At 43.4% G+C, this 72,089-nt stretch overlaps 3 protein-coding genes across 3 annotated transcripts; 2 read left to right on the forward strand and 1 right to left on the reverse strand.

Moving 5' to 3' along the window:
- Positions 1-26,509: 26,509 nt before the first annotated feature.
- On the forward strand, positions 26,510-29,041 carry LOC135936438 (uncharacterized). Its single transcript, XM_065479247.1, has 6 exons — positions 26,510-26,769; positions 26,828-27,025; positions 27,104-27,188; positions 27,241-27,389; positions 27,993-28,143; positions 28,259-29,041. Exons 1-6 carry the CDS (start codon positions 26,518-26,520, stop codon positions 28,993-28,995), a joined length of 1,572 nt encoding a protein of 523 aa, XP_065335319.1. The 5' UTR covers positions 26,510-26,517; the 3' UTR covers positions 28,996-29,041.
- Positions 29,042-30,978: 1,937 nt separating this feature from the next.
- On the reverse strand, positions 30,979-33,093 carry LOC135936499 (uncharacterized). The gene is made up of 4 exons (XM_065479329.1): positions 32,812-33,093; positions 32,447-32,592; positions 31,946-32,099; positions 30,979-31,879 (listed from the first exon to the last, which is right to left on the reverse strand). The coding sequence occupies exons 1-4, from the start codon at positions 32,873-32,875 to the stop codon at positions 31,137-31,139; spliced, it is 1,107 nt and encodes a 368-aa protein (XP_065335401.1). The 5' UTR covers positions 32,876-33,093; the 3' UTR covers positions 30,979-31,136.
- Positions 33,094-34,392: 1,299 nt separating this feature from the next.
- On the forward strand, positions 34,393-40,112 carry LOC135937612 (uncharacterized). The gene is made up of 8 exons (XM_065480771.1): positions 34,393-34,473; positions 35,851-36,052; positions 36,341-36,559; positions 37,264-38,070; positions 38,235-38,477; positions 38,624-38,783; positions 39,005-39,848; positions 39,969-40,112. The coding sequence occupies exons 1-8, from the start codon at positions 34,393-34,395 to the stop codon at positions 40,110-40,112; spliced, it is 2,700 nt and encodes an 899-aa protein (XP_065336843.1).
- The last annotated feature ends 31,977 nt before the right edge of the window (positions 40,113-72,089 follow it).

Below are 72,089 nucleotides of genomic sequence, written 5' to 3' on the forward strand. Positions count from 1 at the left end.
TTTGACCAAAACTATCGATTTCCATTCATAGGACCGAATAATCTTTCGAAGATTGATCGAATTCCAAGAATTACAGATCAAAACTATCGATTCCCTTTCTTAAAACTGACCAATGTTTTGAAGATTGATGAAATTCCAAGAATGTTTGACCAAAACTATCGATTTCCTTACTTAGGACCGAATAATCTTTTGAAGATTGATGGAAAAACCAAGAATTTAAAACCAAAACTATCGATATCCTTTAATAGGACCGAATAATCTTTTGAAGATTGATAGAATTCCGAAAATGTTTAACCAAAGCTATCGATTTCCATTTATACGACCGAATAATCTTTCTAAGATTGATGGACTTTTAAGAATGTTTGACCAAAACTATCGATTCCCGTTATTAGAACCGACCGAACCTTAGAAGATTGATGGAATACCAAGAATGTTTGACCAAATCTACCGATTTTCTTTCATACGAGCGAAAAATCTTTCAAAGATTGATGGAATTCCAAGAATGTTTGACCAAAACTATCGATTTCCTTACATAGGACCGAATAATCTTTCGAAGATTGATCGAATTCCAAGAATTACAGATCAAAACTATCGATTCCCTTTCTTAAAACTGACCAATGTTTTGAAGATTGATGAAATTCCAAGAATGTTTGACCAAAACTATCGATTTCCTTACATAGGACCGAATAATCTTTTGAAGATTGATGGAAAACCAAGATATAAAACCAAAACTATCGATATCCTTTAATAGGACCGAATAATCTTTTGAAGATTGATAGAATTCCGAAAATGTTTAACCAAAGTTATCGATTTCCATTTATACGAGCGAATAATATTTCTAAGATTGATGGACTTTTAAGAATGTTTGACCAAAACTATCGATTCCCGTTATTAAAACCGACCAAACCTTAGAAGATTGATGGAATACCAAGAATGTTTAACCAAATCTACCGATTTTCTTTCATACGAGCGAAAAATCTTTCAATGATTGATGGAATTCCAAGAATGTTTGACCAAAACTATAGATTTCCATTCATAGGACCGAATAATCTTTCGAGATTGATCGAATTCCAAGAATTACAGATCAAAACTATCGATTCCATTTCTTAAAACTGACCATTCTTTTGTAGATTGATGAAATTCCAAGAATGTTTGACCAAAACTATCGATTCCCGTTATTATAACCGACCGAACCTTAGAAGATTGATGGAATACCAGGAATGTTTGACCAAATCTGACGATTTTCTTTCATACGAGCGAAAAATCTTTCAAAGATTGATGGAATTCCAAGAATGTTTGACCAAAACTATCGATTTCACATACATAGGACCGAATAATCTTTCGAAGATTGATCGAATTCCAAGAATTACAGATCAAAACTATCGATTCCCTTTCTTAAAACTGACCAATCTTTTGAAGATTGATGAAATTCCAAGAAAGTATGACCAAAACTATCGATTTCCTTTAATAGGACCGAATAATCTTTTGAAGATTGATAGAATTCCGAAAATGTTTAACCAAAGTTATCGATTTCCATTTATACGACCAAATAATATTTCTAAGATTGATGGACTTGTAAGAATGTTTGACCAAAACTATCGATTCCCGTTATTAGAACCGACCGAACCTTAGAAGATTGATGGAATACCAAGAATGTTTGACCAAATCTATCGATTTTCTTTCATACGAGCGAAAAATCTTTCAAAGATTGATGGAATTCCAAGAATGTTTGACCAAAAACTATCGATTTCCTTACATAGGACCGAATAATCTTTCGAAGATTGATCGAATTCCAAGAATTACAGATCAAAACTATCGATTCCCTTTCTTAAAACTGACCAATGTTTTGAAGATTGATGAAATTCCCAAGAATGTTTGACCAAAACTATCGATTTCCTTACATAGGACCGAATAATCTTTTGAAGATTGATGGAAAACCAAGATATAAAACCAAAACTATCGATATCCTTTAATAGGACCGAATAATCTTTTGAAGATTGATAGAATTCCGAAAATGTTTAACCAAAGTTATCGATTTCCATTTATACGACCAAATAATATTTCTAAGATTGATAGACTTTTAAGAATGTTTGACCAAAACTATCGATTCCCGTTATTAGAACCGACCGAACCTTAGAAGATTGATGGAATACCAAGAATGTTTGACCAAAACTATCGATTTCCTTACATAGGACCGAATAATCTTTCGAAGATTGATCGAATTCCAAGAATTACAGATCAAAACTATCGATTCCCTTTCTTAAAACTGACCAATGTTTTGAAGATTGATGAAATTCCAAGAATGTTTTACCAAAACTATCGATTTCCTTACATAGGACCGAATAATCTTTTGAAGATTGATGGAAAACCAAGATATAAAACCAAAACTATCGATATCCTTTAATAGGACCGAATAATCTTTTGAAGATTGATAGAATTCCGAAAATGTTTAACCAAAGTTATCGATTTCCATTTATACGACCGAATAATATTTCTAAGATTGATGGACTTTTAAGAATGTTTGACCAAAACTATCGATTCTCGTTATTAAAACTGACCAAACCTTAGAAGATTGATGGAATACCAAGAATGTTTGACCAAATCTACCGATTTTCTTTCATACGAGCGAAAAATCTTTCAATAATTGATGGAATTCCAAGAATGTTTGACCAAAACTATCGATTTCCATTCATAGGACCGAATAATCTTTCGAAGATTGATCGAATTCTAAGAATTACAGATCAAAACTATCGATTCCATTTCTTAAAACTGACCAATCTTTTGAAGATTGATGAAATTCCAAGAATGTTTGACCAAAACTTTCGTTCCCATGATTATAACCAAACAATCTTTTGAAGATTGATAGAATTCCGAGAATATTTAACCAAAGTTATCGATTTCCTTTCATACGACTGAATGATATTATGAAGATTGATGGAATTCTAAGAATGTTTGACCAAAACTATCGATTCCCGTTATTAGAACAGACCAATCTTTCGAAAATTGATGGAAGTCCAAGAATGATTGACCAAAACTATCGATTCCCGTTATTATAACCAACCGAACCTTAGAAGATTGATGGAATACCAGGAATGTTTGACCAAATCTAACGATTTTCTTTCATACGAGCGAAAAATCTTTCAAAGATTTATGGAATCCCAAGAATGTTTGACCAAAACTATCGATTTCCATTCATAGGACCGAATAATCTTTCGAAGATTGATCGAATTCCAAGAATTACAGATCAAAACTATCGATTCCCTTTCTTAAAACTGACCAATGTTTTGAAGATTGATGAAATTCCAAGAATGTTTGACCAAAACTATCGATTTCCTTACTTAGGACCGAATAATCTTTTGAAGATTGATGGAAAACCAAGAATTTAAAACCAAAACTATCGATATCCTTTAATAGGACCGAATAATCTTTTGAAGATTGATAGAATTCCGAAAATGTTTAACCAAAGTTATCGATTTCCATTTATACGACCGAATAATATTTCTAAGATTGATGGACTTTTAAGAATGTTTGACCAAAACTATCGATTCCCGTTATTAGAACCGACCGAACCTTAGAAGATTGATGGAATACCAAGAATGTTTGACCAAATCTACCGATTTTCTTTCATACGAGCGAAAAATCTTTCAAAGATTGATGGAATTCCAAGAATGTTTGACCAAAACTATCGATTTCCTTACATAGGACCGAATAATCTTTCGAAGATTGATCGAATTCCAAGAATTACAGATCAAAACTATCGATTCCCTTTCTTAAAACTGACCAATGTTTTGAAGATTGATGAAATTCCAAGAATGTTTGACCAAAACTATCGATTTCCTTACATAGGACCGAATAATCTTTTGAAGATTGATGGAAAACCAAGATATAAAACCAAAACTATCGATATCCTTTAATAGGACCGAATAATCTTTTGAAGATTGATAGAATTCCGAAAATGTTTAACCAAAGTTATCGATTTCCATTTATACGACCGAATAATATTTCTAAGATTGATGGACTTTTAAGAATGTTTGACCAAAACTATCGATTCCCGTTATTAAAACCGACCAAACCTTAGAAGATTGATGGAATACCAAGAATGTTTAACCAAATCTACCGATTTTCTTTCATACGAGCGAAAAATCTTTCAATGATTGATGGAATTCCAAGAATGTTTGACCAAAACTATAGATTTCCATTCATAGGACCGAATAATCTTTCGAAGATTGATCGAATTCCAAGAATTACAGATCAAAACTATCGATTCCATTTCTTAAAACTGACCATTCTTTTGTAGATTGATGAAATTCCAAGAATGTTTGACCAAAACTATCGATTCCCGTTATTATAACCGACCGAACCTTAGAAGATTGATGGAATACCAGGAATGTTTGACCAAATCTGACGATTTTCTTTCATACGAGCGAAAAATCTTTCAAAGATTGATGGAATTCCAAGAATGTTTGACCAAAACTATCGATTTCCTTACATAGGACCGAATAATCTTTCGAAGATTGATCGAATTCCAAGAATTACAGATCAAAACTATCGATTCCCTTTCTTAAAACTGACCAATCTTTTGAAGATTGATGAAATTCCAAGAAAGTATGACCAAAACTATCGATTTCCTTTAATAGGACCGAATAATCTTTTGAAGATTGATAGAATTCCGAAAATGTTTAACCAAAGTTATCGATTTCCATTTATACGACCAAATAATATTTCTAAGATTGATGGACTTGTAAGAATGTTTGACCAAAACTATCGATTCCCGTTATTAGAACCGACCGAACCTTAGAAGATTGATGGAATACCAAGAATGTTTGACCAAATCTACCGATTTTCTTTCATACGAGCGAAAAATCTTTCAAAGATTGATGGAATTCCAAGAATGTTTGACCAAAACTATCGATTTCCTTACATAGGACCGAATAATCTTTCGAAGATTGATCGAATTCCAAGAATTACAGATCAAAACTATCGATTCCCTTTCTTAAAACTGACCAATGTTTTGAAGATTGATGAAATTCCAAGAATGTTTGACCAAAACTATCGATTTCCTTACATAGGACCGAATAATCTTTTGAAGATTGATGGAAAACCAAGATATAAAACCAAAACTATCGATATCCTTTAATAGGACCGAATAATCTTTTGAAGATTGATAGAATTCCGAAAATGTTTAACCAAAGTTATCGATTTCCATTTATACGAGCGAATAATATTTCTAAGATTGATGGACTTTTAAGAATGTTTGACCAAAACTATCGATTCCCGTTATTAAAACCGACCAAACCTTAGAAGATTGATGGAATACCAAGAATGTTTAACCAAATCTACCGATTTTCTTTCATACGAGCGAAAAATCTTTCAATGATTGATGGAATTCCAAGAATGTTTGACCAAAACTATAGATTTCCATTCATAGGACCGAATAATCTTTCGAAGATTGATCGAATTCCAAGAATTACAGATCAAAACTATCGATTCCATTTCTTAAAACTGACCATTCTTTTGTAGATTGATGAAATTCCAAGAATGTTTGACCAAAACTATCGATTCCCGTTATTATAACCGACCGAACCTTAGAAGATTGATGGAATACCAGGAATGTTTGACCAAATCTAACGATTTTCTTTCATACGAGCGAAAAATCTTTCAAAGATTGATGGAATTCCAAGAATGTTTGACCAAAACTATCGATTTCCATACATAGGACCGAATAATCTTTCGAAGATTGATCGAATTCCAAGAATTACAGATCAAAACTATCGATTCCCTTTCTTAAAACTGACCAATCTTTTGAAGATTGATGAAATTCCAAGAAAGTATGACCAAAACTATCGATTTCCTTTAATAGGACCGAATAATCTTTTGAAGATTGATAGAATTCCGAAAATGTTTAACCAAAGTTATCGATTTCCATTTATACGACCGAATAATATTTCTAAGATTGATGGACTTGTAAGAATGTTTGACCAAAACTATCGATTCCCGTTATTAGAACCGACCGAACCTTAGAAGATTGATGGAATACCAAGAATGTTTGACCAAATCTACCGATTTTCTTTCATACGAGCGAAAAATCTTTCAAAGATTGATGGAATTCCAAGAATGTTTGACCAAAACTATCGATTTCCTTACATAGGACCGAATAATCTTTCGAAGATTGATCGAATTCCAAGAATTACAGATCAAAACTATCGATTCCCTTTCTTAAAACTGACCAATGTTTTGAAGATTGATGAAATTCCAAGAATGTTTGACCAAAACTATCGATTTCCTTACATAGGACCGAATAATCTTTTGAAGATTGATGGAAAACCAAGATATAAAACCAAAACTATCGATATCCTTTAATAGGACCGAATAATCTTTTGAAGATTGATAGAATTCCGAAAATGTTTAACCAAAGTTATCGATTTCCATTTATACGAGCGAATAATATTTCTAAGATTGATGGACTTTTAAGAATGTTTGACCAAAACTATCGATTCCCGTTATTAAAACCGACCAAACCTTAGAAGATTGATGGAATACCAAGAATGTTTAACCAAATCTACCGATTTTCTTTCATACGAGCGAAAAATCTTTCAATGATTGATGGAATTCCAAGAATGTTTGACCAAAACTATAGATTTCCATTCATAGGACCGAATAATCTTTCGAAGATTGATCGAATTCCAAGAATTACAGATCAAAACTATCGATTCCATTTCTTAAAACTGACCATTCTTTTGTAGATTGATGAAATTCCAAGAATGTTTGACCAAAACTATCGATTCCCGTTATTATAACCGACCGAACCTTAGAAGATTGATGGAATACCAGGAATGTTTGACCAAATCTGACGATTTTCTTTTATACGAGCGAAAAATCTTTCAAAGATTGATGGAATTCCAAGAATGTTTGACCAAAACTATCGATTTCCATACATAGGACCGAATAATCTTTCGAAGATTGATCGAATTCCAAGAATTACAGATCAAAACTATCGATTCCCTTTCTTAAAACTGACCAATCTTTTGAAGATTGATGAAATTCCAAGAAAGTATGACCAAAACTATCGATTTCCTTTAATAGGACCGAATAATCTTTTGAAGATTGATAGAATTCCGAAAATGTTTAACCAAAGTTATCGATTTCCATTTATACGACCAAATAATATTTCTAAGATTGATGGACTTGTAAGAATGTTTGACCAAAACTATCGATTCCCGTTATTAGAACCGACCGAACCTTAGAAGATTGATGGAATACCAAGAATGTTTGACCAAATCTACCGATTTTCTTTCATACGAGCGAAAAATCTTTCAAAGATTGATGGAATTCCAAGAATGTTTGACCAAAACTATCGATTTCCTTACATAGGACCGAATAATCTTTCGAAGATTGATCGAATTCCAAGAATTACAGATCAAAACTATCGATTCCCTTTCTTAAAACTGACCAATGTTTTGAAGATTGATGAAATTCCAAGAATGTTTGACCAAAACTATCGATTTCCTTACATAGGACCTAATAATCTTTTGAAGATTGATGGAAAACCAAGATATAAAACCAAAACTATCGATATCCTTTAATAGGACCGAATAATCTTTTGAAGATTGATAGAATTCCGAAAATGTTTAACCAAAGTTATCGATTTCCATTTATACGACCGAATAATATTTCTAAGATCGATGGACTTTTAAGAATGTTTGACCAAAACTATCGATTCCCGTTATTAAAACCGACCAAACCTTAGAAGATTGATGGAATACCAAGAATGTTTGACCAAATCTACCGATTTTCTTTCATACGAGCGAAAAATCTTTCAATAATTGATGGAATTCCAAGAATGTTTGACCAAAACTATCGATTTCCATTCATAGGACCGAATAATCTTTCGAAGATTGATCGAATTCTAAGAATTACAGATCAAAACTATCGATTCCATTTCTTAAAACTGACCATTCTTTTGAAGATTGATGAAATTCCAAGAATGTTTGACCAAAACTTTCGTTCCCATGATTATAACCAAACAATCTTTTGAAGATTGATAGAATTCCGAGAATATTTAACCAAAGTTATCGATTTCCTTTCTTACGACTGAATGATATTACGAAGATTGATGGAATTCTAAGAATGTTTGACCAAAACTATCGATTCCCGTTATTAGAACAGACCAATCTTTCGAAAATTGATGGAAGTCCAAGAATGATTGACCAAAACTATCGATTCCCGTTATTATAACCGACCGAACCTTAGAAGATTGATGGAAAACCAAGAATTTAAAACCAAAACTATCGATATCCTTTAATAGGACCGAATAATCTTTTGAAGATTGATAGAATTCCGAAAATGTTTAACCAAAGTTATCGATTTCCTTTCATACGACTGAATGATATTACGAAGATTGATGGAATTCTAAGAATGTTTGACCAAAACTATCGATTCCCGTTATTAGAACAGACCGAACCTTAGAAGATTGATGGAATACCAGGAATGTTTGACCAAAACTATCGATTTCCATACATAGGACCGAATAATCTTTCGAAGATTGATCGAATTCCAAGAATTACAGATCAAAACTATCGATTCCCTTTCTTAAAACTGACTAATCTTTTGAAGATTGATGAAATTCCAAGAATGTATGACCAAAACTATCGATTTCCTTTAATAGGACCGAATAATCTTTTGAAGATTGATCGAATTCCGAAAATGTTTAACCAAAGTTATCGATTTCCATTTATACGACCGAATAATATTTCTAAGATTGATGGACTTTTAAGAATGTTTGACCAAAACTATCGATTCCCGTTATTAGAACCGACCAAACCTTCGAAGATTGATGGAATACCAAGAATGTTTAACCAAATCTACCGATTTTCTTTCATACGAGCGAAAAATCTTTCAATGATTGATGGAATTCCAAGAATGTTTGACCAAAACTATAGATTTCCATTCATAGGACCGAATAATCTTTCGAAGATTGATCGAATTCCAAGAATTACAGATCAAAACTATCGATTCCATTTCTTAAAACTGACCATTCTTTTGTAGATTGATGAAATTCCAAGAATGTTTGACCAAAACTATCGATTCCCGTTATTATAACCGACCGAACCTTAGAAGATTGATGGAATACCAGGAATGTTTGACCAAATCTGACGATTTTCTTTCATACGAGCGAAAAATCTTTCAAAGATTGATGGAATTCCAAGAATGTTTGACCAAAACTATCGATTTCCATACATAGGACCGAATAATCTTTCGAAGATTGATCGAATTCCAAGAATTACAGATCAAAACTATCGATTCCCTTTCTTAAAACTGACCAATCTTTTGAAGATTGATGAAATTCCAAGAAAGTATGACCAAAACTATCGATTTCCTTTAATAGGACCGAATAATCTTTTGAAGATTGATAGAATTCCGAAAATGTTTAACCAAAGTTATCGATTTCCATTTATACGACCAAATAATATTTCTAAGATTGATGGACTTGTAAGAATGTTTGACCAAAACTATCGATTCCCGTTATTAGAACCGACCGAACCTTAGAAGATTGATGGAATACCAAGAATGTTTGACCAAATCTACCGATTTTCTTTCATACGAGCGAAAAATCTTTCAAAGATTGATGGAATTCCAAGAATGTTTGACCAAAACTATCGATTTCCTTACATAGGACCGAATAATCTTTCGAAGATTGATCGAATTCCAAGAATTACATATCAAAACTATCGATTCCCTTTCTTAAAACTGACCAATGTTTTGAAGATTGATGAAATTCCAAGAATGTTTGACCAAAACTATCGATTTCCTTACATAGGACCTAATAATCTTTTGAAGATTGATGGAAAACCAAGATATAAAACCAAAACTATCGATATCCTTTAATAGGACCGAATAATCTTTTGAAGATTGATAGAATTCCGAAAATGTTTAACCAAAGTTATCGATTTCCATTTATACGACCGAATAATATTTCTAAGATTGATGGACTTTTAAGAATGTTTGACCAAAACTATCGATTCCCGTTATTAAAACCGACCAAACCTTAGAAGATTGATGGAATACCAAGAATGTTTGACCAAATCTACCGATTTTCTTTCATACGAGCGAAAAATCTTTCAATAATTGATGGAATTCCAAGAATGTTTGACCAAAACTATCGATTTCCATTCATAGGACCGAATAATCTTTCGAAGATTGATCGAATTCTAAGAATTACAGATCAAAACTATCGATTCCATTTCTTAAAACTGACCATTCTTTTGAAGATTGATGAAATTCCAAGAATGTTTGACCAAAACTTTCGTTCCCATGATTATAACCAAACAATCTTTTGAAGATTGATAGAATTCCGAGAATATTTAACCAAAGTTATCGATTTCCTTTCATACGACTGAATGATATTACGAAGATTGATGGAATTCTAAGAATGTTTGACCAAAACTATCGATTCCCGTTATTAGAACAGACCAATCTTTCGAAAATTGATGGAAGTCCAAGAATGATTGACCAAAACTATCGATTCCCGTTATTATAACCGACCGAACCTTAGAAGATTGATGGAAAACCAAGAATTTAAAACCAAAACTATCGATATCCTTTAATAGGACCGAATAATCTTTTGAAGATTGATAGAATTCCGAAAATGTTTAACCAAAGTTATCGATTTCCTTTCATACGACTGAATGATATTACGAAGATTGATGGAATTCTAAGAATGTTTGACCAAAACTATCGATTCCCGTTATTAGAACAGACCGAACCTTAGAAGATTGATGGAATACCAGGAATGTTTGACCAAAACTATCGATTTCCATACATAGGACCGAATAATCTTTCGAAGATTGATCGAATTCCAAGAATTACAGATCAAAACTATCGATTCCCTTTCTTAAAACTGACTAATCTTTTGAAGATTGATGAAATTCCAAGAATGTATGACCAAAACTATCGATTTCCTTTAATAGGACCGAATAATCTTTTGAAGATTGATAGAATTCCGAAAATGTTTAACCAAAGTTATCGATTTCCATTTATACGACCGAATAATATTTCCAAGATTGATGGACTTTTAAGAATGTTTGACCAAAACTATCGATTCCCGTTATTAGAACCGACCAAACCTTCGAAGATTGATGGAATACCAAGAATGTTTAACCAAATCTACCGATTTTCTTTCATACGAGCGAAAAATCTTTCAATGATTGATGGAATTCCAAGAATGTTTGACCAAAACTATCGATTTCCATTCATAGGACCGAATAATCTTTCGAAGATTGATCGAATTCCAAGAATTACAGATCAAAACTATCGATTCCATTTCTTAAACTGACCATTCTTTTGAAGAATGATGAAATTCCAAGAATGTTTGACCAAAACTATCGATTCCCGTTATTATAACCGACCGAACCTTAGAAGATTGATGGAATACCAGGAATATTTGACCAAATCTGACGATTTTCTTTCATACGAGCGAAAAATCTTTCAAAGATTGATGGAATTCCAAGAATGTTTGACCAAAACTATCGATTTCCATACATAGGACCGAATAATCTTTCGAACATTGATCGAATTCCAAGAATTACAGATCAAAACTATCGATTCCCTTTCTTAAAACTGACCAATCTTTTGAAGATTGATGAAATTCCAAGAAAGTATGACCAAAACTATCGATTTCCTTTAATAGGACCGAATAATCTTTTGAAGATTGATAGAATTCCGAAAATGTTTAACCAAAGTTATCGATTTCCATTTATACGACCAAATAATATTTCTAAGATTGATGGACTTTTAAGAATGTTTGACCAAAACTATCGATTCCCGTTATTAGAACCGACCGAACCTTAGAAGATTGATGGAATACCAAGAATGTTTGACCAAATCTACCGATTTTCTTTCATACGAGCGAAAAATCTTTCAAAGATTGATGGAATTCCAAGAATGTTTGACCAAAACTATCGATTTCCTTACATAGGACCGAATAATCTTTCGAAGATTGATCGAATTCCAAGAATTACAGATCAAAACTATCGATTCCCTTTCTTAAAACTGACCAATGTTTTGAAGATTGATGAAATTCCAAGAATGTTTTACCAAAACTATCGATTTCCTTACATAGGACCGAATAATCTTTTGAAGATTGATGGAAAACCAAGATATAAAACCAAAACTATCGATATCCTTTAATAGGACCGAATAATCTTTTGAAGATTGATAGAATTCCGAAAATGTTTAACCAAAGTTATCGATTTCCATTTATACGACCGAATAATATTTCTAAGATTGATGGACTTTTAAGAATGTTTGACCAAAACTATCGATTCTCGTTATTAAAACTGACCAAACCTTAGAAGATTGATGGAATACCAAGAATGTTTGACCAAATCTACCGATTTTCTTTCATACGAGCGAAAAATCTTTCAATAATTGATGGAATTCCAAGAATGTTTGACCAAAACTATCGATTTCCATTCATAGGACCGAATAATCTTTCGAAGATTGATCGAATTCTAAGAATTACAGATCAAAACTATCGATTCCATTTCTTAAAACTGACCAATCTTTTGAAGATTGATGAAATTCCAAGAATGTTTGACCAAAACTTTCGTTCCCATGATTATAACCAAACAATCTTTTGAAGATTGATAGAATTCCGAGAATATTTAACCAAAGTTATCGATTTCCTTTCATACGACTGAATGATATTACGAAGATTGATGGAATTCTAAGAATGTTTGACCAAAACTATCGATTCCCGTTATTAGAACAGACCAATCTTTCGAAAATTGATGGAAGTCCAAGAATGATTGACCAAAACTATCGATTCCCGTTATTATAACCAACCGAACCTTAGAAGATTGATGGAATACCAGGAATGTTTGACCAAATCTAACGATTTTCTTTCATACGAGCGAAAAATCTTTCAAAGATTGATGGAATCCCAAGAATGTTTGACCAAAACTATCGATTTCCATACATAGGACCGAATAATCTTTCGAAGATTGATCGAATTCCAAGAATTACAGATCAAAACTATCGATTCCCTTTGTTAAAACTGACCAATGTTTTGAAGATTGATGAAATTCCAAGAATGTTTGACCAAAACTATCGATTTCCTTACATAGGACCGAATAATCTTTTGAAGATTGATGGAAAACCAAGAATTTAAAACCAAAACTATCGATATCCTTTAATAGGACCGAATAATCTTTTGAAGATTGATAGAATTCCGAAAATGTTTAACCAAAGTTATCGATTTCCTTTCATACGACTGAATGATATTACGAAGATTGATGGAATTCTAAGAATGTTTGACCAAAACTATCGATTCCCGTTATTAGAACAGACCGAACCTTAGAAGATTGATGGAATACCAGGAATGTTTGACCAAAACTATCGATTTCCATACATAGGACCGAATAATCTTTCGAAGATTGATCGAATTCCAAGAATTACAGATCAAAACTATCGATTCCCTTTCTTAAAACTGACTAATCTTTTGAAGATTGATGAAATTCCAAGAATGTATGACCAAATATATCGATTTCCTTTTATAGGACCGAATAATCTTTTGAAGATTGATAGAATTCCGAAAATGTTTAACCAAAGTTATTGATTTCCATTTATACGACCGAATAATATTTCTAAGATTGATGGACTTTTAAGAATGTTTGACCAAAACTATCGATTCCCGTTATTAGAACCGACCAAACCTTAGAAGATTGATGGAATACCAAGAATGTTTGACCAAATCTACCGATTTTCTTTCATACGAGCGAAAAATCTTTCAATGATTGATGGAATTCCAAGAATGTTTGACCAAAACTATCGATTTCCATTCATAGGACCCACTAATCTTTCGAAGATTGATCGAATTCCAAGAATTACAGATCAAAACTATCGATTCCATTTCTTAAAACTGACCAATCTTTTGAAGATTGATGAAATTCCAAGAATGTTTGACCAAAACTATCGATTCCTGTTATTATAACCGACCGAACCTTAGAAGATTGATGGAATACCAGGAATGTTTGACCAAATCTGACGATTTTCTTTCATACGAGCGAAAAATCTTTCAAAGATTGATGGAATTCCAAGAATGTTTGACCAAAACTATCGATTTCCATACATAGGACCGAATAATCTTTCGAAGATTGATCGAATTCCAAGAATTACAGATCAAAACTATCGATTCCCTTTCTTAAAACTGACCAATGTTTTGAAGATTGATTAAATTCCAAGAATGTTTGACCAAAACTATCGATTTCCATACATAGGACCGCAGAGGAGAGGGCGCTGCGGAGCGATTGATAGCATCGCTATTGTCACGCTCTCGATTTTTCGCCAAAAAGTTGCTCTTCGCTAAGCGAAAATGGCCAAAAGTGACCTTAATAGACGCAGGAAGGGCAGGACCAGGACTGTGAGTGAAGGGAAGCCGCCCTGCAGGCAGGACGGTGAGAAAGATGATAATTCCGATTGCCATCGATGCCGGCAGCTTTTATCACGTTTGAAAAGCGTTGAGGATCGGCTGCTGAGAATTGAAAGGGGAGAGAAGAGACAGGTGCGAGCTGAGAAATCTCTAACACGGCCGCCAAACAATGGAAATTCCCCAACGAAGTCAACGAAGTGGCAGGTGACGGAATTCACTCCTTTAATAAAAGAGTATTTCCAGCTGCGGAAGAGCGCATTTGAGGACTCGAGAGGAAAATGCAGAATTGAAATTGTCCGCGGCGACCTGGTAACAGCCGCTGAGAAGTGGAAAGCACATGTGGTATCAGGGGACATGAGGCGTTCAAAAGGAATCGCCAAAGTTTTCGCTGAGGAGTACGGCCCGGTCATGATGAAGGACAAATTCTACCAAATTGGATGCATTCGGCCTCAACACAAAGGAGACACAACCCTGCTGAATGTGGTGTCTAAGGAAAGGTACTTTCACAAATTTGCCTTTCAGCCGGAGGTATTCCTGGCCAACCTGGCAAAAGCAATATCCAGCCTGAGGGAATTTTGCGAGGAGAAGAGCATCAAGAGGTTGGCCCTAGTGCGGATCGCTTCAAAAACTGACCGTGTCCACTGGCGATGGACACAGCAGAGGTTGCTGGAGACGTTCAAAGACCTGGATATTACCCTCGCTGTTTATCTCCAGACACCGCAGAGAGCTCGTGAGGTGCGCTCCCGCCATGGTGGCGCCAGAAGAGGGGAAAGGGGCGCCCGTACGGCCCCCAAAGCGACTGCCGCTCCGAGTGGTCAGTCGGCTGCGCTCGGCGCTCCTGTCTCGGCAGGGGAGCAGGCCGGACCCAACTGCGCGCCGGCGGCCACTCGAGCGGGTAGAGGTAAGCTGAATTTACCTCCGTTGGTCACTTCGGTGGCTGTGGAGGTTGCTTTGACCTCGCCTGACGCCTCCTTTCTTACATGCTCATCCCTTGATGGAACAATTGCTGAGAGCCAGATGTTCGTGTTGATGCCTGAGAAGCTAAAAAGTGGTGCTGATGACGACCTACATGGTCTTGAGTGGCAGGGTGGCGCCCAAAAGGTCACCAAAGCTACTTCTGCCTCGAGTGTGTCGTCGTCTCTGCCCGGCGCCTCTGTGGCAGAAGGGAGGCACGCCCATGGCGAGGCGGCGACAGCTCGAAAGGACACAGGTACGTCTGAACCTGGTATCTTTTCTGCATTTGCCTCACTATTGCCTTTTCCAACTTCACGGAAAAATACCTCTACCTGCGCTGCCAATCAGAAGGATGAGGGCACGATTGCTGATCTCAGTGCCGGAAGCGGGCTGTGTGACGGCGCCCAAAATGCCGTCACTGTGTTTTGGGGTGGATTGGCGGCGGTGCCTGGCCCCTCAACCAAGGAGCAGCCACAGTGCGCGCCGCAAGCCACCCCTTCTTCGTCAGGTGAGCCCGTTTCTGAACAATTAACTCCCTCGGCTCCAGAAGCTGATGGGACAGATTGTGCTCCTTCTGATGACGTCTTTTTCATGCTAGACACGCCAAATGTCACCGGCAGGTCGGTTAGGCGTCAGAGGAAGTTAGAAAATAATGTTGGCGACGATGGTGATGATGATGATGATTGCTTTTCGTCACCTACGTTAACAAATTTTCAATAAACGATTCTGCAAGACACGAAGAACGAAGAGCGAACAGTTTTGACTTCTCCTTTTGGCTGCTAAATGTGCAAGGTTTGTCAAGTGCCAAAAAACTAAATTTGTTCAAAGACGCTATCCGCAACCAGAAAGAGACACTATCTCCTAGTTTATTGCTTTTGTGTGAGACTTGGTTAGATGAGAACGAAGTTAAGGGTCTACAAATGTTGGACTACAAATTGGCTGCTGGTTTCGGTAGGAGAGAGAGAGAAAGAGGTGGAGTTGCCATTTTGATCAAACGCGATTTGCATGTTGCAAATGTCAGGGTGGTAAGCCTTGAATTTTGTTGTGAGTGTGCGGCGATAACTTTTGATGTAAATAGTCAAAAATTATGTTTCTTGTTGGTATATCGCCCTTCAAATCCAGTTAACAACTCTGATTTCCCACGCTTCTTCTCATGTCTTGAACAAAATTTGGAAAAGATCCTCCAGTTGCCTAAAGTAAAAAAATGGTTTATATGCGGTGATTTCAACATAAACATGCTTATTGATTCTGCTCAGTCAAAGAGATCAATTAGTTTACTCGACAAATTTGGATTGAGTCTGTTGAATAAAAAAAATGATTACTCGCAAGTGTGCAACTGGAGGCACATTAATAGATCTTGTATTGGCCAAAATAGATGATTTTGAGCAATTGTCATGTGTCGCTGAGCCTAATATTCTTTCTGATCATGAAACCGTTATTTGCAATATGCTTCTCGGTGTGCCAAAAGTATTAGATAAATTTATGGAGGCTCGGATTTTTTCGGATGAGAGCGTTGAAGAGTTCACGTCCCGCTTAGAGTTGCAAACTTGGATTCAAGTTGCCACCGTGGACTCAGTGGATGAGAAATACGAGAATTTCTTGGAGATATTTCACCGTCTTTTTTCAGAGTGTTTTCCTCTCAAAAAGATTTTGATCCGGGCAAATCAGAGAGAAAAGGTGAAGTTATCGCGTGAGGTAAAGGAGGCGAGGAGGGAGCTAATAAAGCAAAGTAAGGCAGTTAGGTCTCTTCCTGAGCATCACCCTGACAGGGAGCTGTTCAAGCGAAAGAGATTTGATTTTAACGTGCGATTGCAGCGTGAAATTTGCGCGCAAAACAGCTCCTTCATCGAGTCAGCCGTGAATAAATCAGCGGCCGCGTGGTCGTTGATAAATAAAGCGGTCGGCAAGGTGAAGGACAGACCGGACATTTCAGAGTTGTTGATAAATGATGTTAATGTAACTGACAAAATTGATATCGCCAATACTTTGAATGTGAGCTTTGTTGTTCCGCTGCCACCGCACTTCCAGATGCCACAAGATCAAATGAAATCTTTGCCTCAAACGCTCTTTCTGTCTCCTGTTACTTCGCAAGAAATTTTGCATCATCTGCGCCGCTTGCCTCCAAAAAAATCCGCTGGCTGGGACGAAGTTCCCATGTTTCTTGTAAAGCGTGTAGCGCAACACATTGCTGCGCCGCTCGCAGACATAGTCAATTGCTCATTTTCAACTGGCGTTTATCCTCATTTGATGAAAAAAGCTGTTGTTGTGCCTTTGTTTAAGAAAGGGGACAAGCGTGATGTTAAAAATTACCGCCCGATTTCCAACTTGCCAACATTTTCTAAGATTTTAGAGAATTGTTTTCTAATACGACTTGTTAATTTCCAAGAGGAGCATGGCTTGCTCCCAATTAGTCAGCATGGTTTTGTCCGTGGCAAGTGCACGGTAACTGCATTATTTGAATTTTTTGTGAAATTGCATGAAAAGATGGAGAATCGGCAAAAGATTTTGGCTATATTTTATGATTTGACAAATGCCTTCGGGACTGTGTGTGTGCCGATTTTGCTGCGTAAATTAGAGCTGAATGGCGTTCGCGGCGTTGCGCTTGACTGGCTGAGATCGTCGCTCACCGGGCGCACGCAAGTGGTCAAAATGACACAGAGGGTCGGCAAGTGGGAGAGGACAGTGTTTTCGTCGGAGGTTTCGGTGGTGCGTGGAACTCCGCAGGGTGGCGTTTTGTCTCCGTCACTATTTGTTGGCGGAGTCTGCGACATGCTGTTATACGTTCTGATAGGCTTCACCCTGAATTATGCCGACGACACTTCCTCTTTGATTTCCGCCCCAACTAACGAAGAATTATATCAAAACGCCCGGTTGTCAGCAGAGATGCTTCAAGAATTTTGCGAAGCTAATTTTTTAACACTCAACGCATCAAAGTCGGTTCTTGTGCAGTTCCGCGGGCAAAAGCAGAATGTTTCCCCTCAAATAGACCTCGCCGGCCAATTAATTCAGTGTGCAGATCATGCCAAATTTTTGGGGCTCCACGTGCGGCAAGACTGCAAGTTGGATGACCATGCGCAGTACGTTAGTGGCCGCCTGCACACAACGGTGACGATGTTAAATGGCCTGAAGGGGAATGTCGATGAAAAAAGTTTGTTAAATGTTTATTATGCTCATGCGAATTCGATTATGTCATATGGTATTGTGATCTGGGGAGCAAGCGAGGGGGCGCTGCGGACTGTTTTCGTGGCCCAGAAGCGGCTGATTCGTGCCCTGGCGGGCGAAAGGTACTGGAAGGGGTTGTTGCCGCTGTGTTCTGCGAGACCACTTTTTGAGCGGTACAACCTGCTTCCAGTGTTTTCAATTTATTTGTTCGAGGCATGTAAATTTGTTAAAAAATACCCCGCCTATTTTAAAAAGACCAGGGACGTGCATGGGCATGGAACGCGCCGCGCGCCTGAATTGTACATTGCTCCTCAGAAATTAATGATTTCGCAGCAAAATCCATTTTCAAGTGCTGCTATGTTGTACAATGCTTTTCCAGTTTCGCTACGGCATGAGCCGCGATACGATAAGTTTGTCGTTGCTTTGAATGAATTTCTTCACTTGAAGAAATTTTACGATTCTGTTGAATTCTTGGAATTCGTTAAAAATTTATGATTTTTGTGTGTAATTTGTGTGTGCATTGCAATTGGGGGGCATATATTTAGAATTGTAACAAAATCTGATGTATGACCTTGCCAAAAGACAATAAAGAATATAATAAAAATAATAATAATAATAATCTTTCGAAGATTGGTCGAATTTTAAAAATTACAGATCAATACCATCAATTCTCTGTGATAAAGAGATCGACTTTTACCATTTCCTGAGCTGTGATAAAAATGATCTTAGCCTCTCGCAGGCAGCAAATTTGTGACAAATTGACTTATTTACTTGTTTAATGTATTTTTAATATGTATGTAGCACACAATATGTGTTTAATAAAAGCTATTATTAAAACTATCAATTCTCTTTCTTAAAACCAACCAATCTTTCGAAGATTGATAGAATTCCGAGAATGTTTAACCAAAGTTATCGATTTCCTTTCATACGACCGAATAATATTTCGAAGATTGATGGAATTCTAAGAATGTTTGACCAAAACTATTGATTCCCGTGATTAGAACCAACCAATCTTTCGAAGATTGAAGGAATACCAAGAATGTATGACAAAAACTATCGATTTCCTTTTATAGGACCGAATAATCTTTCGAAGATTGATCGAATTCCAAGAATTACAGACCAAAACTATCGATTCTCTTTCTTATAACCAACCAATCTTTCGAAGATTGATAGAATTCCGAGAATGTGTCACCAAAGTTATCGATTTCCATTCATACGACTGAATAATATTTCGAAGATTGATGGAATTCTAAAATTGATTGACCAAAACTATCGATTCCCGTTATTAGAACAGACCAATCTTTCGAAAATTGATGGTGTCCAAGAATGATTGACCAAAACTATCGATTCCCGTTATTAGAACCGACCAAACCTTTGAAGATTGATGGAATACCAAGAGTATTTGACCAAATCTAACGATTTTCTTTTATGCGACCGAAAAATCTTTCAAAGATTGATGGAATTCCAAGAATGTTTGACCAAAACTATCGATTCCCGTGATTTGAACCGACCAATCTTTCGAAGAATGATTTAATTTCAAGAATTCAAGACCAAAACAATCGATTCCCTTTCTCAAGACTGACCTATCTCTTAAAGATTGATAGAATTCCAAGAATGATTGACCAAAACAATCGATTCCCGTTATTAGAACCGACCAAACCTTAGAAGATTGATGGAATACCAAGAATGTTTGACCAAAACTATCGATTCCCGTTATTAGAACCGACCAAAAGTTCGAATATTGATGGAATACTAAGAATGTATGACCAAAACTATCGATTTCCTTTTATAGGACCGAATAATCTTTCGAAGATTGATCGAATTTGAAGAATTACAGATCAAATTATCGATTCTCTTTCTGAAAACCAACCAATCTTTCGAAAATTGATAGAATTCCGAGAATGTTTAACCAAAGTTATCGATTTCCATTCATACGACCGAATAATATTTCCAAGATTGATGGAATTCTAAGATTGATTGACCAAAACTATCGATTTCCTTTATTAGAACAGACCAATCTTTCGAAAATTGATGGAAGTCCAAGAGTTTTTGAACAAAACTATCGATTCCCGCTATTAGAACCGACCAAACCTTTGAAGATTGATGGAATACCAAGAATATTTGACCAAAACTACCGAATCCCTTTCTTAGGATCGACCAATCTTTCGAAGATTGATGATTTTACCAGACTAGAGAGATCATCGGCAAACGCGACGAGACATCCACACACTTCTGCTTACGATTGAAATTAATGTTGTTGCGGGGTGGCTGGGAAGAAAAAGGAAAGAACTGCTCAGTTTGACTGCTAGAGATGGACTAATTTATTTCATACTTCGCACTCTCTGCGTGCTCACATTCATGAAATGCCTGAGTAGATATTTGGGATATAACAAATTCTTCCCCTTTTTTGAAATTGTGAAAATTAAAATTTTGAACAATTTGGAATTAAATGTTAAAAGAGGGAAATAAAAGCAAAACTGAAATTCAAATTCAGAATTGGAAATCATTTTAAGTTTGGAACTGAAATTCAAATTTGTAATTGAAAATCGAGTAAAGTTATTGCTTTGGCATGAATCACATAACTGAGTTTGTAAAATAACCGAGATTTTTAACACAAAGTAACGGCACGAAATTACACTTGGCTAGTTTATTATTTTCTTCTGATCTGCATTGGCCCATCAGAAACCTCAGGCTCTCGGTAGCCTGGCACATCGAACGACCCCTTGGGAAACCATCATCCCAGGTCGACGGGCCGAGAACGCGGTTGCGCCCTCCGACTCACTCACAAAGACACGCGGATGCGTGCCAGCTGGTCTCGTTGTCGTTTTCGTTTCTGCTTTTGCTCCTTTTGTAATTGTAGGACAATTCGTGTATGAACTTGTCCCGCTGCTCCTCTGTATGTAGGAATTTGGCTCGTAAATTTGCACCTTTGCATGGTGCATCTGTACCTGCACCGACTCGTCACCGGCCAGGAGAGTTGGCCTTGTATTAGCCGCACTCTGAACACGTTGGAAAGGGTATCTTCTCAACCACTCATCTAACGCCGAACCTTCTCTCGTTGAAACTTGTATTTTTTTCCCGAAATTGTAGTTTCTTCTTGATGAAACATTTTGCCAAAATGAAACTGGAAGTACCTGGATTTTCCCGTATCTTCGTCACGGTTCCTCTTACGATGCGCTTGTTTCTTCTTGGTGCCCGGACAGGTCCGCCCCGGGACACCCACGCAAAGGAGCCCTGAATCGGCGATCGCGTCGTGCCTCGCGCTCCGATCCCTTACTGAATTGTCTCAAGTCAGTCACAGTCACCTTTTCCTCCCGGCGGAAAATTTTGTTCACCTCGTCGCCACTTGAAATGAATGTTGTTGCGGGGTGGCCGGGAAGGAGAAAGGAAAGAACTGCTCAGTTTGACTGCTAGAGATAGACTAATTTATTTCATACTTCGCACTCTCTGCGTGCTCACATTCATGAAATGCCTGAGTAGATATTTGGGATATAACAACGATAAGTCATTTTCATAAAATTTTCTAACCGGTCGCACGCAGTACGTCAAGTTCGGCGGTGCTTGCTCGGCGCCTGCGGAAGTGCTCTCGGGAGTCGTGCAGGGCTCGGTCATCGGGCCGCTGCTCTTCAATGTGTTTGTCACTGACATGCCCAAGGACATCAGTTGCGGCTTTGAGCAGTACGCAGACGACACCACCCTTTGGAGGGAGGTTTCCACCCCCGAGGACGCAGATGCCCTGCAAGATGACCTCGACCACGTCTACGTTAGGTGTGTGAACAATGGGATGCAGCTGAACCAGAACAAAAGCTACGTGATGGACATTACGCGAGCACGAGCGCCGCTATACTTTGGGTACACGGTCAACAGTGAGCCTCTGCAGTACGTCGACAAGCAGCGGCTGCTCGGCGTGCAAATCAGTAGTGATTTACGGTGGGACGTGCAAACGGACGCCGCACGCGCAAAGGCCGCCCGAGTGCTCAGCTTTGCGGCACGCAACCTGCGTGGCTGCACCCAGAGGGTCAAGAGGGTGGCCTACCTGTCCCTCGTGAAGCCCATCTTGACCTTCGGACTTCCTGCGTGGCATCCGACCACGCAGGCAAACACGATGAAAATGGAAAGAGTGCAGAAAAGGGCGCTGCGCTTTATCCATGGTAGACGACCGCCGCCGCCGCAAGAGGCGAACATCATGCCCATCAAAATGCACTAAGCCTACACAGACTTAAATTTCTTCAAAAGGTGCGAGGGAGGTGCCATCGACTTCAACAACCGTGCGCGCATCACCGTTAGGCGGCAGCTGCGAGGCGACGCGAACGACCGGCACCAGCGTCTGCAGCCACCACCAGCGCGCAGTGTTTTCGGCCAGCGTGCATTTTCCTTTAGAGTGGTACAACCGTGGAACGACCTACCACCTGAGCTCAAGGACTGCACCGTTGCTGAATTTCCCTCCCTCTACAAGAAGCACCTCTGGCAAGTGTGCAGTGAACGTGATCAGTGATAAAAAATGTATTTTGCGGCTCAGTGCGGCGTGATATCCCCAGTGATGGATCGTTTTAGCAATTTTTCGCTAGTACTGTTTGCCTTTTCTTGCTACCTATGACCTGATAATTTATTGTATCTTATTGTATTTTATTGTATATGACTAGAACTAGAGCAAGAATAAACAAGAATAAATTGAGAAGCTTACCGGTCCTAGGACTGTTCCCTGAGTAACTCCAATGGAACTTATCAGCGGCTGCGATTCGAGATTCCTTTTCACATTATCCTCGTCGATTCGCTCCATTTGCACTATTTGCTCTCTGTTAGTCATAAATGACGAAATCCAGTTCAGGGAATTTAAATCAAAACCGTAGCATCTCATTTTGGCAACTAGAACCTGAGGCACCACACAACCAAAGGCGTTAGAAAAATAATACAAAATCAAGTTTAGTTTTCTCTCTTCTCCATCGACGAATACACTCCATTGACTACTTCGTTGAGTGCAGTTACGTCACACAACCCTTGCGTTCTGAATAACTTCCTGCAGACTTGACTTGCTTCTTTGGCATCCAATCCTTGAGTTTTTTCAATGTCCATGTAGCCTGAAAGGCCATCAGCCACAATCATATATGATTCTCCTCTTCTCATTTCAAAAAAATCAAGATGAATTCGGCTCCAAGGACGATGAGGTATGGACCATGGAATTACCAGCGCCTTATTGGGTGACTTGTTCACCAACAGACATGGCTCGCAGCTTCTTGCCATCTCTTCAATATCCTTGTCAATACCTGGTCACCAGAAATATGATCTGGCGAGAGCTTTCATTTTTGCCATACCAAAATGCACTAGGTGCAATGCTTTCAAGGCTGCTGCTCGTAGTGATACAGGAATTGCTGCCCTTCCTGAAACACACCCGATTCAATCACACACTCAAAGTTCTTTCCATCTTTTGGCATAATCTTCAAATCCAAAAGGTCAAATATTTGGGTGCCTACCCTGAAGGATGAGAGTTTTTTGTTGGCTCATTTTCGGATCTTTCTCAGTCTCTTGCTTGAGCTGCGCTAGACTCATAATATCCTCAAGCTGGAGGCACTCCAAGAAGGCAATTTTGCAATCTGCTACATTCAACCCTTCCTCTTCACCATCTTCATCAGGAAAAGGCAGTCTTTTTAGCTTTGTCGGCAAGTCTTCATTCACTCCTTTGCCTTCACCAAAAATTCCAATCAGTGGCTTGTGATCGGTTATCAGGGTGATCTTCCGTCCCCATAGGAACTGGCGAAATTTCTTCACTGCCCAGACGACTGCCAACGCTTCAATCTCGACCGGAATTTCTCCATCTTACGTCTCATGACTTAAAACAGCACCGATGCACTTCCTACTGCCGTAGCAAGCCACCAAAACTGGGAGAGATTCATCATAGAAGGCCAGGCATGGCTTCTTAGGCATCACGCTCTTTGCCTCGTCCACTGCTTGTTTGCATTCTGCTGTGAATTCATACTTAACCCCTTTCCGGAGTAACCCCAAGTATGCCTGTAGCTCTTCTCTATTTTCAGGGTATCGCATCTGCTGCAACGCCTTGATCTTGTCATCAGTTGGACGAATCCCTGCTTTGGTGAATTGGAAGCCCAAGAACTCCAACTCTGGACGCAGTCTCTTGAATCGGAATCGGCCACGGTGTGTGTTGATCACGATCATCACGGAGAACTCCTCGTCGAGCTCGAACTGAAGATACGCATCTTTCAAATCGAATCTTGACATGTGATATCCAGGTTTGAATTGTGTTCGAAGATCATCTGCTTTCGGCAGTGGAAAAACAGCACACTCAGCTTGCGGAATTCAGCGACAAACTGAGATCAGCACAAATTCGCACTCCATCACCCTTTTCCACTAACACGACTGGATGGGCCCAGTATGATGATAGCACTTTTTCAATCACTCCGCATTTCTCAAGGTTTTCTAATGCAATGTCTGCTTTTTCTATCAACGAATATGGCACTCTTCTTGCTGCATGTTCTTTTGGAACTGCTCCTGCTTTCATGTTCACGTGAATAGGTTCTCCTTTAAATTTCCCGAGCCCAGGGGAAAACACTGCTTCAAATTCTGCATACTGTTGTGGTATTTCAGTAATCCTGAACAAGTTTGGTACTTCACTCTGCTTCAGCTTTTTGTTCTTCACCTTTGTTTCACTTTTCGGCAAGGACAATGTAATGCCCAAAGCCTCAAACCAACTACGGCCTATCAGTGATGGACCATCCTGCTGCATGACTAATAAGTCCAAAATTTTTGGTTCTGTTTGTTTCTTCAGCAAAATCTACACTTTTACAATCCCTGCCGCATTGATTTCTTTGTTCTGGTCCCACGGATTCGTCTACACATTGGTTGGCAAATATTCCGATGACGGCTTCTTGTAATCCAGCCATGTAGGGATGGGCGGTACTTTTGATTTGTACTCGGTACTACCGGTACCGATTACTTTGAAAAAGTACTCGGTACTTTTTCCCAAAAGTAATCGGTACCCAAAGTACCGATTACTTTGATTACTTTTCAATTACTTTTCCCAGCAATGCAATAAAATACGTGTCTAAAAACATTTTTCATTGATTTTGAGCCAAATCATCCTAAAAAAAATTGGTCGTTGTACTCTAGCCAACTTTTACACGTTTAGCGAAGGTGCAACGCGGGATAATAAATATGGTGTTCATCGTTCTGCTAATGCCAACCATACGAACCACAAGATTTAAGTTGGTAGTTCCGTGTCTGGAGTCAAGTTGGCGTGGAATGTATTTTTTAAACTTTTGACAATATTATTTGCCACTATCACCACTCGTCAACAGCAATAATTTGCGCCTGAACATGTCCAAGCTGAAACATAGACGAGTTAAAGGACCAATGCGTGATAAGAAGGATTCGGCACACCATTACCAAGAGACTGGTTGCTGGCGGAATGTCAGAGTAAAGACTGCTGATTGAAATTGAAGCTGTTGAATAGGGTAAATAATATTATTTATGTATTTAATAAATTTATATTCACTGTTTAATAGCTCTCGTATTTTGCAATTTTAGCAACTAAAAAAGGGGTAGATGATATTGTCTTGGTGCTGTAAAAGTTGTGCATAGCTCAACGCTCAACAACTAAACGAAATTTTCTTTGTTGCAAGCAAAGGGCAACAATAATCAATTCGACATTGAAAATTTGTGTGTTTGATGAGCTGTGCGCAATTTTACGACAACAAGACGAGATTAAATTAGTGATAGTGATGAAAGAAGCTCTGATGAAAGCTCTGAAAAAAACCCATTATTTTCTAATGTTCTATAAAAATAAAAATAAAACTCATACATACTTCTTGATCATTAGCACTCCTTGTTCTTTAATTAGAAAAATATACTATATCAAGAAGTGAACGTAGAAGTCAAAATTTTTGCTTTAAAAATTTCTTTTGATTTATAGAAATGAAAGTAAATGATTTTAAAAAAAAATTCAGTTCAATACTCTAAATATGGTGCCCCCCATCAAAGCCAAGAAAAGTAATGGAGACGGAAACTCAGCTGATTCTTCAATCGTGTGGCATATTTTCAAGAAAACGTCCAACCCAAAGGCTGCTTATTGCTTGAAGTGCAAAAAGGAGTATAGAACCGGTGGAGGTACTTCAAACTTAAGGAAGCACTTTTTTACTAAACACAAGGACATCTTTGATTTGATCTCCGGAAGCGCCCGCAGTCGCACGGCAAACACAAGCAAGGAAAACATTGTAATTAAAATTTTGCTTTACTTCATCAATTTCCTGATAATGATCTACGTTAATTCAGGAGGATGACTCTGAGGAGAGAACTGAAGAAGTACTAAGTGATACGGATGAGGAGGAGTTTGTACTAGGAAGGAAAAGGTCGAGGCCCATAATAGAAGATAGCAATGACGAGGAAGACTCTAATACTGTCGGAGCGCATTCTACGAGAGAGGCAAGTTTAGAAAAAGCATTGCCAGAGGTTTCCAAGGTTACTAAAATGGTATGTGTAATGATATAAGCATATTTTAGGATTGGACAAATTTAATAAAACTATACAAAATCAACCCAAATTTTGCAGATGAGCCAGAGTAAAAGTATGATGGTACCTGAAAAGAAACAACTCACCATCCCTGAGGCACATCTTAGAAAAGAATCATATTCAAGTGTGATATTGTAATTTTATTTTTCATATCATAAACCTCTTATTCTCTACAGAAGGAGGAGCTAAGCAAATGAAGTTAACAATGTGGCTATTGAAAGGACAAAGCATGGGATTGGTTAAAGAGAATTTTTTCATGATGGAATCTTCTAAAGATTGGTTGAAGCAGATGTTCCCTTTATATGAAACAGTGCCTGAGGAGATGGTAAGATTAATATATGTACAGTATGATATTGAAAAAAATTGAAAGCAAATACTTTTTTAATATTGGTTATAAGATAATTTACAGTCAAGCTTTTATCCAAGGGTAGTAATATCAAACCTAATACCAATAAATATATACATAGTTTCATTAATGCATTGCAAGCTTAATGAAAATATGCAATAAAAAGGAGAAATCATTAAATATCTCATATTGTTAAAAATATTTTTCTAATTTAAGTGATATTTCCGTAGCGAGAAATTTAAATTCTTGTTCTCATCGAAAGCCACATTTCTTAAAGTAATAATGCAGTCTTTTCTGCGATTAAAAATAATTTGTGGTGTAATGCTTCGTCTCAAGAAATTTAATAAGTGAAAGAAATGTTAGGTGTTTACTACCACTTATCTAAATAATACGTGAAATAAGACAAAGTTGAAATTCATAAAGTTCAATTTCTCTTATATGCTACAGTAATATATTAATTTGCTGTTAATTTGATGACAATAGGCTCCTATATATTTGCACCATAGTTTATATATGATAATTCAACAGTGTTTTCCAAATTATTAAAGCAATATTAAAAAATGCATTAATTAAATTTAACAGATCGAGGAAACTCAGGAGCTTATGTTCAAAACATATCACATTTTCGCGAAAGAGAAGCTAAAAAATGCTAAGACTTACAGTTTAACTGTAGATGTGAAGGAGAGAGCTGCAATGGACACTTATGTAGAGCTTACTGCCGTAATTCCAGCAGGTAAAGTAATCCGTTAGATTGTTTGAATAAGTTTATCAGATTTTTAACTTAAAAATATGAACAAAGTATTAAATGTGGAACAGAATGTAAACAATTGATTTATTTTTTATTTCAGACGCTGAAAACTCTCTTGTTTACCTACCTCTAAGCCACTTGAAAGTTGTGCAATGCTCTGAAGTTCAACTCATTACCTTCATCAAGAAAACGTTGTCGTCTTTCGGACTGCTGGACAAGACCATGGGGTTCCTTCTGTTCAGTGGAAGGAAGTCCATTTTTGAAGACTTGGACAAAAGCACTGAAAAAACTTTTCAGTCGGTTGCAAAATTCCAATGCCTGAAGGACATTTTGTCTGAAATATTATCAGATGCATTGAACGACTCGAGCTTAATCAACGAATTGTTTGAACGTGTTTCGGAAATCATCCAGTTCATCCAGACCTCGGATGAGCTCCTGGATGCCGCTAAAAGAGCAGGATCAACACATGAAAAAGATAAAAAAACAATGGAATATCTTTTGAAGCTGCCTTTCGCCGATTCAACTGATCTGTCGCTATACACCACTTTTGCAGCAATCTCTGGCAGCCTGTCTAAATTAATCACTGATTCGCAACTATATGAATGCCCAAACCTACTAAGCCTCGCTGATAACAAGACGTTGAAAGAAAGCGTTGACGTTCTGCAGCCATTACAGGCCTTCTCATCTCAACTGCGATCACCCAAGATGCCGCTTTTAATTAGCGAATACATACCATTATTGGTTACAATTAGGACCTGCATCACCAAAGTTGACGTCCTTTGTGAGGGCGCCTTGGAACTGAAAAAGAATATATTAGGGAAACTATCAAGTAATTAAGAGTTAAAAATTAAAAAAAAATTGAAACGTAATTATTGTTTTAAATTTACAGGAGCTATTGAAAACATGCTTGCGAAGAAAAATGTTGTCAAAGCTATGATGCTTGATTGCAGATTCAAGCAGCGTCTTCTTACAGCTCTCCAATATTCCACTAACAGGCAAGAGATTATGGAAGAAGCACGTGCAGCAGAGCAACTCCAACCGCATCAGCAATTTCAAGACGTGAATGATGATGCTGCAAATACAAGTGAACCACTTTCGCTGATAGATGCGTTTGGAAGCCCAGCATTTTGGACCCTGCACAGTAGTCTATTGGGAACAGGGGTTATAGAAAACCTCGCTGGCTCTGCAAGACCGAACAATTCGTCTGACTCGCCTACAAAATTGAAAATCTCAAATTTCTTCCAAAAATCCCCTAATCCAAACATCATTGGCTTGGACTATTGGAGAGCAATGCTGAAAGAGTCTGAAAGATCCGTAGAGGAGGACAAAAGTGTTATTTTTTGTAAGCTTGGCCTGAAGTACATCTCTATACCAGCTCACAGTTCGGCGATCTCGGCACACTTAAACTGCTCACAGAAAGGCTTTCAACTGAAAGCCATCTCTTCCCTCCCTGATAGTGTGTGGTAAGATTCATTATTGAAGTAATTTAATTCACCCTTTGTGTTTGAAACTGCTAACAAGAGGCGCCAGCAGCTACGTTCGATTTTAAGGCTCTTTCTGGTGTAATTCTCCTATTTTTGTGCATTCTTGACTTTCAAATGATCTCTCGTAATGTGTATAATCAATTTATTTAACCTGCAAATTTTATAAAAATTTCAAATCATTGCTGGCAATTCTTGGTGACTTGCTTGACCTATTTTTGGTTCAAGCATCTATAAAAAATGTTTTGAAATTAAGGAAATTAAAAAATGGCATATTAGGATTAAACTAGAAATTGCAGTGGAAAAGCATTAAATTTTAATTTAAACGTTTATTGACAACTTCAATCACTAAGGGATTTCGCAACTGGAGAATTCATATAAAATTTACGCCATATTTAATCACCTACAGGTTCGACACGCATCTGAACATCAAGTAGCCAGGCTCACATGTAATTTCGTTACTTTCATTATATTAAACAATTAAAATGGAACTATTGAATATCAGAAAATTTTTATTTTCCCCCATAATTTTCATTAGATTGGACAATATCATGTACAGATAGCACAGAGCTTAATTTAAATATTAGAGACTTGAGAAAACACTGCGAAATATAGTGGAAGTTCATTTCAAAATTACCTAAATTATGTATGCTGAAAAGGATTAAAAATTTTGAGAATCTTGCTCTTATAGAAATTTGGTAGAAATATTTTAAAATAGCCTTTACACTATATTTTCAGGACATTTACATATTTAAGAACCAATTATTATAATAATGAAGCAATTCAATTTTTCTTTGCTCAAATATTTCTTGTTCGAGAGGAACTCATGCAGACACACGCCAAAAATAAAATATTTATTTTGTTATCAAGGATTTAATTATGCGTTGGCATAATTATTTTTCAGGATAAAGAATGTGCACTAAAAATAATTATTTTATATATTTTTAATTGGGCTCTGGGCTTGTTTCTATCAAATATCAATTATCAAATTATTGTTTTATTTACATGTTTATTTTTTTCAAAATCCACACTTTTGCCACAAATCATCAGCTATGCCATTGAGAAATGTTACATGCGAAATGTTTGTAGAAGTCATTCTGGTTCTAAATTTTGTAACAACCCGATTTAGTCTTGAGACGTTCCTTTCCGAGGCAGTAGATGTGGATTGTACAGTGAAGTACCGTAAAGCCAATGACGCTAGCCGTGGATAAGTTTCCTTCTCTTCCAGCCAGTATCTCATTACATTACAACCGATGTTTACATTCTGTTGGTTGAAGAAGCGGGTCAATTCTTCCCTGGCAGAGGCAGATTGATTGTAGCTGAAGGACTTATTAAACTGAACCAACCAAGCTACATTCCCAGTATAATGCTCACTGTTAGAGTTAGCAGCATTTTCAATTTTGGAAATTTCTTCCTCAATCTCCGTCAATATTTTTGAAGCCTCTCCAGGTTGTAAATAAGTCCTGAGGAATCTGGGATCCAACGCCATGCTCTTCATTAATATTTTATTGGAGTAGATTTTTTCAAGATAAGGTTTAGATTTCTTAGCAAGTGCTGTTTGAATTGGCCTCCTGTCAAAGTAGATGGAATCATTGTAGTCAACGCGTGTTGCAAGTTTCTGCAGGTGGGAATCGTGATACTGCTCGTGGGGTAAGAAGAGCCAGATAACAGAACTGTCACCTCCTTGCAGGGTTTAAGAAAAGTGAAACAGTCATCCAGGTCAACAAGTTTCTCTTCGTCAGGTAATTCGTGAGGATTCCCGAGCCTTTCCATCACTTCTGTTACATGCTGGTTTAATATAAGGTACCGCTCGACCATATCACAAATATTGTTCCATCTTGTTTCACAGGAAATAACAAGGAGCAGTTGACTTCGCTCTTCAACGCCATTTTCTTTTTGGACTTCTATAAGCATGTTGCTGGCAGCTGGCGAACGGTTGAAGAATGCTGAAAGACTCTTCAGCAATTGCACAGTTGGCTTTAAGCTATCACAGTCTTCAATAGACTTCATGACAGCCAAGTGCAATTTGTGGTTTAAACATGGAACGTGATCTAACTTGAGCAGGGAAGCCGCTAAAATCATGTTTGCTGCTGAATCTGTTGTTATTGCTGAAATCTTCTCTTTTCTAATTTTGAATTCTTCGAGCAACATGTTGACGAGCTGGCAGATTGATTCACTGGTGTGGCTTTTGTTGGCAAGAATAGGGGGGAATTCCATTCCAACTAGGCAGGCGTTTTTTTCTGAGGGCAAATAAATGTCAGATCATTAAAAAATTTACCAAAAGTTACATTACCCATAAGACCTACCATCTAAAATGTGGCCGGTGACAACCAAGTAAGATTTTTTAGGCTTTGTTAATGTGCAGGCATCGGTTGTCAGAGAAAAATGCCCAGAATTTCGCAGTTTTTCAGCAAATGCCCTTTTTACATCTTGTACTGTTTTTTCTCGAAGTCGACCAAACTGTAAAAAATTGTTTTAGTATTTATTAAAATATTTGGCCAGTTTTAGTGCTCACTCAACGAGTGAATCGCTGAGATAGGCTTTTCACCTCAATTTTAACTGCATTATGTGAGAGTTAGAATCACAGACAAGGACTCCAAATGAGAGCGAGGGGACAAGAGTTGACAAGACAATCACAGACTCACACAAATAGCCAAATAGCATATTTTTAATACAAAGAAAGTTTTAATTGCTTTCAGAGGGTAGGAATGTTGCATTGGATTCAAAAACTTAAATTTAATATTTTGGTTATAATACATATATTGGGATTTTTGTGATATAATTCAAATCTGTAGTCGTTCACTTACAGTTCTTCGACTCTTGCATTCGAACTGTCCTTGAGATAAAGTCTGAGCCAGTCTTTTAAATCCTTTCTTTTCAACCGTGTTGAACGTCAAGTTGTCTGTGTGAATCATGTAGGATACCGCTCTTTCAGCAGCCGCTTGATGTTTTACTGAAACCGGGAGAGAAACATGGTTGGTTAGGTATTAATATATCTTGAATAATTGCTAAACAAGAATGGTTAACACAAGATGCATCAATGGATTTTTTTATTCTTTAGCTATTATGCACTCCATATTTGGTTGTCTTTTTTGTTGTCTTTGATTTTTTGATTACTATATACCAAACAGTCGAATGAACATAATCTCATTTAACTCATGTATTTACGTACCTGAAAACTTCCTCCGAGATTTCTTTCTGCTTTGCCGACCTGCGCATTTCTTCGGAGCCATCATGTGCTACTTCCAAAATGCTCAATTAAATTGTGGATATTGAACTGGTTAGTAAATAATATCAGTTTGTTTTTGTTGTTTCTTAGGCTTCAAAGGGCGTGATCAGCTAAAGCTCAAGGCCCAAGTCGGGGCTACCAACCTGCTGTCAACAGTACCAACTGCAGTCAATGCCGTTGCAGTGTGGATCTGGAAGTTGGCAGCTTGATGCTCGATAAAAATAAAGTCGCGCGAGTCTAACTCTAACAGGGTGCAACGGTCTAAATTTTCAAGGGCCGATTTGGCTCTAAAATAGAGTCAAAAACGTTTTTTTGGGGACTTTTTTAAGGGATTGCCGAAAAAGTAATCGCTGAGTAATCGAAGTAATAGGTACTTTGGTTTTTGGAGAAAAGTACTCGGTACTTTTCAATTTAAAAGTAATCGGTAGTACCGAGTAAAAGTGCCGGTAGTACCGATTACTTTGAAAGTACTCGGTACTTTTCGCCCATCCCTACAGCCATGTCTGGAACCCTATCAACGAAAATGTTGCTCCTGAATCCACTTCCATCAACAAATTCTTCCCATTTATTGGAATTTCCAACTGGAGTGGTTTTTGTCTGCACAACTGGCTGTACTCAATCTATAATGAATGAAATATTTTATTTAACACCAAGGTGTGCTACAATACAATACAATATACACATACTACAATATAATAAACTTGAATAGAACATTTTTTTTTTAATCACTTGATCACTGAATTTGCTGCTTGCGCGAGACTCATATCGTTTTTATCACAGCTGAAGAAGTGGTAGGAGCCAATGTTCTTTTCGCAGAATTTGCAGACGCACTCGCTGATCGCGCTGCTGTGGTAGCTCTTGGTTTTGCACAGCAAGAAGTGGAAATCGTGGCACGCGTGTCGAGTGAGCGCGTGCCTCATGTCATAGCACACCGATTTCCAGCTTGGGTTGACCATAGCGGGAGCACCATACAATTCCGGGTCGATTTCAGAAATCTTGAACAGCTGATTGTCAATGAACTTGTTATAGTTTTGAGTTCTGTGCAGCGAAAATCTGGAGCAAAGTTTGTCAACAAAAAACTCCGTGTCAGCAAGTTTGTAAGCCAGTCTGGACTTCATGAATTTTGATAGGCAAAGCGCTTTTTTGAGAAATCTAGATTTAGCAGTCTCTAATTTTTGGAGGTCGTTAAGCGTTAAGTAAGGCCAGATAACTTCAATTCCATAACTCGCTATTGGAGCTATGGCCAGGTCAAAGAGTTTTAATGCTGTGCTGAGGGAGGACTTGGCCAGGTTTTTGAGTGCAGCTGTGGCAAGAATTGCGGCTCTGACTTTTTTGGCGACGTGTTTAGAGAAGGAGATTCCTGAGGCTTGAAAAACTACGCCCAAATAAGTGAATTCATTAACAAACTCGATTGGCCTAATGTGAACAATTAAAGAGTCAGTGTTTTTGAGCCGCCCTCGACCTTTGTTGCGGAATTTCAAGATTTTACATTTATCAAAGTTCAGTTCACTCAATCTTTAATAAATGGTTTATCACCATGTGTTCTTGCTGTTTATCATCTTCTTCTTCTACTTTATCCTCTTCTTCAACTGCATCAACACCAATGTAATTTGTTTCCGTCTTTTTCTTGCAAATATTCGTGTAATGGGACCCTTTCATTTTACAAAAGGAACAAAATGCCTTGCTCCTCAACTTGCATTGGTAGAATTTGTAGCCCTGCTTGCCACAGCAAAAACATTGGAATGTTGTCGGCTCTGCATTCTTCTCACCAGCACGTTGGAATTAGGAATTTTCAGGTCTGCTTCGCATCAGCTGCTTCTTGGGAGGATTGTACACCTTGTTCACGGCCGCCGCATTGGATTCTGAAACACTCAAGGCCTTCGTTGTTGCCACTAATATTGTACGTTCAATTTTCTTTGTGAATTGATCTTCTTTGGAGTTTTCTTCTTAATGTGAGATCTTCCAATCTCATTTTTCACCTGAATTGATTGGAATGACTCTACTTGTCCAGTTATTCCGGCATTTTTGGTTTCCGTTAAAGTACATGCATTTTCTGGAGCTCCATTATTTGTTTATTCCTACTGGCATAGTTACAAAATTTAAATACATAAAATTGAGACATGGTAAGAATGGGCAAACAGATGCTAGCAGAAAACTGCAAAAACGCTTGAAAACAAAATTTATCTCACGCCGCACTGAGCCGCAAATCACATTATTAATCACCCGCTAATCATTATCACAATGCACTCGCCACAAGTAGCTTTTGCAGAGCTTTGGGAATTCCTCCACCGTGCAGTCCTTTAATTCGGGCGGCAAGTCGTTCCACGGCGTTACCGGATATTAGTTCACTTTGAGCTACAACTCCGGTTGTGTGCGGAACTTCTCTCTTTTGTTCGTTCAAATTCACCACTGGCTTTTGGTTTTCGTCTTGAAAATATGACAAATCAAAATACTCGCTTGACCTTGATTTTGGCACTGATGATGATGAGAACGATATTTGGTTAATCGCGTGCTTATGTGTTTGCGAATTACCATTTTCCGAGGGAACTGGAGACTCGGCAACTTTGGAGGAAATGGAATTTACAAGAGTGCATTCCTTGGTGAGGCCGTGATTTTGCGTGATTGACATTGCCTCTTTTTGATTTTCCTTTTTTGGGTTTGTTGCTGATTTGGGTGCATAAACCTTCGCGTATGAGTCGAGTAAGCGTTCGAGGGAAAAATCGCTTTTGGTGGAATGCCGCCTGCAGTTATCGGATGAGATGTTATAAGGCCGTGCGTGCGCGAAAAGTATTTAGTTTAGTTTTTAGTTTATTATTTATATTTATTGTGAGCCAATATGTACAGGGGCGACTCATTAAAATACGTCAATCTTATCCTAAATATACAAACTAAAGACTATTGTTTACAATTACAGTAAAAATTCACATGAAAAGAATTCTGCCATGTTGTAATACCGATAAGTGTACACAATTCGTTTGACAGCTTTTAGATCATAAGCTAAAGCCTGAAGTAATTGAAAAGGACTTGCAACTCAGCACGCAAGATTACTTGCAGCTACTGCGATTTGATCTGGAACTAGCACGCGTGGAGTCGCATCGCAAGGACCTTTGGACCAGGAAACAAACCAGAGATCAAGCAAATAAAAAGATCAGCTCCCAAATGAAGTCTAGAGATAGGCGACAAGGTCCTCATAAGGAACCTGAAACCTAGAAATAAACTAGACGTAAGGTGGAAAGGGCCTTACACAGTCATTAGAAAATGGAGAGAACTAACGGTTGATTAAGAGGACCCGTTTAATGGGAGAAGATTTTTCTTCCATCCAAGCCACCTGAGGATATTAAAGAGAGAATTACGTGGGATGGTTATTTTCTCAACCGGCGAGATATCGAGCGCCGAAAGAGAAGACACCCGCAAGAAACCCTGACTGGAACTAGAACCGACTATGAGATACCCCTTCGTCCAACGTCTCCAGGTATCAAGGAGATAACTCCTGAGGACGACGAGACAAAGGGCAAAACACCAGACCAAGGAGAAAGATTGGCGCCGCATGATGAACTCAAAGGACTGACCCAAAACACGTCCAACGAGGGCACTCAAGGCGACGAGATTGAGGAAATTACCTTGGCAGACTTGGATACGGCTATTGCTCCTGCCCCGCCAATCCCGAGAGAGGATGAAAAGCTCGGGAAGGGTACGGCAGGTTGCGAGAAAATTATGACCGGAATTAAATATGATCACGGAGGCATTTCCAAGAATGTAACTAGAGTCATTCAAGGCAGCGTCCCCAAGGATTCAAAGCGGACCGCAAGCACACAAATTTCAAGGGGTGTGTGGTGACTACTCAGGCAGGTGGCGCTGCGTACGCCACACATATTCGAAGACTTTAATTGCTCATCTTAATTAACTTTCCATCAATTTATTCAATTTGCATATTTCATTATTTATAATCAACCTAAACATTAATTATGAACTTTGTTTCATGTCATTATCTTAATTACTTAACTTAATACAATTAAAATACTTAAATCATCACGACGTCAACTCAACATTGTAATTTACCCAACTACCGTGTGAATTTTGTCAATAAATTAGTGAGTTTATCCTGTTATTGGAAATCTTGTGTTTCTGTAACTGCCTACAACTCCTACAACTGGTGACCCTCGACTTGGTGCTGCGACGGACCACGGTACAGGACCAACCGGACACTTTTCGGATGGACTTGGACAACCAGCGCTGCTGTTTTCCACCGACACCTGGGTTCATCGCAGTCAACAAACGACACCGCTTCACCCAAGACACCTTCGGACACCCATCGGGACACTGTCCGAAACCGTGATTTTCGTGAAAGCGACTAACAAAAGCAATTTCTCTTGTCTTTTTCAAGGCAATTTTCAGCTCAAGACTTCAACATGCAGAACGAAGAGGAGGCCGACGTGCACAACATCACGCAGATGAAGTTCCCTGACTTTTGGAAGAACGACGTGGAAGCATGGTTTGAGCGGGTCGACGCATTCTTCATGATTCGCCGCATCAAAAACGACGGCTATCAAGTCGCCTGGATCAAACAACATCTTCCAGAAAATGTGTATCTCCAGACGCGCGACGTTTTCCGTGACCTGCCAGCTACCGACCAGTACGACTTCGTCAAAAACGCTATCCTCAAGCGACTCGGTCCCACCAAAGACCAGAAACTGCAGCAACTTCTCTCCAAAGAAGAGATGGGAGATGAGAAGCCGTCTGTGTATCTGCGCAAGTTTCAGCATTTGGCGGGTACAGACGGTACTGATGACATGGTGCGTAATATTTGGATGGGCCAACTACCAGCTGACATGCGCAAACTTTTGGCTGCCCATGGCGATCGCACTCTCGAAAAACAAGCACAGATTGCACATGACATCCAAAACGTCGTGGGAAACAAACGGTCTACCTTCTCGGCGACCGCATCTCGTGCCCGCGATGAGTCGCAAGAAGATTTTCGCCGAAAAATCGAGAAGAACCAACGTGAATTCCAGAATATGATGTATGGGATGTTGGAGAGTATTCAAGATCTTGCTCTCTCAATGAAGAACCGCGGACGCAGTCCAACTCGGCGCAGCGACCGCACCGACGACAAAGACGGCAAGAAGGATGACTACCAGCGCAAGCAGAGCCGCAGCAAGTCCCGCCACCGCTTCAACAAGGACGGCACCTGCTACTACCACGGCAAATTCGGCGGCAATGCACGCAAATGCGTGGATGGCTGCCTCTTCAAGCGGCCGGAAAACTAGAGCAGCAAGTGGCAGAGGCGGACAACACTTGCTATTCTCAATCGAACCGCCTCTTTGTTCGCGATGTAAATACTAATCTTGAATTTCTTGTTGACACAGGTTCCGATGTGTGCGTTTTCCCGCGCAAGCTGCTCAAGTCAACGGGAGCTTTGGCCAAGACCCACCTGGACCTCACTGCTGCCAATGGGACTTCCATTAAGCTCTACGGTGTCCAACCAATGCCGCTCAACCTCGGCTTAAGACGCGACTTCACTTGGAACTTCATCGTGGCGGACGTAGGCAAGCCCATCATCGGAATGGACCTCCTACACCACTTCGATCTTCTTGTGGACCCCAAGCGTCGTAAGTTGATTGACGGCTTAACAAAGCTATCTGTTTCAGGTGGCTCGTCTAGAGGCGCCTGGCCCAGCGTCAAGACCGTTACTGGCTCTGGTCCCTTCCTGAACATCCCCAAACATTCCCTAACCTCACCCGACTCCCTATCCAAGACAAGGTCATCAAGCACGACACGTTGCACCACATTAAAACCACAGACGGACCGCCTGTCTTCACCCGACCTCGCAGACTGGACCCGGAGAGGGAAGCCGCAGCAAAGGCGCGTTTCATGTCCTACATCAAGTCTGGCAAAATGCGACCTTCAAGCAGTCAGTGGGCATCGGCACTTCACACCGTGAAGAAAAATGTTGTAGCGGAGCACGCCTTGAACTGAAGGTTGTCCCGGGGACGTACCTGGTCCCTTATCGACCCTTGTCCAGAAGGGTGCTGTCAGTTTTCATTGTGAAATGAGCTTTTCTGGGAGAGCGTTGAAATTATACACACACGCGTACTTACTCCATTACTCGGACTACCGATTATCTTTATTTTGATAGGTGGCAGCATGTTCCAGCTGTATCAAAAAACGACGGATCTTGGCGCGATTGTGGCGACTACCGTATGCTGAACGTAAGAACCGTGCCCGACAGATACCCAATCCCAAACATTCAAGACGCGACTGCAAAGCTGAGTGGCTGCACAGTCTTCTCAGTGCTTGACCTGCCCAAAGCCTTCTACCACATTCCCGTGAACCCACCGGACATTCCGAAGACGGCAATCACAACCCCTTTTGGCCTCTTCGAGTTTATCTACATGCCATTTGGACTTCAAAACGCGAGCCAGACCTTTCAGCGCTTCATGAATGAGGTGACAAGGGAGCTTCCTTTCGTGTTCGTATACATCGACGACATCCTGGTGTTCTCCCACAACCCTGACGAACACGCAGAACACCTGCGTATCCTTTTCAAGCGTTTAGACTCATATGGACTTGTGCTTAACGCCTCAAAATGCGTATTTGGCGCATCCGAGGTAGATTTTCTTGGTTGCAGGATTTCCTCAGATGGCGCCCTTCCGCTGAACAAGCACGTGGACACCATCCTGGCCTTTCCTCAACCAGAGACCCTGGGACAGCTGCGACGCTTCCTAGGACTCCTGAACTTCTACCATCGCTGGCTGCCCAACATCGCCTTGGATCAGGTTCCGCTAAACCAAATTCTAGCAATTCCAGGCTTGAAGAAGCAGTCAAAAATCGAGTTCAGCAAAGACGCAGTTGCCGCTTTCAACATGTGCAAGCAGAAGCTAGCGGCAGCGACCAAACTTGCCGACCCAAATCCAAATTGTCCTCTTAGTATTGTTACAGATGCTTCCGACTTTGGCATGGGTGGTGTCTTGCAGCAGAAGGTTGATGGCGTTTGGCAACCACTGGGTTTCTTCTCAAAGAAACTTTGCCCTGCGCTGCAGAAATATACCACTTATGATCGCGAATTGCTTGCAATTTACTCAACTATTTGATATTTCAAGCACATGCTTGAAGCCAGACCCTTCAGCATTTTCACAGATCACAAACCCCTAACCTCCGCCTTCAAGGAAGAAGGCAAGAACCGATCACCTCGACAGATCCGGCACCTGGACTTCATCAGCCAGTTCTCCACAGACATCCGCTAAGTTCCAGGCAAGGACAACCTGGTGGCTGATGCCCTGTCCCGGATCGAGATCGAGGCTATGGAGAAGCTGCCAACCAACTTCGAGGACTTGGCGCGAGCTCAAGACGAAGATCCGGAGTTGCAGGAACTTTTTAAAGGAGGGACTGCACTCCACCTTCGACCCATTCCCATTCCTGACACAAACCTGTCCATCATTTGCGACTCATCCACTGGAAGAGCGCGCCCTTTTCTAACAAGTGATTTCAGATTCCCTGCTTTCTCTGCTTTTCACGGACTGGCTCACCTGGGAATCAAGGCAACCGTGCGTCTGGTCTCACAAAAATTTGTGTGGCCAGGCCTAAGGAAGGATGTGCGGACCTGGACCCAAGCCTGCGAGCGCTGCCAACTCTCCAAGGTCACCCGACACGTCACGACACCATGGCAGACACACCCACTTCCTGAAGCAAGGTTCTATGTACTCAATTTAGATCTCATTGGCCCTCTTCCCCCTTCAAATGGTTTCAAATATTGTTTGACCATCGTTGACCGATTCACTCGTTGGTGTGAAGCAATCCCTCTGGAGGACGCCACTGCTGAACAGATCTGCCGTTCATTTCTTTCCCATTATGTTTCCAGATTTGGCTGCCCTGTGAAGATCATCACCGACCAAGGCCGGCAGTTTGAGAGCAACCTCTTCAGGAAGTACGCCCAGCAGTTTGGAATCACCCTGGCCAGAACAACCGCCTATCACCCCCAATGCAACGGCATGGTGGAGAGAATGCATCGCTCCCTGAAGGCCGCCATCATGTGCAAGCAGAGGGACGAGACGTGGTTGGACAGCCTGCCCCTCATCCTGCTGGGACTCCGCTGCCTCTACAAGGAGGACATCAAGGCAACCCCTGCAGAGCTGGTCTACGGCGAGACCCTTCGTTTGCCAGGCGAGTTCATTGCTAAAACTGATTTTGCTTACGTCAGCGCCTCTGAACTGCTGCGTCAGCTTAAACAGATATTCACTAAACTTCGTCCTGTTTCAGCCGCGCACCACGTCAAGCCCAAGGTTTTCGTCTTCAAGGAGCTGGACACCGCCCCGAAGGTCTTCCTGAGGACTGACGCCACCAGGACATCCCTTCAACCCCCCTACACTGGACCCTATGACGTGCTGGCCAGAGGCGACAAGACGTTCACCCTGAGGATCAAGGAGAAGGATGTCGTGGTCTCCAAGGATCGCCTGAAGCCTGCCTACACCCTGCCCGAAGACCCGAAGTCAACCCCGGTCACCGAACCAGCTGTCGGCGATCCGGCAACCAGAGAGAAAGCAGCCCTGCCTTCACCACCACCAGCTGCAGCCCAACCTCCACCACCAGCAGCTACAACCCAACCTCAGAGAGCCTCAACACCACGCCAGAAAGCTACAACACCTCATCAAGCCGCAACGCCAACTCAACCTCCGCCCGAGCCCACACAACCTCCAGTTGTCACCCGCGCTGGTCGACGCGTACGTTTCGTTGTGCCTTATCAAGCTGGACATCCTGTCTCAAGGAGGGACTGATGTGGTGACTACTCAGGCAGGTGGCGCTGCGTACGCCACACATATTCGAAGACTTTAATTGCTCATCTTCATTAACTTTCCATCAATTTATTCAATTTGCATATTTCATTATTTATAATCAACCTTTACATTAATTATGAACTTTGTTTCATGTCATTATCTTAATTACTTAACTTAATACAATTAAAATACTTAAATCATCACGACGTCAACTCAACATTGTAATTTACCCAACTACCGTGTGAATTTTGTCAATAAATTAGTGAGTTTATCCTGTTATTGGAAATCTTGTGTTTCTGTAACTGCCTACAACTCCTACAACTGGTGACCCTCGACTTGGTGCTGCGACGGACCACGGTACAGGACCAACCGGACACTTTTCGGATGGACTTGGACAACCAGCGCTGCTGTTTTCCACCGACACCTGGGTTCATCGCAGTCAACAAACGACACCGCTTCACCCAAGACACCTTCGGACACCCATCGGGACACTGTCCGAAACCGTGATTTTCGTGAAAGCGACTAACAAAAGCAATTTCTCTTGTCTTTTTCAAGGCAATTTTCAGCTCAAGACTTCAACATGCAGAACGAAGAGGAGGCCGACGTGCACAACATCACGCAGATGAAGTTCCCTGACTTTTGGAAGAACGACGTGGAAGCATGGTTTGAGCGGGTCGACGCATTCTTCATGATTCGCCGCATCAAAAACGACGGCAATCAAGTCGCCTGGATCAAACAACATCTTCCAGAAAATGTGTATCTCCAGACGCGCGACGTTTTCCGTGACCTGCCAGCTACCGACCAGTACGACTTCGTCAAAAACGCTATCCTCAAGCGACTCGGTCCCACCAAAGACCAGAAACTGCAGCAACTTCTCTCCAAAGAAGAGATGGGAGATGAGAAGCCGTCTGTGTATCTGCGCAAGTTTCAGCATTTGGCGGGTACAGACGGTACTGATGACATGGTGCGTAATATTTGGATGGGCCAACTACCAGCTGACATGCGCAAACTTTTGGCTGCCCATGGCGATCGCACTCTCGAAAAACAAGCACAGATTGCACATGACATCCAAAACGTCGTGGGAAACAAACGGTCTACCTTCTCGGCGACCGCATCTCGTGCCCGCGATGAGTCGCAAGAAGATTTTCGCCGAAAAATCGAGAAGAACCAACGTGAATTCCAGAATATGATGTATGGGATGTTGGAGAGTATTCAAGATCTTGCTCTCTCAATGAAGAACCGCGGACGCAGTCCAACTCGGCGCAGCGACCGCACCGACGACAAAGACGGCAAGAAGGATGACTACCAGCGCAAGCAGAGCCGCAGCAAGTCCCGCCACCGCTTCAACAAGGACGGCACCTGCTACTACCACGGCAAATTCGGCGGCAATGCACGCAAATGCGTGGATGGCTGCCTCTTCAAGCGGCCGGAAAACTAGAGCAGCAAGTGGCAGAGGCGGACAACACTTGCTATTCTCAATCGAACCGCCTCTTTGTTCGCGATGTAAATACTAATCTTGAATTTCTTGTTGACACAGGTTCCGATGTGTGCGTTTTCCCGCGCAAGCTGCTCAAGTCAACGGGAGCTTTGGCCAAGACCCACCTGGACCTCACTGCTGCCAATGGGACTTCCATTAAGCTCTACGGTGTCCAACCAATGCCGCTCAACCTCGGCTTAAGACGCGACTTCACTTGGAACTTCATCGTGGCGGACGTAGGCAAGCCCATCATCGGAATGGACCTCCTACACCACTTCGATCTTCTTGTGGACCCCAAGCGTCGTAAGTTGATTGACGGCTTAACAAAGCTATCTGTTTCAGGTGGCTCGTCTAGAGGCGCCTGGCCCAGCGTCAAGACCGTTACTGGCTCTGGTCCCTTCCTGAACATCCCCAAACATTCCCTAACCTCACCCGACTCCCTATCCAAGACAAGGTCATCAAGCACGACACGTTGCACCACATTAAAACCACAGACGGACCGCCTGTCTTCACCCGACCTCGCAGACTGGACCCGGAGAGGGAAGCCGCAGCAAAGGCGCGTTTCATGTCCTACATCAAGTCTGGCAAAATGCGACCTTCAAGCAGTCAGTGGGCATCGGCACTTCACACCGTGAAGAAAAATGTTGTAGCGGAGCACGCCTTGAACTGAAGGTTGTCCCGGGGACGTACCTGGTCCCTTATCGACCCTTGTCCAGAAGGGTGCTGTCAGTTTTCATTGTGAAATGAGCTTTTCTGGGAGAGCGTTGAAATTATACACACACGCGTACTTACTCCATTACTCGGACTACCGATTATCTTTATTTTGATAGGTGGCAGCATGTTCCAGCTGTATCAAAAAACGACGGATCTTGGCGCGATTGTGGCGACTACCGTATGCTGAACGTAAGAACCGTGCCCGACAGATACCCAATCCCAAACATTCAAGACGCGACTGCAAAGCTGAGTGGCTGCACAGTCTTCTCAGTGCTTGACCTGCCCAAAGCCTTCTACCACATTCCCGTGAACCCACCGGACATTCCGAAGACGGCAATCACAACCCCTTTTGGCCTCTTCGAGTTTATCTACATGCCATTTGGACTTCAAAACGCGAGCCAGACCTTTCAGCGCTTCATGAATGAGGTGACAAGGGAGCTTCCTTTCGTGTTCGTATACATCGACGACATCCTGGTGTTCTCCCACAACCCTGACGAACACGCAGAACACCTGCGTATCCTTTTCAAGCGTTTAGACTCATATGGACTTGTGCTTAACGCCTCAAAATGCGTATTTGGCGCATCCGAGGTAGATTTTCTTGGTTGCAGGATTTCCTCAGATGGCGCCCTTCCGCTGAACAAGCACGTGGACACCATCCTGGCCTTTCCTCAACCAGAGACCCTGGGACAGCTGCGACGCTTCCTAGGACTCCTGAACTTCTACCATCGCTGGCTGCCCAACATCGCCTTGGATCAGGTTCCGCTAAACCAAATTCTAGCAATTCCAGGCTTGAAGAAGCAGTCAAAAATCGAGTTCAGCAAAGACGCAGTTGCCGCTTTCAACATGTGCAAGCAGAAGCTAGCGGCAGCGACCAAACTTGCCGACCCAAATCCAAATTGTCCTCTTAGTATTGTTACAGATGCTTCCGACTTTGGCATGGGTGGTGTCTTGCAGCAGAAGGTTGATGGCGTTTGGCAACCACTGGGTTTCTTCTCAAAGAAACTTTGCCCTGCGCTGCAGAAATATACCACTTATGATCGCGAATTGCTTGCAATTTACTCAACTATTTGATATTTCAAGCACATGCTTGAAGCCAGACCCTTCAGCATTTTCACAGATCACAAACCCCTAACCTCCGCCTTCAAGGAAGAAGGCAAGAACCGATCACCTCGACAGATCCGGCACCTGGACTTCATCAGCCAGTTCTCCACAGACATCCGCTAAGTTCCAGGCAAGGACAACCTGGTGGCTGATGCCCTGTCCCGGATCGAGATCGAGGCTATGGAGAAGCTGCCAACCAACTTCGAGGACTTGGCGCGAGCTCAAGACGAAGATCCGGAGTTGCAGGAACTTTTTAAAGGAGGGACTGCACTCCACCTTCGACCCATTCCCATTCCTGACACAAACCTGTCCATCATTTGCGACTCATCCACTGGAAGAGCGCGCCCTTTTCTAACAAGTGATTTCAGATTCCCTGCTTTCTCTGCTTTTCACGGACTGGCTCACCTGGGAATCAAGGCAACCGTGCGTCTGGTCTCACAAAAATTTGTGTGGCCAGGCCTAAGGAAGGATGTGCGGACCTGGACCCAAGCCTGCGAGCGCTGCCAACTCTCCAAGGTCACCCGACACGTCACGACACCATGGCAGACACACCCACTTCCTGAAGCAAGGTTCTATGTACTCAATTTAGATCTCATTGGCCCTCTTCCCCCTTCAAATGGTTTCAAATATTGTTTGACCATCGTTGACCGATTCACTCGTTGGTGTGAAGCAATCCCTCTGGAGGACGCCACTGCTGAACAGATCTGCCGTTCATTTCTTTCCCATTATGTTTCCAGATTTGGCTGCCCTGTGAAGATCATCACCGACCAAGGCCGGCAGTTTGAGAGCAACCTCTTCAGGAAGTACGCCCAGCAGTTTGGAATCACCCTGGCCAGAACAACCGCCTATCACCCCCAATGCAACGGCATGGTGGAGAGAATGCATCGCTCCCTGAAGGCCGCCATCATGTGCAAGCAGAGGGACGAGACGTGGTTGGACAGCCTGCCCCTCATCCTGCTGGGACTCCGCTGCCTCTACAAGGAGGACATCAAGGCAACCCCTGCAGAGCTGGTCTACGGCGAGACCCTTCGTTTGCCAGGCGAGTTCATTGCTAAAACTGATTTTGCTTACGTCAGCGCCTCTGAACTGCTGCGTCAGCTTAAACAGATATTCACTAAACTTCGTCCTGTTTCAGCCGCGCACCACGTCAAGCCCAAGGTTTTCGTCTTCAAGGAGCTGGACACCGCCCCGAAGGTCTTCCTGAGGACTGACGCCACCAGGACATCCCTTCAACCCCCCTACACTGGACCCTATGACGTGCTGGCCAGAGGCGACAAGACGTTCACCCTGAGGATCAAGGAGAAGGATGTCGTGGTCTCCAAGGATCGCCTGAAGCCTGCCTACACCCTGCCCGAAGACCCGAAGTCAACCCCGGTCACCGAACCAGCTGTCGGCGATCCGGCAACCAGAGAGAAAGCAGCCCTGCCTTCACCACCACCAGCTGCAGCCCAACCTCCACCACCAGCAGCTACAACCCAACCTCAGAGAGCCTCAACACCACGCCAGAAAGCTACAACACCTCATCAAGCCGCAACGCCAACTCAACCTCCGCCCGAGCCCACACAACCTCCAGTTGTCACCCGCGCTGGTCGACGCGTACGTTTCGTTGTGCCTTATCAAGCTGGACATCCTGTCTCAAGGAGGGACTGATGTGGTGACTACTCAGGCAGGTGGCGCTGCGTACGCCACACATATTCGAAGACTTTAATTGCTCATCTTCATTAACTTTCCATCAATTTATTCAATTTGCATATTTCATTATTTATAATCAACCTTTACATTAATTATGAACTTTGTTTCATGTCATTATCTTAATTACTTAACTTAATACAATTAAAATACTTAAATCATCACGACGTCAACTCAACATTGTAATTTACCCAACTACCGTGTGAATTTTGTCAATAAATTAGTGAGTTTATCCTGTTATTGGAAATCTTGTGTTTCTGTAACTGCCTACAACTCCTACAACTGGTGACCCTCGACTTGGTGCTGCGACGGACCACGGTACAGGACCAACCGGACACTTTTCGGATGGACTTGGACAACCAGCGCTGCTGTTTTCCACCGACACCTGGGTTCATCGCAGTCAACAAACGACACCGCTTCACCCAAGACACCTTCGGACACCCATCGGGACACTGTCCGAAACCGTGATTTTCGTGAAAGCGACTAACAAAAGCAATTTCTCTTGTCTTTTTCAAGGCAATTTTCAGCTCAAGACTTCAACATGCAGAACGAAGAGGAGGCCGACGTGCACAACATCACGCAGATGAAGTTCCCTGACTTTTGGAAGAACGACGTGGAAGCATGGTTTGAGCGGGTCGACGCATTCTTCATGATTCGCCGCATCAAAAACGACGGCAATCAAGTCGCCTGGATCAAACAACATCTTCCAGAAAATGTGTATCTCCAGACGCGCGACGTTTTCCGTGACCTGCCAGCTACCGACCAGTACGACTTCGTCAAAAACGCTATCCTCAAGCGACTCGGTCCCACCAAAGACCAGAAACTGCAGCAACTTCTCTCCAAAGAAGAGATGGGAGATGAGAAGCCGTCTGTGTATCTGCGCAAGTTTCAGCATTTGGCGGGTACAGACGGTACTGATGACATGGTGCGTAATATTTGGATGGGCCAACTACCAGCTGACATGCGCAAACTTTTGGCTGCCCATGGCGATCGCACTCTCGAAAAACAAGCACAGATTGCACATGACATCCAAAACGTCGTGGGAAACAAACGGTCTACCTTCTCGGCGACCGCATCTCGTGCCCGCGATGAGTCGCAAGAAGATTTTCGCCGAAAAATCGAGAAGAACCAACGTGAATTCCAGAATATGATGTATGGGATGTTGGAGAGTATTCAAGATCTTGCTCTCTCAATGAAGAACCGCGGACGCAGTCCAACTCGGCGCAGCGACCGCACCGACGACAAAGACGGCAAGAAGGATGACTACCAGCGCAAGCAGAGCCGCAGCAAGTCCCGCCACCGCTTCAACAAGGACGGCACCTGCTACTACCACGGCAAATTCGGCGGCAATGCACGCAAATGCGTGGATGGCTGCCTCTTCAAGCGGCCGGAAAACTAGAGCAGCAAGTGGCAGAGGCGGACAACACTTGCTATTCTCAATCGAACCGCCTCTTTGTTCGCGATGTAAATACTAATCTTGAATTTCTTGTTGACACAGGTTCCGATGTGTGCGTTTTCCCGCGCAAGCTGCTCAAGTCAACGGGAGCTTTGGCCAAGACCCACCTGGACCTCACTGCTGCCAATGGGACTTCCATTAAGCTCTACGGTGTCCAACCAATGCCGCTCAACCTCGGCTTAAGACGCGACTTCACTTGGAACTTCATCGTGGCGGACGTAGGCAAGCCCATCATCGGAATGGACCTCCTACACCACTTCGATCTTCTTGTGGACCCCAAGCGTCGTAAGTTGATTGACGGCTTAACAAAGCTATCTGTTTCAGGTGGCTCGTCTAGAGGCGCCTGGCCCAGCGTCAAGACCGTTACTGGCTCTGGTCCCTTCCTGAACATCCCCAAACATTCCCTAACCTCACCCGACTCCCTATCCAAGACAAGGTCATCAAGCACGACACGTTGCACCACATTAAAACCACAGACGGACCGCCTGTCTTCACCCGACCTCGCAGACTGGACCCGGAGAGGGAAGCCGCAGCAAAGGCGCGTTTCATGTCCTACATCAAGTCTGGCAAAATGCGACCTTCAAGCAGTCAGTGGGCATCGGCACTTCACACCGTGAAGAAAAATGTTGTAGCGGAGCACGCCTTGAACTGAAGGTTGTCCCGGGGACGTACCTGGTCCCTTATCGACCCTTGTCCAGAAGGGTGCTGTCAGTTTTCATTGTGAAATGAGCTTTTCTGGGAGAGCGTTGAAATTATACACACACGCGTACTTACTCCATTACTCGGACTACCGATTATCTTTATTTTGATAGGTGGCAGCATGTTCCAGCTGTATCAAAAAACGACGGATCTTGGCGCGATTGTGGCGACTACCGTATGCTGAACGTAAGAACCGTGCCCGACAGATACCCAATCCCAAACATTCAAGACGCGACTGCAAAGCTGAGTGGCTGCACAGTCTTCTCAGTGCTTGACCTGCCCAAAGCCTTCTACCACATTCCCGTGAACCCACCGGACATTCCGAAGACGGCAATCACAACCCCTTTTGGCCTCTTCGAGTTTATCTACATGCCATTTGGACTTCAAAACGCGAGCCAGACCTTTCAGCGCTTCATGAATGAGGTGACAAGGGAGCTTCCTTTCGTGTTCGTATACATCGACGACATCCTGGTGTTCTCCCACAACCCTGACGAACACGCAGAACACCTGCGTATCCTTTTCAAGCGTTTAGACTCATATGGACTTGTGCTTAACGCCTCAAAATGCGTATTTGGCGCATCCGAGGTAGATTTTCTTGGTTGCAGGATTTCCTCAGATGGCGCCCTTCCGCTGAACAAGCACGTGGACACCATCCTGGCCTTTCCTCAACCAGAGACCCTGGGACAGCTGCGACGCTTCCTAGGACTCCTGAACTTCTACCATCGCTGGCTGCCCAACATCGCCTTGGATCAGGTTCCGCTAAACCAAATTCTAGCAATTCCAGGCTTGAAGAAGCAGTCAAAAATCGAGTTCAGCAAAGACGCAGTTGCCGCTTTCAACATGTGCAAGCAGAAGCTAGCGGCAGCGACCAAACTTGCCGACCCAAATCCAAATTGTCCTCTTAGTATTGTTACAGATGCTTCCGACTTTGGCATGGGTGGTGTCTTGCAGCAGAAGGTTGATGGCGTTTGGCAACCACTGGGTTTCTTCTCAAAGAAACTTTGCCCTGCGCTGCAGAAATATACCACTTATGATCGCGAATTGCTTGCAATTTACTCAACTATTTGATATTTCAAGCACATGCTTGAAGCCAGACCCTTCAGCATTTTCACAGATCACAAACCCCTAACCTCCGCCTTCAAGGAAGAAGGCAAGAACCGATCACCTCGACAGATCCGGCACCTGGACTTCATCAGCCAGTTCTCCACAGACATCCGCTAAGTTCCAGGCAAGGACAACCTGGTGGCTGATGCCCTGTCCCGGATCGAGATCGAGGCTATGGAGAAGCTGCCAACCAACTTCGAGGACTTGGCGCGAGCTCAAGACGAAGATCCGGAGTTGCAGGAACTTTTTAAAGGAGGGACTGCACTCCACCTTCGACCCATTCCCATTCCTGACACAAACCTGTCCATCATTTGCGACTCATCCACTGGAAGAGCGCGCCCTTTTCTAACAAGTGATTTCAGATTCCCTGCTTTCTCTGCTTTTCACGGACTGGCTCACCTGGGAATCAAGGCAACCGTGCGTCTGGTCTCACAAAAATTTGTGTGGCCAGGCCTAAGGAAGGATGTGCGGACCTGGACCCAAGCCTGCGAGCGCTGCCAACTCTCCAAGGTCACCCGACACGTCACGACACCATGGCAGACACACCCACTTCCTGAAGCAAGGTTCTATGTACTCAATTTAGATCTCATTGGCCCTCTTCCCCCTTCAAATGGTTTCAAATATTGTTTGACCATCGTTGACCGATTCACTCGTTGGTGTGAAGCAATCCCTCTGGAGGACGCCACTGCTGAACAGATCTGCCGTTCATTTCTTTCCCATTATGTTTCCAGATTTGGCTGCCCTGTGAAGATCATCACCGACCAAGGCCGGCAGTTTGAGAGCAACCTCTTCAGGAAGTACGCCCAGCAGTTTGGAATCACCCTGGCCAGAACAACCGCCTATCACCCCCAATGCAACGGCATGGTGGAGAGAATGCATCGCTCCCTGAAGGCCGCCATCATGTGCAAGCAGAGGGACGAGACGTGGTTGGACAGCCTGCCCCTCATCCTGCTGGGACTCCGCTGCCTCTACAAGGAGGACATCAAGGCAACCCCTGCAGAGCTGGTCTACGGCGAGACCCTTCGTTTGCCAGGCGAGTTCATTGCTAAAACTGATTTTGCTTACGTCAGCGCCTCTGAACTGCTGCGTCAGCTTAAACAGATATTCACTAAACTTCGTCCTGTTTCAGCCGCGCACCACGTCAAGCCCAAGGTTTTCGTCTTCAAGGAGCTGGACACCGCCCCGAAGGTCTTCCTGAGGACTGACGCCACCAGGACATCCCTTCAACCCCCCTACACTGGACCCTATGACGTGCTGGCCAGAGGCGACAAGACGTTCACCCTGAGGATCAAGGAGAAGGATGTCGTGGTCTCCAAGGATCGCCTGAAGCCTGCCTACACCCTGCCCGAAGACCCGAAGTCAACCCCGGTCACCGAACCAGCTGTCGGCGATCCGGCAACCAGAGAGAAAGCAGCCCTGCCTTCACCACCACCAGCTGCAGCCCAACCTCCACCACCAGCAGCTACAACCCAACCTCAGAGAGCCTCAACACCACGCCAGAAAGCTACAACACCTCATCAAGCCGCAACGCCAACTCAACCTCCGCCCGAGCCCACACAACCTCCAGTTGTCACCCGCGCTGGTCGACGCGTACGTTTCGTTGTGCCTTATCAAGCTGGACATCCTGTCTCAAGGAGGGACTGATGTGGTGACTACTCAGGCAGGTGGCGCTGCGTACGCCACACATATTCGAAGACTTTAATTGCTCATCTTCATTAACTTTCCATCAATTTATTCAATTTGCATATTTCATTATTTATAATCAACCTTTACATTAATTATGAACTTTGTTTCATGTCATTATCTTAATTACTTAACTTAATACAATTAAAATACTCAAATCATCACGACGTCAACTCGACATTGTAATTTACCCAACTACCGTGTGAATTTTGTTCATAAATTAGTGAGTTTATCCTGTTATTGGAAATCTTGTGTTTCTGTAACTGCCTACAACTCCTACAGGTGCAACTCGTCCTTCACGAGACAAGGCAAACGCCACGCTGTATAATCTGCGACCAAGTGTCCCGAAAAATAAATGGGTTTTATAAGGACCAGCGCCAAGACAGGACGGTTACAGGGTTAAAAAAATTAAAGTTATTGAATTTTACTATTTGACAACGAAAACATAGTTATTCGGCACATGCGAGACACTAACTTATCTGCATTAAGCACGATATTAAAAAAAAATTTATTTGGTTGGCGAACAATTAATTTTAGGAATAAACCAGAAACAATCAAAACCAACTAAATAATAAAGGCAATCCGAGGTTCGCGGCAAGAGAACGAAAGTGTAAGAGCTCCGAGACAGTAAATTCTAGGAACCGGCACCGCCGCCTCCCCCCTCCTTCTCGTCGCACAGTTCTAGCAGCAAGCTAAAAGCACGCACAACGAGTCGCCAAGCCGCGAGAAAAAACAAGTGTCCTTGGAGAAGCTGCGAAACGACCTTGCCGTGACTTCTGAGGGTTCCTCATCCTCTGCGTCACCGTCTTCGTCGTCTTCTTCCTCTTCTGCAGCGGAAGACGGCGTTCTCCGCATCATTGACGACACTGATCTAGACATTCCGATGCTCGAATCCCCAGAGAAAAAAGATGCACTGCCGAGTAAGAAGCCGCGGAACGAAGGAGAGCGTATGGAGACCATCCGTGCCCTCATAGCCGATGCGGAGAGGGCTATGACGAAGAGGAAGAGGAAGGCCGCTCGCAAGAAGGCCGACATGGCCCGCGAAGAACAGACGAAAATTGCGAGAGGACGAGAAGCCCGCCAGAGGGAGAAAGACGCCGAGCATGATCTTCGGGATCAGCTGAATAAGGTCAGAGAGGCTCGAGCTTCGCCAAGTCCACCTATTCCAACACAAGCCGATAACCAACCCTGCCAGCCATAAACGCCCCAAGAACCGAGCAGGGAGCTGACTGAATCCGAAGTTTTCTTCAAATTAGCCATGAAACGTATGCACGCCCAAGATCTGCGAATTGTGGGTCTCTTAGAACAAATACAAACCCATTTGGCGCAAGCTGCCCCAATCAAGGTGAGTTTGGAGACTTTAACAACCGAAGTCTCCAAGATACGCCAAGTCTTCGAGAAGCCAGGAAAGGACGCGGAGCCCAACATTCAGGAAAATCTTGCCGCGATCACCAGAAGAATGAGCAGGATGCAAGGCCAGCAGGGTCCACCTGTGTGGCCGTGATCCCCCTTGTTCCCGCCCGCCCTAGTCAAAAGATAAGTTGGCACTTGAGCGCAATAGGCGAGCCTAGCGCTCGCGGCCAATCAGAGCGCTGCGCGCGCTAGACAGCAGTCTGGCAGAGTCTGGAAGAGAGTCTGGAAGCGAGCGAACGCGTGTGCAAGGAGCACACGGCGTGGCGTCGATCCAGCGCGTTTTGTGAGCGTTCGGGGCGGTCCTGGCGACCTGCGGAGGTCCAGGAACCCTGAGCGACGTAGGCGAGAGAAAGGTTAGCGGGATTTAGTGGGATTTAGCGAGTTGTGAAGCGAGAATAGCGCGGGACAGAGCACGCAGGTAGTGAGACTTGACGTGGTCCCGCGCGAATTTGGCGAATTATTCGGTTTTTCTTTGTAATTTTCTTTGTTTTGTGAGAGATATCGCTTGTCGGTGAGCCGGGCGTGCGCCGCTCACCGGATTAAAGTGCGATTTAGAGCGGATGATCGCGGATCGATTAAGTTTCTGTTTCTGGCGGCCGATTGCGTCAGATTGCGTGGAACTTGCGTGGCTGGGACTGTACGCGGCATTCTGGACGTGACTTTGTCGCGTTTTGTCACAGTTATTAGCCCGCTTCTCGCCCGTGAGTTCCGCGTCTGGCTTGCAAATTGGGGAAACGGTTGTGCTAGTCGGTGTGGCCTGTGTGGGACGCGTTGTCACCAAGTCCAGGGCATGGCCTCTCTGTGAGAAGGCCGCCGCCTGACTTGGGCGCCCGCTAATTGGCCGCCACCGGCGAACACACCAAACCCAATCTTTGTAATTTCTCTCAAATTAAAATCAAATAATTTCAGTAGATTAAAGCCACTTGTTCTTTTGGGAGGTTTTTCACAGCTCCTTCAGAGCTGTTTTCCTGCCCTATTAAAGTAGAGCCAATTTCTCTTTCTATTTAAATTAATTTGCCAATAAAATCAGTTTCCTTGCTTGCCAAACCCTGCTTGTTTCCCTTTTGAATATTCACCCTTAAACCAGGACTAGATAGTATTGTTTCTAGAATTTCAGTAGCGCTTTAAGTCAGGTTAGAGATTGTTAGTAAGCTAGCTATTTGTGCCGCGAGCGAAGAATCACAAGTGAGGTCAACCCTCCCCCCCTAGACACCGACCCCAGAACCCCGTGAGCGCGCCCGAGCGCGCGGACCGAGCCCCGCGACACCCGAGCAGTCGGCACAAAGTGGGGGCTCGGCCGGGATCAGTGCATTTTTTGTTGTTCGCAAATTTTGTACTGCCCTTCCTCTTGCACCCAGTTAGCTTACCCTGATAGCGCTATGTCTTGGTTTAACGGTAAAAATTTTTGTAACTTGCCTGGAAATAAATATGTAAACTTCTCCGGCTATGCCCGAGTTGTGAGCCCTCAGGTGGAGGACGCATGGCCTGATCCAAAACCGCAAAATGGCGCGTTTCTGAGTCGGCCCTGCTCTTTCATTGACGGCTCGAGGCTTGGCCCACCTGTCCAGTCACCGGCGGCTACTAGCCGGTGTGTGACTGGGTACATGGTCGGCTTTGACCAGCCCCGGCTCTGTGATGTAGCGCGCCCGGCCCCGCTTGCCAGGCCCATGGCCCAGCTTGCAAGGCCTCTGGCCCCGCTTGCGGTGCCGACGGCGCCGCTCACGATGCCGAATGAGGCAGATTCCCCGATGGTTGACGAGGGGCGCCGTCAGCCTACAGCCGAGGAGTGCAAATGCTACACCCTCGAGTTCGAGCGCCTGATGGCTGCTCCTGTTGATGATTTTTTTGAATTGCAGGCTCTAGAGATCACCCAACGGCTTTGGCAAGGCCGGCGGACGAAACTAACGCGGGAGGAACTTGAACTGATGGAATGGTGGGTTTCGCCGGAACGCCAACTGATGGCTGAGAACCTCTCCCGGCAGAAGTCAGACGCCGTAAAGTTGAAACTGGCTGAAGTCAGACAGCAAGCCAAGGCGATTGACTGGAGGAGTGGGCCTGGTTCGGCTGAACGCCTGATCAAGGAGCTCCGTATGGAGCTTGTCACAATTTGGGCGGAAAGAGACGCGTTGGAGGAGCGTGAAAAGCGGCATCTCAGGTTCCTGGAGTCGGGCACAATGACGGCGCGGCCCTCTGAGCCGCGTAGTGCGCCCCCTGATGTGGCACCTGCACCTAATGTGGTGCAGCGGGAGGTACAGCACAATGCGCCTCCTGAGGTGGCTCTGTCTGTCGTGCCCCCTGATTCTGAAATGCGTGACACGCCCCCAGCTGTAACGCTGGCGCCTGTTGAGGTGCGGCGCGCTGTGCAGCCTGAGGTGACTACGTCTGTCATGCTGCCTGATCCTGAGCTGGTTGCCATCACGCCAGCGCCACGTGAGGCGCCGCTTTTTCTGGCACTGCCTGTCGTGCCGCCGGCGCCGCCTGTTGGGACACAAGCGCCGCAGGTGACGCTGCGTAAGACGCCGCGCCAGGTGCCATTGAAAGCACCGCGTGTTGAGCCGTGCGTCGCGCTGCCTGTGGTGCCACTTGAGATGCCGCGCAGTGCGCTGCCTAGAACGTTGCCTGAAAGGGAACAAGATGTTGCGCCACCAGCGCCCATTGTTCAGCCGCGTTCAGCGCCACCTGTTGTGACGCTGGCTGCGCCACCAGAGGCGCAAAGCCACGGCCAAATTGAGGGTCTCCCTGAGGTGCTACCTGTAAAGGTGCCACCTAAGGCCCCATTCAAAACCCCAAGATGTGACGTCAAACTGGCAGAAGTGTCCGCCAGGGCGAGAAATGAGTCTCCTACCAAGGAGCAACAGAGCCGCGGTCTAAAGCGGCCGCGCTCGAGCAGTGTCTGCTCAAACCATAGGATGAAGACCAGACGAAACCGAAGCCGACGTGCGAAGATGACGCGTCCTCGGAGGACCTGGCCTGCTCTGGAGCAGATGCAGGACGAGCCTGATGGACGTCAGCCCAGGAGAAAGAGAGGCCCCCAATCCTGCCGCCGTGAAGGAAGGAGGAGGAGGCGCAGACCACCTGAAGGCCAGCGGCAGACGAAGACGGCGCGTCGCCGACAGCAAGAAGAAACCATGCACGCGAAAGCGAGCCGCCAGTGGTCAAACCACAGGCTTAAGCTGATGGCTTCGAGGAGGTTTGGTGAACCCCTCAAGGCCAGTCAGCGGTGGGACAACCACCGCCTGTTGGCAGCGCTCAAGAAGCGCCGACCATCTTGGCCAAGACCGAGGGCGTCAAGCCTTTGGTCAAATCACCGCATTAAAGTGGTTCTTCACTAATATGCCAAAGTTTTCGCGCCGTGTCCCCCTTGTTGTGAGAAATTTCCCTGGAGGTTGCACCCCCAGGTAAATTTCTGGGGGGCATGTGGCCGTGATCCCCCTTGTTCCCGCCCGCCCTAGTCAAAAGAAAAGTTGGCACTTGAGCGCAATAGGCGAGCCTAGCGCTCGCGGCCAATCAGAGCGCTGCGCGCGCTAGACAGCAGTCTGGCAGAGTCTGGAAGAGAGTCTGGAAGCGAGCGAACGCGTGTGCAAGGAGCACACGGCGTGGCGTCGATCCAGCGCGTTTTGTGAGCGTTCGGGGCGGTCCTGGCGACCTGCGGAGGTCCAGGAACCCTGAGCGACGTAGGCGAGAGAAAGGTTAGCGGGATTTAGTGGGATTTAGCGAGTTGTGAAGCGAGAATAGCGCGGGACAGAGCACGCAGGTAGTGAGACTTGACGTGGTCCCGCGCGAATTTGGCGAATTATTCGGTTTTTCTTTGTAATTTTCTTTGTTTTGTGAGAGATATCGCTTGTCGGTGAGCCGGGCGTGCGCCGCTCACCGGATTAAAGTGCGATTTAGAGCGGATGATCGCGGATCGATTAAGTTTCTGTTTCTGGCGGCCGATTGCGTCAGATTGCGTGGAACTTGCGTGGCTGGGACTGTACGCGGCATTCTGGACGTGACTTTGTCGCGTTTTGTCACAGTTATTAGCCCGCTTCTCGCCCGTGAGTTCCGCGTCTGGCTTGCAAATTGGGGAAACGGTTGTGCTAGTCGGTGTGGCCTGTGTGGGACGCGTTGTCACCAAGTCCAGGGCATGGCCTCTCTGTGAGAAGGCCGCCGCCTGACTTGGGCGCCCGCTAATTGGCCGCCACCGGCGAACACACCAAACCCAATCTTTGTAATTTCTCTCAAATTAAAATCAAATAATTTCAGTAGATTAAAGCCACTTGTTCTTTTGGGAGGTTTTTCACAGCTCCTTCAGAGCTGTTTTCCTGCCCTATTAAAGTAGAGCCAATTTCTCTTTCTATTTAAATTAATTTGCCAATAAAATCAGTTTCCTTGCTTGCCAAACCCTGCTTGTTTCCCTTTTGAATATTCACCCTTAAACCAGGACTAGATAGTATTGTTTCTAGAATTTCAGTAGCGCTTTAAGTCAGGTTAGAGATTGTTAGTAAGCTAGCTATTTGTGCCGCGAGCGAAGAATCACAAGTGAGGTCAACCCTCCCCCCCTAGACACCGACCCCAGAACCCCGTGAGCGCGCCCGAGCGCGCGGACCGAGCCCCGCGACACCCGAGCAGTCGGCACACCTGATCTAGCACCCTTCACGGCATCGACGACATCTGGACCCTACGACCGCAGGGTGATTTACAGGAGCCCTCAAACCTCCGCGAGGATGGCAAAGCCACCCATTAGGGGGGCCGAAGGGCAACCAGGACCTGGGACCATGAAAACATGAGATGGTAAGGCCCGCTAATTTAATTTTGCATCACCACTCCGAAGAGAGGAGGAAATCTTGGGTTATAATTCGCCGAAAAGAAGACGACTCTGGAGGATACAGACTCCCTGGCCTTGCTCCTGATTTCCAAGGGGGGAATTTGGTGCGGAAGAAAAAGATAGAGGGGAGAGGAGACTGGTAAGCAGCGGTCACGTTGTCAAGGAGCTACCGGAAAACTCAACTTTTGTCCGAGTTTTGGATTGATTTCAGATCAGAGTCGGGCCCAGTAGGGCAGCGAAGTGTCTACCTAACCGGTCCTTAAGGCACTTCGTCCCTGGACTCGATTATCACAGAGATATCCAATTTTATTTCCGGTGGCCACGCTGTTTTCCTGATTAAACCTGGCATGCGAGCGATGGGCCATTAGGTGAGCGCTGAAATTTCGGACATGCCATGCGTTCCACCTGCATAACCGGCCATCGCTCAGAGTGTCCTTGAACCACCTTTTAATTTATGCCAGAAGATGTCACACAAACTCTGTATCTACTGCGATAAAACCGGCCGGAAAAATGCAATATTCGTGGAGTGCTCCGAGTGCGCCCGGCTCTACCACAGAACATGCCTGATGAAGCGAACAAAAATTACAGACAGAGAAATAAACGTGTATAGGAAGAGAAATAACTTTGTATGCTGGACGTGTACCTTGCCAATGTTTAATGACTCTTTCTGGAGTATTTCCGAGCCGCCGCCGTGCACGCCGCGCCAATCACGAGCCACGTGTGCTGATGAAAATGAAGCAGTGAAAATTCTGTCTTTCAACGCCCGCTCAATGAAGAACAGAAAATCTGTAGCTGACAATTTCGCCCTATTTGAGCATCACGATGCATATATTTGCGCCACAAATGAGACCTGGCTGGTGCCTGAGATAAAAAACCACGAATTTGTGCCGCGAGAGTATGTGGTGTTGCGGAAAGATCGGCTTGGAGGGCGCCGCGCCGCCGGCGGAGTGTTGCTGGCCATCCGGCCGCACCTGCAACCGCGGAGGCTGCAGCACCTTGAGGGAGACGCCGAGGTCGTCTGGGCTTCGGTCCGCGCGGGACGTTTGCAGCTCCTTGTGGGCTCTGCGTATCGGCGGCCGAATGCGGACCATGAGTACATACAACTCGGCGCTGCTGCGCTCGCTTGAGTGTGCGGCGCGCCAGCAGCACAACTACGACGGCGTGCTGCTCATGGGTGACTTTAACCTGGACATCAAGTGGGACGTGGAGCCCCCCGTCGTCGGTGTCCAGCCGGCCGAGGCGTTTATAGATGCATTCGCCGAAATTGAAGATTGATGGAATACCAAGAATGTATGTCCAAAACTATCAATTTTCTTTTATAGTTCTGAATAATCTTTCGAAGATTGATCGAATTCCAAAAACTACAGATCAAAACTATCGATTCTCTTTCTTAAAACCAACCAATCTTTCGAAGATTGATAGAATTCCGAAAATGTTTAACCAAAGTTATCGATCTCCATTCATACGACCGAATAATATTTCGAAGATTGATGGACTTTTAAGAATGTTTGACCAAAACTATCGATTCCCGTTATTAGAACCGACCAAACCTTAGAAGATTGATGGAATACCAAGAATGTTTGACCAAATCTACCGATTTTCTTTCATACGAGTGAAAAATCTTTCAATGATTGATGGAATTCCAAGAATGTTTGACCAAAACTATCGATTTCCATTTATACGACCGAATAATATTTCTAAGATTGATGGACTTTTAAGAATGTTTGACCAAAACTATCGATTCCCGTTATTAGAACCGACCAAACCTTAGAAGATTGATGGAATACCAAGAATGTTTGACCAAATCTACCGATTTTCTTTCAAACGAGCGAAAAATCTTTCAATGATTGATGGAATTCCAAGAATGTTTGACCAAAACTATCGATTTCCATTCATAGGACCGAATAATCTTTCGAAGATTGATCGAATTCCAAGAATTACAGATCAAAACTATCGATTCCATTTCTTAAAACTGACCAATCTTTTGAAGATTGATGAAATTCCAAGAATGTTTGACCAAAACTTTCGTGAAGGCCTTAAAACTTTTTGTGAAGGCCTTAAAAGTATCTTTCACCTGATTGACGAAAATTTTTTCATAAAATTTGATATAGTTAATCTGACAGAAACCTTTTTGACAAACAGTTTCTCGATCTCGGCGTTTTACTGTAAAAATATTTTTGGCATCAAAAACAGTGTTGGTCGCCCAATGCGGGGGGTGTCTGTTTATTACTCATCTCGTATGGGAAGCCTGATCAGTTTTGCGGCTCAAGAAAATTCATTGATTCTGAACTTTTCTCACATTTCTCTTGTTGCAGCCTATTTTCACCCTAAAATGACATGCGATGAAATAATGGATGAACTAAATTCTGCCGAGGAAAATGTAGTGCACAAAGAGTTGGCCATTTACGCAGGCGATTTCAACTGCCGCATTGATAAAATTACACAAAAAGGAGAGATGATTTTGGAATTTGCTAGCTTCAATGATTTATATTTAGTAAACTCCTATCCACTGCAAAGCACGTATGTAACTGAAAATGGATGTAGCGTAATTGATCTCATTTTTTGTGGAGCAAGAGTTCGATTGAAAAATTTTGCCATTCAAGACTCATTTGTGCGTAAGCATAGATTTGTATGTGCTTTTTTCGATTGCCTAACATTGATTCAAATCCTAAAAACGCTGAAAATCTGCATAGTAAAGTTAACTTAAATATACTTAGAGAAGGCATTCTTGATAGCAGCAGTAAGTTAAAATCACATCTGACGAATGATAATGTTGAAGATTTTTATAGAGACATTTTGCAGATGGTAAACGATGCAAATTGTTTAATCAGGGCCAGTCAGAGAATAAGCTAGCCGTGGTTTGATGCAGAGTGCTTTAATTTTAGACAAGATTTACTATTTTTGAGTGCATTTATTGATTCTTTATTTTTCTGGATTGGAGCTCAGGAGGAAAGGGAAGAAGTTTATGAAACTTTTGCTATGGCCAAAAAATATTACAGAAAATTATGCAGATCTAAAAAAGCAGCTTATCAGGAAAAATTGGACGAGCGAATTTTGGGGGAAGCAGAGTTGCTCTGCTATAAGTTTCTGCAGTTGAATTACAGGGGCTCGAATTATGTGTCCAATGACATCCCAATGGACACTTGGATACATTTTCTGAGCGGCGTGTTCAATTATGGTCACTTAGCGCAGGATGATAGTTTGAACCTAAAATCTCTGATGTCCAACTTTCCAAGGAGCGATAACATTAAACTATTTTTGACTGATGAAATTGAGCTGGCATTAAAGGGTATGAAAAATGGTAAAGCGCCCGGTCCGGACGGTGTGCGGAATGGGACGATCAAATTCTTGTGGGGGGAATTGGCACCCGAGATAACCGATTTCCTGAATACGTGTTTGAGGTTGGGCGGTTTCCCGTCTGCCTGGAAGACGTCTAATCGTAGGCTGCTCTTTAAGGGAAAGGGGGATGTCTCGGATGTCGATTCCTATCGGGGCATTAATTTGTGTTGTTCTCTCTATGGCCTGCTGGACAGGGTGATGACAAATCGCCTGTACTCATACCTTATCGAGTCCATCCCAAAGAATCAATACGGGTTTGTCAAAGGGAAATCTACGATTCAAGCCGTACAAGTATTATTAAACGAGATCTCCCAAGTAGTCTATAGAAATGGCAAACCACTTTATGCACTATTTTTGGACGTTCGCAAGGCTTTCGACTCCATTGACCGAATTTTCGTTTTTGAGCAGTTGATAAACTCCGGTAAACTATGCTTCGAAGAGCTGAATCTATTAGCCGCAATGCTGGATGTGAATTATTTGACTGTTCTGGACGGAATTTCGAAGTCTGGGCCGATTGTCCAGTCGAATGGAGTACGGCAAGGCGGCAGTATTTCCCCTTTCCTCTTCATTTACTCGCTCTGTGACATCAACCACCTCTTAAATTTTGCTCCAAATGTTAAACTGTTGATGTATGCCGATGATATTGTTTTACTCTCTGACTGCCTGGAGGACCTGAGTGTTTTTGTGCACAGTTTGACAAATTACCTCGGCAAACGTAACTTAAAATTAAATCTGGCCAAATGTAAAATTTTAAAATTCAGGAACAAGGGCAAAGGCAGACTAAAGAAGAGTGACACTTTTTCTATAAATGATGAAAAAATTGATTTTGTTACAGAGTTTACATATTTGGGTGTCACATTTCAATCCTCAGGTCTCTCTTTCTCTAAACATGTGGATAGGAAAGTAAGAGCCGCTATTTTCGCTACATCAAAATTAAAATCTCTCTCCAAATCATCTGTCAGTACAGCATTAAAGCTTTTTAATTTAGCCATAGCACCAATCGCTAGTTACGGCATACAGGCAATCTGGCCATATCTTACCTTAACAGACTTAAATAAGTTAGAATCTGCAAAATCTCGTTTTCTCAAAAAAGCCTTAGCACTGTCAAAATTAATGAAATCTAGACTAGCATATGAGCTTGCTGACACTGACTTTTTTGTTGATGATCTTCTTAAGAAATTCTCACTCTCAGAAACTGCTGCTTACAATAACTTTATTATTAATAGACTTTTCAAGCTCTCCCAGATCGATGGGGATTTCTATGGCACCCCTGCAATGGGCGATCCGGGCTGGAAAAATGCCTGTTTTCTAAATAGACATGTTTTCACCAGGCACGCCTGTCACGATTATCATTATGTTTACTGTACTAACAAGAAATATCATTGTAAGGCCGGTTTCGATTGCAAATGTGTATACTGTGATGAATATGTGAAGTTCTACCACTTTTTGGAATGCAAGAAGATCCCATTGACTCTCATGCGTGCTAGTGTACTGTAATATTTATGCATGTCTATATCTGTTGTACACCATTGGTGTTTCTTTAAATAAATATATAAAAGAAAATTTACCGTGCTAACAAGCTTGGTAAGGTCAGTTTGTCTCCTGAGGTTAAGAGTCGCAGGAAAGAAGTTTAGGTTATTTCCAAGTTGCTGAGACACGCAGGACCCGTTAATGAAGGAGAATTTGAGGTCAGTGTTAAAAAAAGAAGTACGACTACTTGAAGTTACTGCATGTTGAGATTCAAGAGAAGAACAGCCGAATGATTGAGGAGAGAAGATAATATGGGCCTTTATACACACTTTTTCACACATAAGAACGCACCATGGGAGGATATGGGGCAGGGATAGAGGAAGGCGGAGGTTGGGCGCGACTCATGCAAAAGAGAGTAAACGGCGCACAGAGAGAGTTAATTATGATTGTCGTCGCTTGAGATGCATACGAGTCGCGCTGTGTGCAAGTTGGCGCACCAGGGAGAGAGGAAGGCAGTGGTGGTGCGCGAGATAGGCCGGTATGGCTCTCGAGATGGGAGAGATAATTCAGTGCGAGTTGTGCGGGAGTCGGACGCACAAGTTTTTTTCCTCACGGACGCACGACTCATGCAAAAGAGAGTAAAACGGCGCACAGAGAGAGGCACTTATGAGTGCTGCGCGCGAGATGCGTGCGATTCGGTCGTGAGTCGGAGTAAGAGACACGCAGAGAGAATTTGCGCGAGCCGAGCACGGGCACACAGAGAGATGTACGAGAACGAAACAGTGCATCTATTGCATTGAAGGAAGAGAGAATTAGCGCGAGCCGAGCACTTCACTGATTTTTTAATTGTAGTGGTGCACAACGGAGATAAAATATGATAAAACAGTAGTGGGGCAACACACAGAGAGATGTACGAGAACGAAGCAGTGCATCTATTGCATTGAAGGAAGAGAGAATTAGCGCGAGCCGAGCACTTCACTGATTTTTTAATTGTAGTGGTGCATAACGGAGATAAAATATTATATAACAGAAGTGGGGCGACGCACAGAGAGATGTACGAGAACGAAGCAGTGCATCTATTGCATTGAAGGAAGAGAGAATTAGCGCGAGCCGAGCACTTCACTGATTTTTTAATTGTAGTGGTGCACAACGGAGAGAAAATATTATATAGCAGTAGTGGCGTGCCACGCAGAGAGAGATGTGCGAGAACGAAGCAGTGCATGCATTCACATTTTGTACCGGGGGCGCATCGGAGCGCTCGAGAAAGAATTATTTACGCACCGCAATATATCTGCTGGAATGAATAAAAAAACAGCACGAGAGAAAAGGTCCGGTATAAGACAAACGCTCATATAACTGGAGTCTGGGGACACATTACAAAATATGATCGCAACATAACTTTATGCTGGAGTCGCTGCGCGAATTGTCAACGCAAAAAAAAACGAGTGCATTTGTTGAGTGTGTACCGGAAAAGTAATGTGAGCCCCCCTTAAGGGGTAGTAAACGCCCACATAAATACTGTGCATCCCAGTGCAGAAACACAGTAGCAATAATTGCGCCGCTGAATCAACTATATGGAATACGACATACTTGTCGCCAGCCTGAGCGAGACCGAAAAGGCCGTGGCGGACATGGAGCGCAGCGAGAATGCGAATGCCTTGGACTCGCCAGCAATGAGCGGAGTGGCACCCCTATCGGATAGTATGTCTGACTACTCGTTTGAAACACCCACTATGATGCCACCTGAGGTATTAGAGAGCAATGGACAGCAATTGCTGCCGGAGCAAGTCGCTGAGCCGGTTGATGGTGAGGACCAGCGCACGGAATCGCTGGCCGCTCACGGCAAGGACCAACAACAATCGTGCCCTGAGCAACTCGCCAAGGCAGCTGGTAGCGAGCACCAGCCCACGGAATCGGTGGCCGCTGATGACACGGAGCAAGTATCGGAGGGCGAGATCGTCGACTGGTCAGAGAACGAGAGCAATGAAAATGAGATCGTCGAGTGCTCGCAGACCGACAGCAGTGAAAAACCTGGCTCACGCGCGTCCCGGAGCACCACCCGATCATCAGCATCTACGCGTGCAACCCGATCAAGCAGTTCGTCACCCGAAACCCCTCGAGACCAGCCCGCCAGGCAGCCTCTACGTAAGAAGCCGATCAGTCTCTGTGCTAGAAGATTGGACAAACCCGATTGCGATAAACAACGCCCGCGGAAGCCTACTGCAAAGGCACTAGCGAAACCCGCAAAAGACGACGAAGCAGAAGCAGAACTCATCACGCTTGGGGAAAGGCCTGATCTGCCGCCACTGAGCCCGTCCTACCAGAGGAAAATACTGGGTGACGGAGAAGAAGAGTCATTCCCAGAAAAAGATCCTCTCTCCGCAGAAGACATTCGGAAGGAAATTCGCACGGTTGTTGCGACTCGCAACATAGTGCAGCAGCAGTATGAGAAGGACAGGCGCAGCGCGGAAGCAACTTACCATCAGGTTGCAAAAAACATCAATACCACCATAACGGTTAACGGCACACAAGGCCAACACAATCGTCGCAAACGAAGAAAAGAAAGCCAAACTGGAGGCACAAGAAGCAGACATCGCCTCGAAGAGGATGCTTCTAGAAGAGGCGGAGGAACAACAGCTCCAGCTTGAAGAGAGCATGAAGAAAGTCAAGAGCCGCGCCGATGCAATCCAACAACAAATTCGCGATCTTGAGAAGGAGAAAAATAAGCTCCAGTTCGTGCCTGAGGATACGACAGTGTTTGATGAGGTAAGAAAACCAAATTTCGTAACTAGGACGTGACTGCACCAAATACTTTATTTTGCTTTTCACAGATCGTTGAGGCTAAAGGAAAGGAATTAGTCCAAGTCACGACCACCTTAAACGACGCACTGAAGACGTTTGGCGAGACACGAGTGAACGCAGTCAACACCCTCGCCAGCAAACTAAAGTTCTTGAAGGAGGCTCTACAACGGCGGGTGCAACTGGAGGAGGCTGCCCGGAAAAGGCCGTCAACCGGTGCACCATCGAAGGGAAGTATACTGCGATTTTTTAAAAATAAAAAAATTTACTAAAAACCATATATCTTCCAGATCCCGAGCAAAAAACAAGCCCGGATCGTCATACTCCCGGAGGCATCCACCTCCAGTGCAGCCGGGGGGACTGGAATCATCGGGCGAAAGATATCTTACGCCCGGATGGATGCAGCTGAAAGACCAAGGAAGACCTATACACTGCTGTCGGAGAAGACAGCAGTGTATAACTGTGTGAGGGCGGTTGGCCAAATTAAATTCGCCAATATTGTCAAGGTACGCAGCGTAAACAAATAAAGGGCTGTAACTTATCTCTATGCTCTTACAGGCCGACGATCGCAAGCTGAAGGAGAGGATGCACGCTCTGAGGAACAAGATACACGCTGTGAGTATAGAACTCTTTAACGGTTTAGTAAAAAATACTAATCGAATTATTTGTTTCCACAGTTCGAACAAAAGATGGCAAAGATCTTCCTTGGCGAAAAGACGGCTAGGAACCAGCTGGTGTTGGACAAGAAGTCGATCGCAGTACTAGAGCGCATCATCAACGGGGAGATCCAAGTAAGTAGCCCTACCACTCTGCAACCGGTGTTGCAATTAAAGCAATTTTTATTCTGTTTCCAGGCTGGCGAAAAGTACTACCCCGAAAAAGAGTCGATTGTCCTAAATTATGACAATCATATGAATGTAAGTATTTTGTAAAATAAATACATAATCAAGAAACAATAACCTTTTTTCCTTCTATTTACAGGCCATCGAGTACATGGAGGAGTACTGCGGCAGGAGCGTCGCTCAGATGGAGGAGCAGATCGCGGAGGCCGCCGGGGATCAGATGGCTGCCATAAAACACCACTTTAACGTAAGTATAGTGTAAAATTAACAACTACACGTATTAACACGCCTTCTCTTTGCAGAAGGGAAATCACCAAGCCAAGAAAGCTGCTAAGAAGCGATAATTTCATTGTTTTTTATGAATTGCGAATTCCCATTTATCCAATAAAACACAATTGAAAATAAAATATCACAATGACGATTGTTTCATTTTGCATGACCGCACCTTTCAGTTAAAATTAATCCTAATTATGGTTCTGCAGGGGCATTCTGCCCTATGCAGACATAATAATATAAGTTTGATTAATAATTGCTTCAGATGCACATTATACTATAGTTTTCAAAAAAAGTTAAAAAAATAAAAAAGCGATAAACACATTCTTGAAGTAATTAATTAATTTCATGACGGGGCTAATCTAGAGTAATAATTCTTCGAGCAGCAAAAAAGGTTGAATTAAAAAAATCATTTCGCGATCCAAAAGGCTAGTTAGTTTTATACGACGTAAAATCGATTTTTTCCAGAACATAAATCAAGTGGGCTATGGCGATCGAAGAGGAGAACTGACGCAGAACGAAGAAAACCGCGAGGCAGCCCACCACATCGCCAATGAAATCAACGAGAATAACATCGAAGAAATAATCGACGATGACCGCGGCCCACCGAACGGTTCTTTTATTTTCGAGAAAAAAGCGCATCGCGTTTTTAGCCAGTTTGATGCACGGTTTGTGACTTGTCAAGTTAAAGTAACAGGAGCAGACCCCTTTGAATGCCTGATAGACTCAATGTTTTACTTGACAAGGCCACAAAAAGAAACCGATTTCATAGGCTTCTCAATAATATCAACCGAGGGCACATCTGCAGAAGTTCCTCTCGTCCGCAAAAGTCAAATCACCAGAGAGATGATAGCATCGCAGCTGGAAAAAGTGGCCCAGTCGTCGCGCGAGTTTGTAATATCAGGAGTGTTCTCTCTCGAAATGACCACCGTGTCAGATGTGGAAGGCTACGGGAGACGACTCGAAAGAAATGCGGAGGTTCTCGCCCTCCACACGGTAATAACTGCAAAGAATGAGCAGAAAAACCGTTTCCTCGATAAATGGGCAACGTCAAAAGGTCTTCCAGCCACCTACAAACAAAATCTGTGCTTGCTGTTTGCAGTGGTTGTTGGGATGGAGTACCACACTTGCGAAGAAATGAAAAAGACCGTAACGCATAAAACCGAATTGAAAGCCGTGGAAAACCGCTGGAGGAGCGCCAAAATGCAAAAAAGCGTTGATTTCTCGAAAAAAATAATTAATTTGCACGAGAGAGTAAAATATGATTTTTCAAATGGCGCCACCAGAGAGGCAATAGCCGCTGTTCAGGACACGCTGGCGGATTACAAGATAATTGCTTACGAGGGCCGTACGAAAGAAACGAAATTATTTGGATCCGACGCGTTCGCGGCCGATAAGAAAAAAATACATCTGTACTACGATAAAGTTGAAAAGCATTTTAGCTTTGTAAAAAATCCCGCGTGCCTGATGAAGATGAATTATTTCTGCGACCACTGCGAGACCGGCGTAAATTCTAAGAAGCACGCAAACTGCATTGGCACGAAATGCACGAAGTGCGGGGAGCAATGCAAACTGCCTGCGAATCAAGGTCTACCTAATAGAATGGGCTGCATCAAATGCAGGATCATTTTCGAGTCGGAATATTGTTTCGATGCCCACTTGAAGAACAGAATATGCGACGCACGGCAAGTGTGCAAAATCTGCGGTTTTCTCATCGATCACAAACTGCTGGCGAGAAAAGCGCACGAGTGCTACACAAAATATTGCCGCAGGTGCAAGCTGTATGTGGAAAACACTCACCTCTGCTTCATTAAGAAAAATAACAAGCCGCGTAACCTCAAGGTCCGGGACGAGAGAACACTACTAACATTTGCGGATTTCGAGACTTCCGCCGAGGAGCATAAGCTGGAAGCAACTGGTTGGAAAGTCTATCACAGAGTCAACGTTGCCTGCAGCCAGACAACATGCCACCGTTGCAGAGATATCGAAATCGAGCCAGGATCCGCACCCTGTCACATGTGTGGCCTTCGGGAAATAATCATCAGCGACTTTGGTGCACCTACGAGAGTTAACGTAATAAAGAATTTCATTCAAAAAATGCACGAGAAAAGTAGAAACGCAAGGGATGAGCAGGGGAAAAAAATCGGAATGATGGACCATTATATCATGTTCCACAACCTAGGCCTGTTCGACGGGTGCTTCGTGCTTAATGAGATCTTCAGGACGTGCGAGTGGCAAGTACTGTCGGTGATATTAAGCGGGCGGCGAATACTGAAGCTTCAAATCGAAAATGCCTACACGAAAGCGCGCATGACTTTCCTAGATTTCCTGCAGTTCGTGCCTTTCCCACTCGAGAAAATGCCGAAAGCATTCAGACTTGAAAAGAGCTGCAAAGGATTTTTCCCCCACTGCATGAATAAAATTGAAAATTATGGATATGATTCTGTCGAGATGCCTGATGTCGAATTGTTCGCACCGGATAACATGAACAACGAGAGGCGTGGATTATTTTTGCCCTGGCACGCTGACGAGCAGCGAAGATTGCGAGAAAAGAACGAAAAATATAATTTTCAAACCGAGATTCTCAAATACTGCAGCTTGGACGTAACCATATTAAGAATGGCGGCACTTAAGTTCAGAAAATTCTTCACGGACTTTGACTGCGAGCCATTCATCGAGACCATGACGCTCCCTGCCCTGGTGAGCATAATTTACAGGCGAAACTTTTACGCAGATTCCAGCATAGGCCTCTTGCCCCTTAGCGATTCGTATCGGTCTATGCAGAGCAAGGAGGCCTACAAATTCATTCGTTACTTGGAGACAGTCTTGAAAATAACTGATCTGCAGCATAGCGGCAACGGGCGAGAAAAGGTCATCGCTGGGGCACCTGTAGACGTATACCACCCAGCATCCAAGCGCATATATCAGTTCCACGGATGCTATTGGCACGGATGCAAAAAGTGCTTCACAGAACGGGCAAATTACGGCGTTGGCCGCCATTATGAAACCATTGCTGGTAGAAGAATCGCGACAGAAGCGCGAACAAGACATCTCAGACAACTTGGGTTCACGGTGATTGCGATGAAAGAATGCCAGTGGAAGAGGATGATGGCACGATCACCTCTGGTTTACAGAATGTTATCTAAAGATCCTCTAGTAGTGAGGGGTCAGCTCAGAGCACGCGATTGCTTGTTCGGCGGCCGCACTAACTGTGTGAAATTTCACTGCGTGCCAGCACCAGACGAAGAGATTTTGTATCTCGATGTTTGCAGCCTGTACCCGTCGGTGCAGAAATATTGCAGGTACGTGATGGGCCATCCTACAGTGATAACAGACAATTTTCCGCCGTTTGAAGACCTCTGCGGCTTCGTTCACTGCAAGGTGGTAGCCCCGCAGGCTCTTTACCATCCAGTTCTCCCGCAGAAGATAAACGGCAAGTTGCTGTTTCACCTCTGCTCGCGCTGCGCTACGGAAAAATCACAAACCTTTTGCACGCACAACGAAGAGGAACGAGCTTTCTGCGGTTCGTGGACGACATTCGAGCTCCAGCTAGCCTTGAAGTTCCGCTACAAAATCGTCCAAATGTTCGAAGTGTGGCATTACGATCAAACGACACGCCTAGGAGAGGACGGTCAGGGCCTTTTTGTATCGTTCGTTGATACGTTTCTCCAGAGAAAACAAGTAAGAAGCGACGAAAACGCCGGTGCAACGCCGTGGTGTATTAATATAATTTATTATTTGTTTAAGGAGGCATCCGGCTGGCCCTCAGAGCAGATGACCGAGGAAGACAAAACCGAGTTTCTTGAGTCTTATCGGCTGAATGAAAACGTCACTCTTGATCCGAACAACATCGGCCGCAATGAGGTTGTTCGAACTGTGGCGAAACTCTGCCTTAACTCACTATGGTAAAATGAGAGATGGAAAAAATATTAACAGCGTGATAATAATTGTTTTTAATTTCCAGGGGCAAATTTGGTCAGCGCGTGCAGCAGAAAACGTCGATTGTGGGGACAAGAAACGAGATCCTCCGACTCCTTTCGGCCCCAAACGTAACGGTGAATTCGATCCTCCCCGCCGGTTCAAAAATGCTGGTAAACTATGAAGACGACGACAACGTCCAGTCCAACGTGAACTGCCTGATTGCCGCATTAGTTACCTCGCACGCCCGGATAGTTCTTTACCAGATGCTACACATTTTAGGAGAGCGAGTGCTCTACTACGACACGGATGCGGCCATATTCCTCCAGAAGAAGGGGGAAAAACTCCTGAAGACCGGACCCTTCTTGGGCTGCCTCACGAACGAGATGGAGTCGTACGGGGAAGGGGCTAAAATTGAAAAATTCGTAGCACTCGGACCGAAAGACTACTGCATCAGAGTAGGGCTCGGCGACGGGACAACTCGAGAAGTGAGAAAACTGAAAGGCATAACCCTCCGCCACAACAATCGCGCCGAAACAAGCATGGACGCGATGGAGCGTATTTTAAAATCCGAAATTGCGGCACTCCGCATTAAACTCCACGATAAGATACAGAGAAATGCCCATTTCCAAATATACTCTGCAGATTCCGAGAAGGTGCTAAAGTTAAATTACGACAAGCGTGCGAGAGTCTCTCAATACGACACCGTGCCTTGGGGAACAAAACAAGGTGCTCTCGAGCTGCAGCCAGATCCGAGTATCGAAATCGAAGATTGGACTCACAGAAACTTTGCTGCATAACATGTAACCTCTTTCAATCCCGATGAACAATTAATTCGCTTAACTGACTGTCAGGCAACCTGCGTAACACCACTCCAGAATCGGTAAAGTTAATTAGTGCATTCTGGCGGTTAGGCAACCGGCGCAACTCCAATGCAGAGCAAGTCATTATTCGTTACCGCCCGGCGTTGAATTTTCTCCTGATGCACATTTCTTCAAAAGATGTTAAATATTAAAGCACATACTCTGTTTTGTAAGTACGTTCGTCATAATGTGAAATTTACTGTGCGTTGTCTTTATCGAACAATAAAAAATATCAAAGTGAATACTTTTGTTTTTTGTAAGTACGTTCTTCATAATGTGAAACTTAATGTACGTTGTCTTTATCGAACTTATAACAATAAAAAAGGGTATTCAAATGAAATGCATGGTGTTTCTTTTTCAAAACATTAAATCATCAGATTTTATTGAGATGTCAAAGAATGAATACAGAAACGCTTGATCTCGCAGAAGCAGGCGTAGTAGTCCAGGGTGGACAGCGCCTCTCCCTTCTCGTCAGGCTCGAAGTTGATGTCGTCTGTCTTCATCTCGGAGAGGTATTGCTCGGCTCGTCCTACTTCCTGCGGGTCGCTGAGCTTGAAGTGTGTTGCCAAGTGCGCCTTCATGACATCGCTCATCTTTTTCAGCTCGGCGGAGTACTTGCTCAGCAGGCCGAACGTGTGAACAATCAGCGGCATGATGGTCCGCATGAATTGCCAAGTGTAGCAGTTCATGATTAAGAGCTGTCCGTTCGGCTCGGATCCGTCAACGCGGACGAAAATCGCCTTTTTGTTGTAGTGATAGCCAAATTCAACAGTGGCGCTGTCCGTCAGGCGCAAAATCTTGTT

Source organism: Cloeon dipterum, chromosome 2 (assembly GCF_949628265.1).
Source record: "Cloeon dipterum chromosome 2, ieCloDipt1.1, whole genome shotgun sequence".
Classification (NCBI taxonomy): domain Eukaryota; kingdom Metazoa; phylum Arthropoda; class Insecta; order Ephemeroptera; family Baetidae; genus Cloeon; species Cloeon dipterum.

What these genes read in the sequence shown, in the direction of transcription:
- LOC135936438 (XM_065479247.1), top strand. Translation starts at nt 26,518, where the DNA reads ATGGTGCCCCCCATCAAAGCCAAGAAAAGTAATGGAGACGGAAACTCA. An exon ending in TAGAAAAGAATCATATTCAA is followed by an intron (nt 27,189 to 27,240) that starts GTGTGATATTGT and finishes TATTCTCTACAG; the next exon opens with AAGGAGGAGCTAAGCAAATG. An exon ending in AAACAGTGCCTGAGGAGATG is followed by an intron (nt 27,390 to 27,992) that starts GTAAGATTAATA and finishes TAAATTTAACAG; the next exon opens with ATCGAGGAAACTCAGGAGCT.
- LOC135936499 (XM_065479329.1), bottom strand. Translation starts at nt 32,875, where the DNA reads ATGATGGCTCCGAAGAAATGCGCAGGTCGGCAAAGCAGAAAGAAATCT. An exon ending in AATGCAAGAGTCGAAGAACT is followed by an intron (nt 32,100 to 32,446) that starts GTAAGTGAACGA and finishes AATTTTTTACAG; the next exon opens with TTTGGTCGACTTCGAGAAAA. An exon ending in CACCGGCCACATTTTAGATG is followed by an intron (nt 31,880 to 31,945) that starts GTAGGTCTTATG and finishes ATTTGCCCTCAG; the next exon opens with AAAAAAACGCCTGCCTAGTT.
- LOC135937612 (XM_065480771.1), top strand. Translation starts at nt 34,393, where the DNA reads ATGGTTTATCACCATGTGTTCTTGCTGTTTATCATCTTCTTCTTCTAC. An exon ending in TCAACTGCATCAACACCAAT is followed by an intron (nt 34,474 to 35,850) that starts GTAATTTGTTTC and finishes TTCGTTTGACAG; the next exon opens with CTTTTAGATCATAAGCTAAA. An exon ending in GTCTAGAGATAGGCGACAAG is followed by an intron (nt 36,053 to 36,340) that starts GTCCTCATAAGG and finishes CAACGTCTCCAG; the next exon opens with GTATCAAGGAGATAACTCCT.